Source organism: Eleutherodactylus coqui, chromosome 3 (genome assembly GCF_035609145.1).
Source record: "Eleutherodactylus coqui strain aEleCoq1 chromosome 3, aEleCoq1.hap1, whole genome shotgun sequence".
NCBI lineage: Eukaryota > Metazoa > Chordata > Amphibia > Anura > Eleutherodactylidae > Eleutherodactylus > Eleutherodactylus coqui.
In genome coordinates this window covers 179,112,176-179,184,264 of record NC_089839.1, presented here as the reverse complement: position 1 = coordinate 179,184,264, position 72,089 = coordinate 179,112,176, and the positions used below count along the sequence as shown (strand labels likewise).

General features: G+C 45.6%; 1 long non-coding RNA gene across 1 annotated transcript; it reads right to left on the bottom strand.

The window, feature by feature from the left end:
• Positions 1–21,928: 21,928 nt before the first annotated feature.
• Positions 21,929–58,816, bottom strand: LOC136619881 (uncharacterized). Its single transcript, XR_010791076.1, has 3 exons — positions 58,744–58,816; positions 57,189–57,260; positions 21,929–22,763 (listed from the first exon to the last, which is right to left on the bottom strand). It is a non-coding gene; the product is annotated as an uncharacterized lncRNA (long non-coding RNA).
• Between the last annotated feature and the right edge of the window lie 13,273 nt (positions 58,817–72,089).

Sequence of the window (72,089 nt, the reverse complement as noted above, 5' to 3'; positions counted from 1 at the left end):
ACCAAAAGGCAGCACTGCGTATATTCAATGAACATGAGAAGTTTAATAACTGTGCTGTGTCCCTGCTTATGTGTCACAGAACGTGAGGGTAGCAGAGTTATTATAACTCTTGGAGAGCAGGTATTTTTTTCCCAATTAAGGAAAGCAAATGGCGAAGCCAGCAGTAAAGCGTAGCTGGGTGCGTCTGATTTAGCAATGTTGTTCACGCAGCTCACACGTGTCCACAGCCCTTAGGACGGACAGAGGCTGGACAAATAGATTTGTTTTCAGTTTTTTGGCACCAAAAGGCAGCACTGCGTATATTCAATGAATAACAACTGTGTTGTCGCCCTGCCTATACAATTCTTTCCCTGCAGTATCAATGGAGGGTGCAATGGTCTGCAGAGGCGATTTTGAGAAGCAAAAAAAAATGCAGCACAGCTAACAGCAGCCTGGACAGTACTGCACACGGATAAATATGGCCCTAGAAAGGACCGTTGAGGTTCTTGAAGGCTACACTCACTCCTAACACTCTCCCTGCCTATGCAGCACTTCTGTCCCTAATGCCAGGTGCAACGCTCTGCAGAGGCGATTTTGAGAAAAAAAAAATTGCCACTGCTAACAGCAGCCAACACACAGCTATCAGTGGCCCTAATAAGGACCTTTGGGGGGTCTTGAAGCCTACACTAACTACCAATTCTTTCCCTACAGCAGCTCCGGTACAAACAGCACTGTCCCTCATCTAACTCACACCGCATCTGAGGCGAACCGCGGGAGGGGCCGACTTTTATGTTCGGGTGACACCTGATCTTCCCAGCCACTCACAGCAGGGGGGTGGTATAGGGCTTGAACGTCACAGGGGGAAGTTGTAATGCCTTCCCTGTCTTTCAATTGGCCAGAAAAGCGCGCTAACGTCTCAGGGAAGGAAGTGAAAATAACCAGAACACCGCATGGTGTTCGTTACGAATAACGAACATCCCGAACACCCTAATATTCGCACGAATATCAAGCTCGGAAGAACACGTTCGCTCATCTCTAGTAGTCACCCTAAGGTTGCAGATTTTAAATTTTGGCCCAACTAGTCTAGCACCAATGACCAGGCTTTACTGGAAGTTGGTCAGATCGCTGGATTTTCCCATCTAATATGGATTCACCATGAAACTGCTCCATAGTTCACATGATGTTATGCTGCACTCCAGGGGTCACAGAGATGATTTACATACACTGAAGCTCGTGAAAGGGCCGGGGTCTCTAATAATGTGGCCATCCGCATTAGTTTAATATGAAGATTGCCTCCTACGTTTGCGGTACAATTATTTTGTGGCTGTGAAATCTCATATTCTCTTTTGCAGGCGTAATTTAATTTAATTACTGGAATGATGATGAAGGATGAATAGATAACAGAATTACGTTACTTCGCGAATGAATAGTGTAAAAGCCGATTAGATTATGAAGACAATAATCATGTCCATAAACTTGGAAGACTCCTTCAGCCTTACAGAAGAGCTGCAGCTCTGCAAACAGAAGACATAATGACATTTGTACCGACAGACAGGATGCTTGCCGGGCGTCTTTCCTTTTGCGGTCTTGGATAATAGATGAGGCACACGTTGCGGTATAGAAATGACAATCCTTAGATCGGCTTCACACGGGCAAATTCCAATTGCGGAATCTGTGATCGGAATCCATATGGAGGATCAGCAATAAAACACGGGCATTGCAAAATGTTAAATCATTTTTTTGCTCACATTCGCGGATACGAATTGCGTATTCCGCAAGCAGAGGAAAAATCACAGCATGCTCTACTTTGTCGCGGATTCCACGAGGATGGAATTGCGCATTTGCGTGCATATTGAGTGCATATTTGCGCATCTCCAATAGACTTCTATGTAGCCCTTGATGCGAAAATACTCTGGAACATAGGTGTACCGCTAGGGGTCACAACTACAACCTGGCCATTGTGCTGAGGGGGCCCAGATGTTGGATGTTGGAAGAGGGGAGACTGACACAGTGCACACAGTGGAGCCGGATGATGATGTCATCATCCTGCTGTTCCTGAAGACCAAGTGCACAGCATCTACGTGCCGTGCTCTATGAACGCTGCGGCTGGGCACTAGTAAACAGCTATCATCCAGAGTAGTACAGACCAGCGGTCCAGTTCCGGGGTCATGACTCCCATTTCAGATGCGGTGGTGACATGACTGTGTTCTCCATCATGTCCTAGTCTGACAGCCTTGACTTTGTACATTGTGGGGGAAAAAAATCACCCCAGGCTAATATTCACAGGTGCAGAGGTTATACCTTTGTCTAATTACTACAGGTTACCTGATCAGTGGAGGTCTCACACCACAGAGAGACCCCTGCTGATCTTTCTATGGTCTATTCACACAAACGTATTTGCGCAGCATATTGCTAATGCAAAATTTGCGCACGCTGTATGCAGTGATGTGTTCATTTACATGTGTGTATTTTACGTACACATTTAGTTTGCGCAAAAAAATGTGCAGCATGTTCTAGTTCCCTAGTTCCCATATTTAACTATTTAAAATATGGTGCCTAGTGGCAAATAAGTGTCTGACTGAATGCATCGAGCGCTGGCTCTGATTGGCTGAGCCAGCGCTCAAAAACCAATCAGAGCAATCTCTTGCTGGAGGCTGGGTTTTCAATCCCAGTTACCAGCAAGAGATATTCTGTTGGTGATGACAACTGCACGGAAGCCTGCAGAAACGCAGCGGGAGGAACCCAGACGATGCCTGCTAGGTGAGTATTGCCTTTTTTTTCTTCAACCTTCTTGGCTGCATTTTCTGCTGTGCTAAAAGCGCAGCCAAAACGCTGCCAAACGCATGCCAGCGCTGCTGAAACTGCAGTACACGCAGCGTTTTTGCAAACACCTGTGAGAGGGGGCCTTGGGATGCTTTCACATCTGTGCTGGACCCTGGACTTGCAATAAGAAACCATTCTAACTGACTTTGTTCACTCTGATTTATGGTGCTATGGACTGACCTAATCTGAGCTGCACAATGATTGGCTGAAGGACTAGGCATTAAAGAGAGGTCCTGTTCCTGGGCTCTGGGGTAACTCAGCGGTTCTAGGGAGTGCAGAAAAGAGACTCAGTAACTGAGAGGTGACCCGTTGCTGAGTCCTGAGAGGGAGAGCCTTGGGTGGTTCACACTGCAGATGCTGACTGAGCAAGAGGAACTGGTGCTGGTATGAGCTGGCAGCACAGGTTACGGTATCGCTGTGTATGAACACAAGCTCATTCTGCAGTCAAAGAATACGTCGAGAGAGACCTCGAGAGTGGATTCCTGCACTAAATCTCATGTAAAGACCGAAGTGACTAACTGTAGGAACATCTGGATACCTAGTTTTGGTGGCGTCTGCTAGTGAGTAAAGTTGTTCTGCAATACCCCAACCACTTACATGGTGAATGACCCCTAATGGTCAGTGTTCAGCCTCAGGTATTGTACCTACATGTTGTTGTGTGGATGAGGACTATCCCTAAGGAAACTGCATATACCTGCTGAGAGATAGAAATTACTGCTTAAACTGTCACCAGAGACTACAGAATATACCAAAAGCAATATTAAAGGAGCTACCCTTTAGTACAAGTTTGGATTCAGTGTGTGTTATTAACCCCGGCCAGGGTAGACTTTATATGGTCGGTTATGACTCGAGATGAGCGAGCACCAAAATGCTCGGGTGCTCGTTGCTCGAGTCGAACTTTCCGCGATGCTCGAGGGTTCGTTTCGAGTAACGAACCCCATTGAAGTCAATGGGTGACTCGAGCATTTTTGTATATCGCCGATGCTCGCTAAGGTTTTCATTTGTGAAAATCTGGGAAATTCAAGAAAGTGATGGGAACGACACAGAAACGGATAGGGCAGGCGAGGGGCTACATGTTGGGCTGCATCTCAAGTTCCCAGGTCCCACTATTAAGCCACAATAGTGGCAAGAGTGGCCCCACCCCCCCAACAATTTTTACTTCTGAAAAACCCTCATTAGCAAGGCATACCTTAGCTAAGCACCACACTACCTCCAACAAAGCACAATCACTGCCTGCATGACACTCCGCTGCCACTTCTCCTGGGTAACATGCTGCCCCCCCCCCCCCGCACGACCCAGTGTCCACAGCGCACACCCAAGTGTTCCTGCGCAGCCATCAGCTTCCCTCATGCCACACGCTGGCCTCATAGCCACACCACCCTCATGTCTATTTATAAGTCCGTCTGCCATGAGGAGGAACCGCAGGCACACACTGCAGAGGGTTGGCACGGCCAGGCAGCGACCCTCTTTAAAAGGGGCGGGGCGATAGCCCACAATGCTGTACAGAAGCAATGAGAACTCCAATCCTGTGCCACCTCCGTCAGGAGCTGCAAACGTGGGCATAGCAATGGGGAATCCATGTGCCACACAGTATTCATTCTGTCAAGCTGTCGCATAGCTCAATCCACACTGCAAGGGGAAAGCCGTCAGCGCTCTGCCCTCTACCCAAGTCAGTCAGTGTCTTTGTGCCAGACAGGTCAAACACCGCGATGGGAACTAAGTTTGCACCAACAGCATAGGTGGGTCCTAGGAAGCCCAAGACATGAACCAAAAATTGATCTGAGCGGCCAAACATGGCAGACTTGCACTGTGCCCACGACATAGGCCTCAGCCCACAGCTTCAGCAATCCTAGGCAGGAAGCGGACTTTCACTGCACCCAGGACATAGGCCTCTGCACAAACCCTCAGCAATCGCGTGCCTACAGCGGACTCCAATGCTAGCGTAGCTGTGCATGTCTCATTAGCGCTGTATTGCTCCTGTAGTTTGTCCCAATGCAGTGCCCCGGATAGTAGAGCTAACGTCAGATTAAATACAGGTGGGCTTTGGCCCACACTGCATGCCCCAGTCAGACTGGGGTTCTTTATAAGTAGACACGGGCAGGTACAACTCCGTGTGGACCCACAGCATGGGTGGGTCCCAGGAAGCCACAGGCGTTACCTAAATAATCCCATTGCACTGCCCAGCACAGCTGAGGTAACGTCAGATTAAATGCAGGTGGGCTTTGGCCCACACTGCATGCCCCAGTCTGACCGGGGTTTTTAATACATAGACACAGGCAGGTACGAATCCCTAATGTGAAGTCCGTGTGGACCCAAAGCATGGGTGGCTCCCTGGAACCCACCGGCAGTACATAAACAAATCCCATTGCAGTGCCTTGGACAGCAGAGCTAACGTCAGATTAAATGCAGGTGGGCTTCGGACCACACTGCATGCCCCAGTCAGACTGGGGTTCCTTATAAGTAGACACAGGCAGGTACAACTCCGTGTGGACCGACAGCATGGGTGGGTTCCAGGAAGCCACCGGCGTTACCTAAATAAATCCCATTGCATTGCCCAGCACAGCTGAGGTAACGTCAGATTAAATGCAGGTGGGCTTCGGCCCACACTGCATGCCCCAGTCTGACCGGGGTTTTTAATACATAGACACTGGCAGGTACAAATCCCTAATGTGAAGTCCCTGTGGACCCACAGCATGGGTGGCTCCCTGGAACCCACCGGCGGTACATAAATGTATCCCATTGCAGTGCCCTGCTCAGCAGAGCTAACGTCAGAGACAATACAGGTGGGCTTCGGCCCACAGTGCATGGCCCAGTCAGACTGGTAATATGTACCTTAACAGTAACCGCGTTGGTGGGAATGTGGTGGCGACTGCGGACCTAGTAGCGAGGTTTTATTTAGTTGGTTTTCGGAATGTGGCCAGGATTAAGTGGGCCGTGGCGGAGGGATGGTGGGGGGGCTCTCTTGTTGTATCGCTAAAGGTGAAATTCTTGGACTGCCACCAGATGGACCGATGCAAAGGTATTTGCCAAGAATGGTTTTTTTTATTGTTGGAGGAGGAGGGGGATGTTTTTGAGGCACTACGTGTCCTCTCCACGTGTCCATGGTTATATGCACCTTAACAGTAACCGTGTTGGTGGGAAATGGCCTCGCAGCCATCATGTCTTTGGGAAGCCTCCGTTTCCACACCCCAGTGACATAGCATTAGCAGCGGTATAGGCAGAGCCCAGAATTAGTAACATTTCAGCGGTAGCATTAGGGATAGGCCCCAGTAACAATTCCGAAGCAGCAGTATAGGGGGAGCACAGTCTTAGTTTCATTTCAGTAGTAGTAGCAGTCAAGACAGGCCACAGTAACATTCCCGTTGCAGCAGTTTAGGGAGATAACAGTCTCTTTCACATTTCAGTAGTTGCAGTATAGACAAGGCCCCAGTTATATTTATGTAGCAAAAGTGTAGGCCAAGCCCCCACACCTTGCTGTACCATGAGTGCAGGCGAAGCCCTTAAAAAATACTAAGATTACACTGTAGGCGAGGGCCCAAAAAAATTGGTGTACCAACAGTACTAATGTACCTCAGAAAAATTGCCCATGTCCAACCAAGAGGGCTGGTGAAACCTATTAATCGCTTTGGTTACTGTGGCTTAATTTGTAACTAGGCCTGGAGGCAGCCCAGTTAAAATAAAAATTGGTTCAGGTGCAAGTTTCAACGCTTTAATGAGAATTGAAATGTATAAACATTGTTTACAAAAGTAATATGACTGAGCCTTGTGGGCCTAAGAAAAATTGCCCGTTCGGCGTGATTATGTGAGGTTTCAGGAGGAGGAGCAGGAGGAGGAGGATGAATATAATACACAGATTGATGAAGCTAAAAGGTCCCCATTTTTTAGGGTGATAGAGCACGATGCTTCCATCCGCGGGTGCAGCCTACGTATTGTTTAGGTACCGCTGCTGTCCGCTGGTGGAGAAGAGAAGTCTGGGGAAATCCAGGCTTTGTTCATCTTTATGAGTGTAAGCCTGTCGGCACTGTCAGTTGACAGGCGGCTACGCTTATCTGTGATGATTCCCCCAGCCGCACTAAACACCCTCTCTGACAAGACGCTAGCCGCAGGACAAGCAAGCACCTCCAGGGCATACAGCGCGAGTTCAGGCCCCGTGTCCAGCTTCGACACCCAGTAGTTGTAGGGAGCAGAGGCGTCACGGAGGACGGTCGTGCGATCGGCTACGTACTCCCTCACCATCCTTTTACAGTGCTCCCGCCAACTCAGCCTTGACTGGGGAGCGGTGACACAGTCTTGCTGGGGAGCCATAAAGCTGGCAAAGGCCTTGGAGAGTGTTCCCCTGCCTGCGCTGTACATGCTGCCTGATATCCGCGCCTCCCCTGCTACTTGGGCCTCGGAACTGCGCCTTCTGCCACTAGCGCTGTCGGATGGGAATTTTACCATCCGTTTGTCCGCCAGGGTCCTGTGGTATAGCATCACTCTCGAACCCCTTTCCTCTTCGGGTATGAGAGTGGAAAGGTTCTCCTTATACCGTGGGTCGAGCAGTGTGTACACCCAGTAATCCGTAGTGGCCAGAATGCGTGTAACGCGAGGGTCACGAGAAAGGCATCCTAACATGAAGTCAGCCATGTGTGCCAGGGTACCTGTACGCAACACATGGCTGTCCTCACTAGGTAGATCACTTTCAGGATCCTCCTCCTCCTCCTCAGGCCATACACGCTGAAAGGATGACAGGCAAGCAGCATGGGTACCCTCAGCAGTGGGCAAAGCTGTCTCTTCCCCCTCCTCCTCATGCTCTTCCCCCTCCTCCTCCTCCTCTAAAATGTGCTGAGATATAGACATGAGGGTGCTCTGACTATCCAGAGACATACTGTCTTCCCCTCGGCCCCATTGCTGGATGGGGCCGAGGACAGCGGAGATGAGCGTGTGGGTGCAGGCCGGGAGACGGTCGTGCCTGTGTCCTGAGAGGCGGGTTGGATCTCAGTGGCAGGTTGGGGCACAGGGGGAGAGGCAGTGGTGCAAACCGGAGGCGGTGAACGGCCTTCGTCCCACCTTGTGGGGTGCTTGGCCATCATATGCCTGCGCATGCTGGTGGTGGTGAGGCTGGTGGTGGTGGCTCCCCGGCTGATCTTGGTGCGACAAACCTTGCACACCACAGTTCATCTGTCGTCTGCACTCTCAGTGAAAAACTGTCACACCTTTGAGCACCTCGGCCTCTGCAGGGTGGCATGGCACGAGGGCCACTTTGGGAAACAGTTGGTGGATTATTCGGTCTGGCCCTGCCTCTACCCCTGGCCACCGCACTGCTTCTTCCAACCTGCCCTGCTACTGCACTTGCCTCCCCCTCTGAAGACCTGTCCTCAGTAGGCTTAGCAAACCAGGTGGGGTCAGTCACCTCATTGTCCAGCTGCTCTTCCTCCGAATCCTCTGTGCGCTCCTCCCTCGGACTTACTGCCCTTACTACTACCTCACTGATAGACAACTGTGTCTCATCGTCATCGTCCTCCTCACCCACTGAAAGCTCTTGATACAGTTGCCGGAAGTCCCCAGCCTCATCCCCCGGACCCCGGCAACTTTCCAAAGGTTGGGCATCGGTCACGACAAACTCCTCCGGTGGGACAGGAACCATTGCTGCCCAATCTGGGCAGGGGCCCGAGAACAGTTCCTGGGAGTCTGCTTGCTCCTCAGAATGTGTCATTTTCATGGAGTGAGATGGCTTGGAGGAAGGAGGAGCAGCAGCCAGAGGATTCAGAGTTGCAGCTGTGGATGGCGTAGAAGACTGGGTGGTCGATAGATTGCTGAATGCACTTTCTGCCATCCACAACAGGACCTGCTCACACTGCTCAGTTTCTAATAAAGGTCTACCGTGTGGACCCATTAATTGTGAGATGCATCTGGGGACCCCAGAAACTTGCCTATCTCCTAATCCCGCAGCAGTCGGCTGCGATACACCTGGACCAGGAGCTCGGCCTGTGCCCACACCCTGACTTGGGCCTCCGCGTCCTCGCCCGCGTCCACGTCCTCTAGGCCTACCCCTACCCCTCAGCATGGTGTATTACGAGTAGAGCAGAAACAGAACGCTGTAATTAAATGTGCCGCTTATTGGCCTGTGGTTGGAGGCTGACTTTGCTTACGGAACGCACAGCAGAGCCAGGAAACAATAATGCGCAAGCCTGTAGTGAAACCTAGGTGCGTATCACTGAGCACAGGGCAGAACCAGTCAAGTGGCCAAAGGCCAGTGGTAGGCCTTAAAGGGGTTGTCCTGCGCCGAAACGGGTTTGTTTTTTTTCAATAGCCCCCCCCCCCCCCGTTCGGCGCGAGACAAACCCGATGCAGGGACTTAAAAAAAAACGGACAGTGCTTACCTGAATCCCCGCGCTCCGGTGACTTCTTACTTACCTGGTGAAGATGGCCGCCGGGATCTTCACCCTCGGTGGACCGCAGGGCTTCTGTGAGGTCCATTGCCGATTCCAGCCTCCTGATTGGCTGGAATCGGCACGTGACGAGGCGGAGCTACGAGGAGCCGCTCTCAGGCACGAGCGGCCCCATTCAGAAAAGAAGAAGACCGGACTGCGCAAGCGCGTCTAATCGGGCGATTAGACGCTGAAAATTAGACGGCACCATGGAGACGAGGACGCTAGCAACGGAACAGGTAAGTGAATAACTTCTGATAACTTCTGTATGGCTCATAATTAATGCACAATGTACATTACAAAGTGCATTAATATGGCCATACAGAAGTGTATAACCCCACTTGCTTTCGCGGGACAACCCCTTTAAGTATTTTGCTTCTATTTTTTTAAATGGTGAGGTGAAAAACCAGACAGACACTGTATGCAGCGTATATTATGTATACTGTTTCCCTCTGGCGGGATGACGGTGGTCATGTAACGGGCACAGCAGAGCCAGGAAACAATTATGCGCAAGCCTATAGTGAGACCTAGGTGCGTATGACTGAGCTACTGGAATTCACAGCGCGGAACCAGTCAAGTGGCCAAAGGCCAGTGGTAGGCCTTAAGTATTTTGCTTCTATTTTTTTAAATGATGAGGTGAAAAACCAGACAGACACTGTATGCAGTGTATATAGGTATAGTGTTTCCCTCTGGCGGGATGATGGCGGTCATGTAACGGGCACAGCAGAGCCAGGAAACAATTATGCGCAAGCCTGCTGTAACGCTTAGCTGGATATTAATTAGCGACTACTACCCCCAGAAGACACTCAGTACACTGAAGACGGTCACAGGCAGCCCAAATATAGTATTTTTCAACAATTTTTTTGAAAAAGCCCACTGCCTATATAGCCAGTATACCTCTTTCCCTGTACCACTGTCCCCGCCTCACCAGTACTGCCCCTATACTCTATAAAATGACTGCAGACTGAGAACGCTATGGTCTGCACGCCCGATATACAAAAAAAAAAAAATTGTGCAACACTGCTAAAAGCAGCCTCAACAGTACTGCACACGGTCAGATGTGGCCCTAAGAAGGACCGTTGGGGTTCTTGAAGACGAATATAACACCTAACACTCTCCCTATAGCAGCTACAGCAAGACAGCACTTTCCCTGATCTCTGTCAGCATGCATGTGTGGTGAGCCGCAATCGGGGCAGATTTAAATACTCAGGTGTCATCTGATCTCCCCAGCCACTCACTGCAGGGGGGTGGGATAGGGCTGGAATGTCACAGGAGGAAGTTGTAATGCCTTCCCTGTGCTTCTATTGGCCAGAAAAGCACGCACATTTCTCAGGGAAAGAAATGTAATGGAGTCGAGCACCGCGTGGTGCTCGTCTCGGGTAACGAGCATCTCGAACACCCTAATACTCGAACGAGCATCAAGCTCGGACGAGTACGCTCGCTCATCTCTAGTTATGACTTAAAGGTTTGCACCTATTATTGCAGGCCCCTGTTCATAAAGGGATTGTTCTTAAAAGGACTGTTTGATATACTGTATTATTATACAGTACATAGTTATTTCAGCTATAGAAAAATGTTCGCATTGTTTGTAATTGTGAGTAAATGAGTTATTCTTGACTACGGCTTCGTTTGGAGCTAGCTCTGATCACAGACAATAATTATTTGGATACAGCAGTCAAAGCTGATTACGGTGTCTAAACAATGAACCAAAGGGGGTCCCTTCTACTACCCCATCGCCTTCCACATTGCATGTTCACAGGATTTCAATGCGTTGGTATAGCAGCCTCGGGCCTAATGTAGTCTCCCAGGTCTCAAATGTATGGATGTATAATAAGCCCTGCCTATGTTAGGGTAACAAAAAGCAACATTGAAAAGTAATATATATATATATATATTGGTAGCACTGTGTTTGTAAAAGTCCAAAATTTGCAGTTCTTGTATCTACCAAATAAAATTGGCAAAAAGTAATCCACAAAATGATTGTGCCCCAAAATGTCAATAATAAAAACTACAGCTCACCCCACAAAATAACAAGCTTCCTCACAGCACAATCAGTAGAAAAATAAAAACTTTATGGGGCTTGGAATATGGTGACGGAAATTAATTTTTTAAAATTGTTTTTTGAATTATTTTTTTTTAGCAGCCAAGCATAAAAAAAATACAAATTTGGTATCACCATAATCATTCTGACCCACAAAATAAAGTACACGTGACATTTTTACTGCACCGTAAGCCTGTTAAAACAAACCCCACCAAAAATTGCGCAAATGCATTTTTTTTAAATTTAGGCCAAACTTTCTTTAGTACGTTATATGCATTAAATACACATTAAACAGCTAAAATAACAAAAATGAAAAATCTCAGGTCTTAAAAGGGTATTCCGATTGTAGATATTTATGTTATGTGAGTTCCACCTCTCTTATGCTTGGTTGGTTGTTTTTGGAACTCTCATAGAAGTGAATCTCGAGAGACGCACATAATCAGCCATCTCTCGTCTCAAAACATCAGTGTCACCAGACGAGATGGAGTTATATCTGATCAGGGGTAAAAGTTGTCCAAAATGACGGAAATACATGATTTTTTTTTCTAGCAACATCGCATGAGTAAAAACATTGCAAATATAAAAGAAACCATTGAAAATCATTGGTTTCATAATTCTGCATTTACACTTACTCTTGCATCGCTCAAAAAACGTGCAAATGTGAAGGTACCCTTAGCATTAGGCTGGCTGCACACAAATGTAAGGACATTGCGTACTTGCCGCGGTCTACCGACTGCCATGCACTATTGTGGCGTGTATGCATGCGTAATAAGCACCAAGATAGAGCATGCTGTGATCTTTACTGTGAGTACATTTTGTGCAATATGTGTGATCAGCATGCGAGCCTATGGTAGATTGGTACAGCGTATTCCGCGCGCGTAACAATACGGTCGTGTGAAGGAACCCTTAAGTGATTAGTTCGAGAGGTTGTCTATGCTGGAGCCTGATGGCACCCTTATGTATTATGCTACAGTATTCGCTTCCAGCAGTCATTTTATGCCGTCAGTAAGAGCGTTTCATGGAATGTTATAATAGAGCTTTATTAATAGATAAGTGTCTTGTACCTCAAATAAAAGATCAGTCTTGCAGATAAAGTATAATTTAGTGTCCTGCTGGCAGCAGTCTCTGGGATCATATGACTCACCTGCATCTTGAATAAATCCGTAGAGCTGATTCAGAGCCCTGTGTACTTTGCTTCCGCTAATAGCTGACTTATTGATTTACTGATTCGGCCACCTTCCAAAATGTTCTCAGTAAATGGTCTGTCACAGACACTTTCTAAAGTACTTTACTGTCCCACTTTCCCTTCACTACAGATTTAACTTGTGTAATATCAAAATGACTTATAATCTTTGCATGGCGGGAGCATTATTTCAGCTCTTTACTGCGGGCTTGTGGGATCACAAAATATCACCAGGATTAAACAGAAATTCAATTCAAGTCTAGACAGGTGGAAGGATTCAATGATTATATTGAACCATTTCACCCCTTAAAGAGGTTGTCCACGGTTCGAAAAAGATGGCTGCTTTCTTCCAAAAACAGCACCATACCTGTCTGCAGGTTGTGTGTGGTATTATAGATCATCCCAATTTACTTAAATTTACACTATGCCCCTAATGTACTAGTTGAACCATAGTTCCATCGCCCTAGGTGCCACTATATATCTTTGACTGCATTATAACACATAGTATTAGAAGGAAGTATGGATAAATGTGAAGTCTGCAACAACCTTAATGAGTATTCAAGAGCATTTACAGAATTGGAAGTAAATAAGATGTACCTATATGTGGTTTGGGATTGGCAAAGATGTCCGACAGGGCTGCATCCTCTCATCCTTTTTGTTTAACCTATATGCGGAAGTGATCATGCGTAAAATGGACCTAGACGAATTGGAAATCAGGGTGAAAATAGGTGGAAGAAACATTAACAATCTCCGTTATGTGGATTACACAACTCTGCTTGCAGAAACAGAGGCAGGTGTGAAGCAGCTGATATGTAAGATTAAAGCTGAAAGTGAAAAAATGGGCCTCTACTAGAGATGAGCGAACGTACTCGTCCGAGCTTGATATTCGTGCGAATATTAGGGTGTTCGGGATGCTCGTTACTCGTAACGAGTACCACACGGTGTTCCGGTTACTTTCAGTTTCCTCTCTGAGACGTTAGCGCGCTTTTCTGGCCAATTGAAAGACAGGGAAGGCATTACAACTTCCCCCTGTGACGTTCAAGCCCTATACCACCCCCCTGCTGTGAGTGGCTGGGGCGATCAGATGTCACCCGAGTATAAAAGTCGGCCCCTCCCGCGGCTCGCCACACATGCCTTGTGAGTTAGCTGAGGGAAAGTCCAGTTCTATTGGAGATGCTGTAGGGAGAGTATTTGTAGTGAGTGTAGGCTTCAAGAACCCCAACGGTCCTTCTTAGGGCCACATCTACGTGTGTGCAGGCTGCTGTTAGCAGTGGAAAAAAATTTTTTTCTCTCAAAATCGGCAGTGCAGAGCATTGCACCCGGTATTAGGGACAGAAGTGGTGCTTAGGCAGGGAGAGAGTTAGGAGTGAGTGTAGCCTTCAAGAACCTCAACGGTCCTTTCTAGGGCCACATTTAACTGTGTGGAGTACTGTGCAGGCTGCTGTTAGCTGTGTTGCTTTTTTTTTTTTTTCTCAAAATCGGCGGTGCAGAGCATTGCACCCTGCATTGATACTACAGGCACAGAATTGTGTAGGCAGGGCCACAACACAGTTATTAGTCATTGAATAGACCCAGTGGGCCTTTTCTTTTTTAACAAAAGGGAAAAAAGTATATTTGCCCTGCCTCTGTCAGTCCTAAGGGCTCTGGGTACGTGTGTGCTGCGTGGAGAACGTAAAAAAATCAGACGCAACCAGCTACGGATGAGTGCAGCCTTGCGCCAATTTCTTTCCTGCCTGGGAAATACCTGCTCTGCCACAGTTAATAACTCTGCAACAGTAAAGTTCTGTGACACTTTTGCAGGGCCGCAACACAGTTATATTAGTCATTGAATAGATGCAGTGGGCCTTTTCTTTTTTAACAAAAGGGAAAAAAGTATATTTGCCCTGCCTCTGTCAGTCCTAAGGGCTCTGGGTACGTGTGTGCTGCGTGGAGAACGTAAAAAAATCAGACGCAACCAGCTACGGTTGAGTGCAGCCTTGCGCCAATTTCTTTCCTGCCTGGGAAATCAAATCACTGGTAATACAGCATGCTGAGGGGTAGGGGTAGGCCTAGAGGATGTGGACGCGGCCGAGGACGCGGAGGGCCAAGTGAGGGTGTGGGCACAGGCCGAGCCAGTGCGGTGGCCAGGGGTAGAGGCAGGGCCAGACCGAATAATCCACCAACTGTTTCCCAAAGCGCCCCCTCGCGCCATGCCACCCTGCACAGGTCAAGGTGCTCTACGGTGTGGCAGTTTTTCACAGAGACGCCTGACGACCGACGAACAGTGGTGTGCAACCTTTGTCGCGCCAAGATCAGCTGGGGAGGCACCACCAACAGCATGCGCAGGCATATGATGGCCAAGCACCCCACAAGGTGGGACGATGCCCGTTCACCGCCTCCGGTTTGCACCACTGCCTCTCCCCCTGTGCCCCAACCTGCCACTGAGATCCAACCCCCCTCTGAGGACACAGGCACTACCGTCTCCTGGCCTGCACCCACACCCTCACCTCCGCTGTCCTCGACCCCATCCAGCAATGTCTCTCAGCACAGCGTCCAGACATCGCTAGTACCACAGTTTGAGCGCAAGCGCAAGTACGATGCCACGCACCCGCACGCTCAAGCGTTAAACGTGCACATTGCAAAATTGATCAGCCTAGAGATGCTGCCGTATAGGCTTGTGGAAACGGAGGCTTTCAAAAGCATGATGGCGGCGGCTGCCCCGCGCTACTCGGTTCCCAGTCGCCACTACTTTTCCCGATGTGCCGTCCCAGCCCTGCACGACCACGTCTCCCGCAACATTGTACGCGCCCTCACCAACGCGGTTACTGCCAAGGTCCACTTAACAACGGACACGTGGACAAGCACAGGCGGGCAGGGCCACTATATCTCCCTGACGGCACATTGGGTGAATTTAGTGGAGGCTGGGACAGAGTCGGAGCCTGGGACCGCTCACGTCCTACCCACCCCCAGAATTGCGGGCCACAGCTCGGTGGTGGTATCTGCGGCGGTGTATGCTTCCTCCACTAAAGCACCTTCCTCCTCCTCCTCCAACGCAACCTCTGTCTCGCAATCAAGATGTGTCAGCAGCACGTCGCCAGCAGTCGGTGTCACGCGGCGTGGCAGCACAGCGGTGGGCAAGCGTCAGCAGGCCGTGCTGAAACTACTCAGCTTAGGAGAGAAGAGGCACACGGCCCACGAACTGCTGCAGGGTCTGACAGAGCAGACCGACCACTGGCTTGCGCCGCTGAGCCTCCAACCGGGCATGGTCGTGTGTGACAACGGCCGTAAGCTGGTGGCGGCTCTGCAGCTCGGCAGCCTCACGCACGTGCCATGCCTGGCCCATGTCTTTAATTTGGTGGTTCAGCGCTTTCTGAAAAGCTACCCCCACTTGTCATACCTGCTCGGAAAGGTGCGCCAGCTCTGCGCACATTTCCGCAAATCCCACACGCACGCTGCCACCCTGCGGACACTGCAACATAGGTTTAATCTGCCAGTGCACCGACTGCTGTGCGACGTGCCCACACAGTGGAACTCTACGCTCCACATGTTGGCCAGACTCTATGAGCAGCGTAGAGCTATAGTGGAATACCAACTCCAACTTGCGCGGCGCAGTGGGAGTCAGCCTCCTCAATTATTTACAGAAGAGTGGCCCTGGTTGGCAGCCATCTGCCAGGTCCTTGGAAAATTTGAGGAGTCTACCCAGGTGGTAAGCGGCGATGCTGCAATCATTAGCGTCACCATTCCTCTGCTATGCATCTTGAGAAGTTCCCTGCAAAGCATAAAGGCAGACGCTTTGCGCTCGGAAACAGAGCCGGGGGAAGACAGTATGTCGCTGGATAGTCAGAGCACCCTCCTGTCTATATCTCAGCGCGTTGAGGAGGAGGAGGAGGAGCATGAGGAGGATGAGGAGGAGGGGGAAGAGACAGCTTGGCCCACTGCTGACGGTACCCATGCTGCTTGCCTGTCATCCTTTCAGCGTGTATGGCCTGAGGAGGAGGAAGAGGAGGAGGAGGAGGAGGAGGATCCTGAAAGTGATCTTCCTAGTGAAGACAGCCATGTGTTGCGTACAGGTACCCTGGCACACATGGCTGACTTCATGTTAGGATGCCTTTCTCGTGACCCTCGCGTTACACGCATTCTGGCCACTACGGATTACTGGGTGTACACACTGCTCAATCCACGGTATAAGGAGAGCCTTTGCACTCTCATTCCTGAAGAGGAAAGGGGTTCGAGAATGATGCTATACCACAGGGCGCTGGTGGACAAACTGATGGTAAACTTCCCATCCGACAGCGCTAGTGGCAGAAGGCGCAGTTCCGAGGGCCAGGTAGCAGGGGAGGCGCAGAGATCAGGCAGCATGTACAGCGCAGGCAGGGGAACATTCTCCTAGGTCTTTGCCAGCTTTATGGCTCCCCAGCAAGACTGTGTCACCGCTCCCCAGTCAAGGCTGAGTCGGCGGGAGCACTGTAAAAGGATGGTGAGGGAGTACGTAGCCGATCGCACGACCGTCCTCCGTGACGCCTCTGCCCCCTACAACTACTGGGTGTTGAAGCTGGACACGTGGCCTGAACTCGCGCTGTATGCCCTGGAGGTGCTTGCTTGTCCTGCGGCTAGCGTCTTGTCAGAGAGTGTGTTTAGTGTGGCTGGGGGAATCATCACGGATAAGCGTACCCACCTGTCAACCGACAGTGCCGACAGGCTTACACTCATCAAGATGAACAAAGCCTGGATTTCCCCAGACTTCTCTTCTCCACCAGCGGACAGCAGCGATACGTAAGCAATACGTAGGCTGCACCCGCGGATGGAAGCTACGTTCTCTCTCACCATCCAAAACGGGGACATTTCTGCTTCATCAATCTGTGTCTAATATTCCTCCTCCTCCTCCTGCTCCTCCTCCTGAAACCTCACGTAATCACGCTGAACGGGCAATTTTTCTTAGGGCCACAAGGCTCACTCATATAATTTTTGTAAACAATTTTTATATGTTTCAATGCTCTTAAAAGCGTTGAAACTTTAACTTGAACCAATTTTTCGTTAAACTGGGCTGCCTCCAGGCCTAGTTACCACTTAAGCCACATTAACCAAAGCGATTAATGGGTTTCACCTGCCCTCTTGGTTGGCCATGGCCAATTTTTTGGATGTACATTAGTACTGTTGATACAGCAATTTTTGTGGGCCCTCGCCTACAGTGTAATCAAATGAATTTTTAGCCCACCTGCATTACAGCTGACGTTACATCCGCTGTGTTGGGCAATGCAATGGGATATTTTTGTGTATCGCCGGTGGGTTCCAGGGAGCCACCCATGCTGTAGGTGCACACGGAGTTTAACCTACATGTGTCCACTTGTAAAGAACCCCAGTCTGACTGGGGCATGCAGTGTGGACCGAAGCCCACCTGCATTAAGCACGACATTACTACCTCAGCTGTGTTGGGCAATGCAATGGGATATTTCTATGTACCGCCGGTGGCTTCCTGGCACCCACCCATGCTGTGGGTCCACAGGGAATTATAAATGCATCTGTTTCCACTTGTAAAGAACCCCAGTCAGACTGGGGCATGCAGTGTGGGCCGAAGCCCACCTGCATTAAGCACGACATTACTACCTCAGCTGTGTTGGGCAATGCAATGGGATATTTTTATGTACCGCCGGTGGGTTCCAGGGAGCCACCCATGCTGTAGGTGCACACAGAGTTTAACCTACATCTGTCCACTTGTAAAGAACCCCAGTCTGACTGGGGCATGCAGTGTGGGCCGAAGCCCACCTGTATTAAGCACAACATTACTACCTCAGCTGTGTTGGGCAATGCAATGGGATATTTTTATGTACCGCCGGTGGCTTCCTGGCACCCACCCATGCTGTGGGTCCACAGGGAATTATAAATGCATCTGTTTCCACTTCTAAAGAACCCCAGTCTGACTGGGGCATGCAGTGTGGGCCGAAGCCCACCTGCATTAAAGGGGTTGTCCCGCGGCAGCAAGTGGGTCTATACACTTCTGTATGGCCATAATAATGCACTTTGTAATGTACATTGTGCATTAATTATGAGCCATACAGAAGTTATAAAAAGTTTTATACTTACCTGCTCCGTTGCTGGCGTCCTCGTCTCCATGGTGCCGACTAATTTTCGCCCTCCGATGGCCAAATTAGCCGCGCTTGCGCAGTCCTGGTCTTCTGCTCTCTTCAATGGAGCCGCTCGTGCAGAATGCAGGCTCCGTGTAGCTCCGCCCCGTCACGTGCCGATTCCAGCCAATCAGGAGGCTGGAATCGGCAATGGACCGCACAGAAGAGCTGCGGTCCACGGAGGAAGAGGATTCCGGCGGCCATCTTCACAGGTAAGTATAGAAGTCACCGGAGCGCGGGGATTAAGGTAAGCGCTCCGGTAAGCTTTCTGTACGTCCCTGCATCGGGGTTGTCTCGCGCCGAACGGGGGGGTTGAAAAAAAAAAAAAACCGTTTCGGCGCGGGACAACCCCTTTAAACATGACATTACTACCTCAGCTGTGATGGGCACTGCAATGGGATATTTTTATGCACCACCGGTGGGTTCCAGGGAGCCACCCATGCTGTCGGTCCACAGGGACTTCACAATAGGGAGTTGTACCTGCCTGTGTCTATGAATTAAAAAGCCCGGTCTGACTGGGGCATGCAGACACCTTGACAGAATGAATAGTGTGTGGCACATAGGTTCCCCATTGCTATGCCCACGTGTGCAGCTCCTGATGGCGGTGGCACAGGATTATATTTCTCATTGCTTCTGTACAGCATTGTGGGCTATCGCCCCGCCCCTTTTAAAGAGGGTCGCTGCCTAGCCGTGCCAACCCTCTGCAGTGTGTGCCTGCGGTTCCTCCTCATGGCAGACGCACTTATAAATAGACATGAGTGTGGCGTGGCATGAGGGCAGCTGAAGGCTGCGCAGGGACAATTTGGTGTGCGCTGTGGACACTGGGTCGTGCGGGGGGGTTGGGCAGCATGTAACCCAGGAGAAGTGGCAGCGGAGTGTCATGCAGGCAGTGATTGTGCTTTGTTGGAGGTAGTGTGGTGCTTAGCTAAGGTATGCATTGCTAATGAGGGCTTTTCAGAAGTAAAAGTTGTTGGGAGGGGGGGGGGGCACTCTTGCCGGTATTGTGGCTTAATAGTGGGACCTGTGAACTTGAGATGCAGCCCAACATGTAGCCCCTCGCCTGCCCTATCCGTTGCTGTGTCGTTCCCATCACTTTCTTGAATTGCCCAGATTTTCACACATGAAAACCTTAGCGAGCATCGGCGAAATACAAAAATGCTCGGGTCGCCCATTGACTTCAATGGGGTTCGTTACTCGAAACGAACCCTCGAGCATCGCGATAATTTCGTCCCGAGTAACGAGCACCCGAGCATTTTGGTGCTCGCTCATCTCTAGCCTCTACCTGAATTTAAAGAATATTAAAATTATGAAAACTGCAAAAAATGGCCAAATTCAAATCAAAATTGACAAGGAGGTCATAGAATGCGTGTGAGACTTCATCTTCCTGGGCTCAAAAATTGACCAGGCTGGAGAATCTATGCCAGAGATAAAACATAGGATAGCACTGGGGCAAAGCGCAATAGTAAACATGGACAAAATCTGGAAAAGTAGGGATATCGGCATAGCAACTAAATGCAGGATAGTGCAAACCACCGTGTTCCCCTGATAGGAGGATTGATGCATTTGAGCTGTGGTGCTGGCGAAAGCTGCTGCATATGCCCTGGATGGCGAGAGTAACAAACAGAGAAGTTCTGAATCATATAAGACCCATTATATCACTGGAGGGCAAGATGACCAGACTCAGACTCACGGATTTCGGCCAGGTAATGCGAGCAGAGTTGCTAGAAATATCTATAATACTTGGACAGATCAGTGACAAAAGAAGACCCGGCCGCCAAAGGACACAATGGCTGATACTGTCAAAGCTGATACTGGCATGGATATCACACAACTGAAAGAAGCAGTGCAAAACCGAAAAACATGGAGGGAGTTCGTCTTTAGGGTTCCCGAGGGTCGTGTATGACTAAACAGCTAACAATAATAATAATAACCCTTATGTGGTGTAATAATGATGAATTATTGTCAGGGTAGGTCATCAATATTTGATTGGTGGAATGCGCCACTTGGGATCCCTACTGATCCGCTGATCCTTTAAGTCCTGTAAGTGCAGTGGTGCCTGACATTCACAATGGTGCTCAGCGCCAGAAGTGTAATAGAAGGTTTCACTTCTATCAAAATCATTGGGAGCAATACCTTCTGTTACAACTTCTGGGTGTGACCACAATGAGCCAGAAGTGTAATAGAAGGCATCATTTCCATTGATCTTAATCAGACGACCAGCCCCATGGCACTGACAGCGGGTCAGAGGCTCAGCTGATCAGCTGATCAGTGGGGATCCCAAGCGGTGGACCCCTCCAATCAATTACTAATGTCCTTTTAGATGTATGCGTTTTAATCAATAAAATTATTCTTTTTAATGGTTGAAGCCTTCCTCCATATCTACAGTTCCTGTCCTGAGGATAGATCATCAATAGTAAACGCCCAGAATAGCTCTTTAACCAAACATTTTTAAATTGTGTTTTTGCCATGCAGAGCTGGATCCATCCTGGGTCTCATCATCCATGCAAAAAACTGTAGGGTGATGGAACTCAGGACTGTGCCTAAATGGCATCATAGGAGTGAATATGTGAGACAGAGTATTCTTATATAGCTTCTGTCCCTGTCACTATTTTACACTGGACAGAAAAGCGCAAAGCTCGGCACTTTTTCCAATATATGAAATTGATAGGGACAAAAACTATATTGGACAGAGACCAAAGAGGTCTCCACCTCACATATTCAGTCCTATGGTGCTGTCCACGTTCTTTCCTGGGTTCCATCACCATGCAGTTTACTGCATGGAGGACAGAAGGATAAAACAAACCAGTGCTGGAAAGCATAAACACAATGTGAAACAAAAAAAAATTCCTATATTAAAACATTAATTTTATTTACTGCTAATTAAAAATACCCCAAACATATACATGACACACAAAAATGGCCGATAATTAGGCCCAATACTAAAGTGCATCAAATAAAACTTCACAGTTTGCAGAGTGAGATAAACAACCAGTGGATCCACAAAACGCAAGAGTAAATCATTGTTATCAATAGTAACTCAATTAGTAGAATAAACACCCACAGATATTTAAAAAAAACAATCCTTCCAGTAATCCTAAAAGCAAAAGAGCAGGAGATCAAGGAAAGAAAGATTGTATTGGTCAACTATCCCTGGTAATCCCTTCACTTTCACCTGCATACCTGCTGGATCACCACCCTGAGAAGGACAACCCCACTGCACTGTCCACTATTATGCACTTTAATATTGAGACTAATTAATGGCCATTTTTTGCGTGCTATGTATTTATTTGGCATGTTTTTAATGAGAAAATAAAATTAATGTTTAATATAGGGATTGTTTGCAGTGATACACTTTGTATTAAGCTCTGTAATTGATCTTATTGGTGCAGTACTACATTAGCAATGTGAAACTAGCCTACAATGACAAATTAAAAGCAGAAAAAATTAAAAAATATGCTTACCATAAAAACTTGATTTATACAATAGATGATTTTTTGATTGCTCATTCTTCTTAAGTACCCAACTAGACCACTTTGTAAAAGTTGTTGTCCGAGATAACAGTTTTCTCTAAAGCATAACAAAAAGCTGATACTCACCTCTTCCAGCTCACAGCTAGTCCCCCACCAGCAGCTCCGGGTGACGCATTGTTTACAGTCTGCAGTCAGCCCATGACATCCCGTAAACCCACTGCTGTAATTTTTTGGCCACGGGGGAGCCCTTTTCAGAGAAAACTTTTATCTTGGACAACCCTTTTAGGGGTTAAATTACGTTAAAGTACCCGTAGGCCTTAATTTTAGAAAAACTAACTGAAGTACTCACTGATGACGTCACCAATTCAAATGTTTCAAATATTTGTTTAGCATGTGAATTAGACTGGAAACTAAGTATAATGTTTATGACCCGGTCAGATTAGTTACTTTGGTAGTATTGTAAGCCTTGAGAAAACTCCCACATATGAAGGAAATCTTTCTGAGCAGCCAATGAGATCGCCCTAGCCTTTCACTAGAAATAATAGCCCTCTGTCCGCATTCAACACTGCGCTCTTGTTCCTTCTTATTTTTTTCTTTTTTTATGCACCAGATGAAAAGCAATGCGTTTCCTCGATTCTGATCAATTCTAAAGGTCTTTAATTTCCACTTTCTTCTTTTTTCCATTTTTGAAAACATATTTCTTCGGCGATGCTTGGATACGTCTGGGTTTACGGCTGAACGGGCTGGCAGATTGCTCTGTTCAGAGAGATAAGTGAATCAGTCATGTGAGAATTTACTAAGGAAATTAAAATGTTCTTACGGGTAACTGATACAAAAGTCATTTTGTAATCCTAAGATTTTAGAAGATTTGATATCGTAGCTCTCCTGCGGCACAGGGGTTAATCTCTCTAGAGGTCTCCTAATATCCTTCCCTGAAGATCTGGGATGAGTTAGATATTAACCCATTGGCATCACAGTTATTTTTCATTTTTCTTGTGTTTGTTTTTTCATGCCAAGATAATAGTGCTATATACTTCCCGCATAATACAGCTGTAGAGTGCCATGTAATACTCCTATATACAGCCTACGTAATACAGATATATAGCCAAGTTAATACTGCTATATACTCCCCACAGGCTACCATAATATGCTTATATAGTGCCAACATAATACTATCATATACAGTCACATATGATATGCTATTCAAATAATACATAAGGAGCCCACATAAAAGCGCGATATAGTGCTCATATAATACTACAGTTTCCAAATAATACCAACACTAAGTAATACTGAGTACTTTTAGCTTGTTCCTGGAATTCCTAATCTCAAGAGCTTCCTAATAAAGGGGAGCACCTGGCTTATGATCCTCTAAAACTGCCCCTCCCCTACTATAAATTAATCCATTGGCACCACAGTAATGTTTCTTTTTTTATTTTGTTTTTCATCCTCACCTCCTAAAAGACGTAACTCTTTAAATATTCTGTTGATATAGCTGTCTGCCACAGCCTCTTTACTGCATTATCATACATTATGAAGCAGTTATGCCTGGTATAGTAGCTCAGTCCCATTCACTTGAACAGGTCCAAAGCTGCTGAAAGATGACATGATGAATGAACGTGACGTCGCTTTAACTGTCTTCCACAACCTCACCTTTGTAGCAGTGTTTGGCTGTTCCTCACCTCCTTTGAAGCCTCCTACACAGCGGTTTTTGTTTCAGTTAATGACTGTATTCCAACATACACTCAGTACCTGTTTGGTATACTTGATTAATCATACACCTGATTATAATTCTACAAATTCCCTGACTTTGTGAAAATGTACTTAGAAGAACTGATGCAGTTTTGAAGACAAAGTGTGGTCACACCAAATATTGATTAGATTTAAATTTCTCTTTATATTCCATTAACTTTGCATTTTGTCAGTTGACAAAAATAAACTATTAACCCTTCTAGGTTTGAAAGTATCCTTACTTGCAGCACTTTTTTCACACCTGCCTAAAACTTTTGCACAGTATTGTATACCTACATATGTGCAAGAGAACAGAGAGATTGTCTTAATCACACTCAGTTCTGTTGTCTATATCTGTGTTTCCTCAGTTAGGATTTTACTATCTGACTGAAGCCTGATGAAGAGGCCTTACGTAGCCCTGAATATATAATTGTTCTGGTTTGCCAGTAAAGGCATCACCTCCATAATACTTTTGTCATTTTATACGAGAGTATTTTTTAACGTTACATCAAAATATCAAAATGCTGTTGGGGAAAAGTTTCTGTGTGATTGCTATGAATAGTGTAACCATAAAAGTTGAACCCAGGTGAAGCACTGCACATGTCTACTTTACGTACAGGTAGGCAAGAGGTAATCAACCATGTCTGGTGATGAGTGTAAGACTGGCGACCACTTAAAAACAAGCTGCTTTGAGCGTAATCTTAATCTCTTGGACCGTCTGTTAATGCTAGGACAAAACCACTAAATCCACAACTTCCCTTACATAATGGCATTTACTTCATTGTATTTCCGAAAATAATTCACCGGTGAGAGTACTCAAATTTTACATAAAAATCTACTTCTATTTTCTCTAAAAGCCATGACTAATACCGTTTTGAGAAAGGTAGTTTCTCTAAAGACCTAACAGTTAACCCTTTCTCTTTTACCAAGGCTATGTCTTCTAGCATGAAATCTCAGATGAAAGAGTGGAACATGCGGCACTATTTTGTCCAATAAAATGTATGGTGACAAGCCAGAAGCTGGACAAATGCCATCATAGTGAATAAGGTCCATCTGGCACTGTTTGGGGCAAGCATATGCAAAATGCGACGCTTCTGGTCTTTCCCTTTGTTTGGGTCACACAGTGGGGTAGAAGAATAGAACTCCATAGCGCTAGTGTGAACTTAGCCTCACATTGTAGTGTCTTTAAAGATGGGGAGTCAAGTGAGGGTTGGCAAATTTGTGAGAAACCCCAACAAAAAGGGTGGATAGTGACTACATAAAGCACAGTCTTTTCCATGGGACCCTTAGTAGTTGTAGGTGCTGCTTCCATTGGATGTGTGCCATTATAAAAGGGTCGTTTAGTTAGAGGTGTGCAGAGGGGGATTTTTATATTTCTTTTCATATTTTGAATTTTTTTATAAAGACACTTGATACTCTGAAGTTTGGTAATGGATGTGGAAGGCAGGTATATAGGCAATATGAAGGTACATACATACTTCAACTTTCATTATTACATAGGATAATTAAGGTGAATTTGTTAAATCAGAAAATCAGCTATCATTTAAATAAGGTTTTTATGTTGAAACTTTTTTTTTTTTAAATTTAAAAAGTTATTTTTTTTTCTACATTGCTTTTATATATTTAAAAAAATCCTAATATCTTGCAGTTTTCACTCTGGCTACTAAGTCTAATAATAGTTCCTATTCTGTACAGTAGCCACATGGATAACAAAAACAATAGACTGGAGGTGGAGGTGACTCATTGACATCTATGGGAAAGTGTTATGGGAATGCTCTTTGATCTGTGCAGCTAGGTCATTGTGCAGGGAGGAGAGGACTTAAGGTCCTTTTACACACAGCGATTATTGCTCAAAATTTGCTCAAAAGCTATCTTTTGAGCGTTAATCGTTGCGTGTAAATGTGTGCCCATTGTGCACTCACCGTACACTTTTCATCCATCACTGATTACAGGTCAGCTTAAAATCCATTGGGACTGATAAGACGGACCGCACACTGAGTTCTCCAAGGGCACCGCTGATACAATTCTTTCAGCAGGTCTCCTATTGGAGAACAATATTGATGTATTTAGAGAACAGACAAGTCCGCTGTTCTCTAAATACATGCCCATTAGTAGCTAATGCAAAATGATCGCTCAAAACTGTCAGTTTCTGACGAATTTTGAGAGATCATTTGTGTGTGTAAATGTACCTTAAAGCTGTGAGTGACATGTATTTTGAATAGTCTGATTCAGTGTTACTATATATAGGTGTTCCCTTTTATTGTAATCCTGCCTGTGCTGATAGTGAGGCAACTGCTGAGATATGATGTCTACAGAACAAAAAGTCTCAGTCTACTATGAGACTTAGTGCTCAGTGTGAAAACTTCAAGATTTTAGAGTTTTTTTTAATATAGATAGTGATATGCAAAATTAAAAACACCAAAAATGAAAAAAATATATATGTTTAATCTAAAAACTTGATTGAAATAATAGGTCATTTTCTGATGACACATTCCCTTTAAATGGAAAATATGTATGCATGGAACTTTTATATGCATATATTCAAGTGGCAGGTTTAAAAGTATGGTCTATAGATTCAGAATGAATGCTAATGGTAGGACTGAAGGGCTAGAACTGAATGCCTTACGATGGCACGCTCAATGTGTCATATTCTGCTCCATTTCTATACCCCTGAGGTCATGCATTGATGAAGTGAGCAGCACACAGTTATGTTTAGCATGGGGTATTCTCACTCAATTCTATAAATTGCATTTAGAGATATCCTTTATCAGCTCTATGTTCACATACAAACACAAGTATTGTAAATTTTAACTTAAGCCTAGTAAATCCCGGGCTGTGTTCTCACTCCTTGTCGGAAGCGTCTGCAATCTGTTTGTGACTTAATGCGCAGCGAGTCTCTGGTTTCTCTTGAGCTGAGCCAACATTGCTCCAAAGTGGCTTTGTTACTTTAAATCAATTAGGTTTGTGTTTCCAGCCATGAAACATAGACTCTGCCAGCTTGTTTTTCCATCTTTCCGGTCACTGTCCTGGTAATGAAATCACAATAGTATCAAATGTTCCTCTTTGGGTCCAGTGCCATTCTTGCCATCAAACTCCTGCAGAGATGCTGAGAGGCTTTCTTGAGACTGAGAGGGCTGTAGAGTGTCTCTAAGACAATGCTCTGGTGACTTATTCAATACTTTGTGAATATTATGAATACATGTGCTAGTGCAGATGTCATATATATCATATAACAAAGTATAATATGTATTATTTGTTTTATAAAGTATATATGTAATTTAATAATTACCTATATATGTGGAATATGGAACAGAGAGAAGCTGTACGGTCAGACTCTAAATCCACTAAACTGCCAACAAATAAATTGACAAAGAAAACACCCGATCAGGGAAGTATGCATTAACATTTAAGGCTGCGCGATAAATAACTTCGCCATCTACCAGGGAAGAAAAGGCAACAAAACAACAAATAAAATAAAAAGGTGGGGGAGTAGTGGGGTGCAAGAGCGGCAGAGCATGATGAAGGCAGTTAAAGCCTGTTGGGTGAGGGAGAGACAAGAGAAAGTATCAAGGTTGAAGAATTTGCCACTGTGACAAGGAGGCAGGGTCTACAATTTTTAACAGCTTACAAGAGGATATCCAAGCTCTCCCCTTAAGGAAATTAATGGCACAGTATCTATGATTAGTAAACTACTGTCAAAAGGTTCCTCCTTCTAAACTAGGTGGAAAAGCAGGGTTTCTTAAAAAAGGGAAAAGCTGGGATGGGGAAGGAGAAATGCCAGGTCTGGAAAACACCCATGAGATGACTTGCAAGGTTGGTTCAATAGTGCAATGGGAACGAGCTTCAAGCCAGGAGCCAGGGCAATACAGTTAAGGGTATGGGAAGCAACATTAGTTCCAAGGAGACCTACTGTGTAATTCCTTCATGCCTCTGCCAGTCGACAACCTGCACCAGATGGGCAGCTGGATGATAAACTATAAACCCAGGAAGGCCAAGACTACCCGCTAATTTAGGATTGAGTAATGTCAAGTGCACGATACAAGTAGCTCTGCCCAAATGAATATAGTTAAAAGTGAAAGCAAGATCTTGAAAAACGGGCAAAGAATATATATAGGCAGGGCTTGCAGAAAGTAAAGGATCAAGGGCACAATATTCATTTTAAATATAGAACATCTACCAAACCAGGATTTCAACCTCACCCAGGTGTCCAGATCATTTCTGAAACTATGTAGGAAAGTTGGGTACCTGGCAGCATAGAGACCTGAGATGTTAATAGTGAGATGAATACCCAGGTATTTTAAGTACTCCCTGGACCACCAAAACGAGGAGCCCATGAGTTCTGTTACAAGAGACTGGGGTAGGAAAATGTACAACACCTCTGATTTCTGATAATTTGTCTTAAAATTGGATATTTGAGCCAAAAGAAAAAATAATAAATTGCCTGCATAGGCCGCAACTTTATGCATTGTTCTGCGAACTAGGACCCTCATAATGTCCAGTTGGAGTAAACAGTACTAAGAAAAGTTTCCAAGCACAAGATAAAGATAAGGGGTGAGAGAGGGCACCCTTGCTGTGTACCATTCAAATTGGTAAATTGGAGGCGTGGCTAACAACCTAGAAGATCACACGTGTGGAGAAGAAACTCTCTTTCCACCACCATAAAACATCAGTTCCCTGCTAAGGATCAGGGCACTCTTCACCCCAACACCCATGACCACCTTCCCTGGTGGTAATACTGAGGTGGAAGCAGTGTTTAGCGCTGTTTGCCCCAAAGCCCACTCACCAGCTGTAGACACAGCTTTTCCTGGGGACCTGGTCTGGTGTGGCATCTGCCTGCACCCCACGTGGGCACGGCTCTTCTCAGAAAATCTTCGGTATCAGCGGGCAACTGGAGGAGACCTCCTGATTTCTGCACGGGCCAGTATCGGATGGAAGGTTGGTGGCACCCCAAGGAAAAGTTTCTCTCAGCGTGGCCACCTTTTTGATTTTCTACCATTAATCTCAGGTACTGTAGTATGGCAGCCTGTATCTTCTTCGCTCGTTAAATCTTCCTGGCCTGGATAATCCTGAACCTTTTACGATTTCCAGGGGCTCTGATTTAACTTAGTCGATCTGCAGCTCGAAGGTCCACTTCTACTCTGCTTAACCCCGTGAGTGGCGGGTTTCTTACCACCCTGTAAGACCTACCAAGGCAGGTTTTTTAAATGTGCCAATCATTTAATTTCAACTAATTTTCCAGTCGGGTTCCAAGAGCCACAACTTTTTCATTTTTCCATTGATACGGCCATATGAGGGCTTGTTTTTTGTGGGACAAGTTTTTTTTTTGATGGCATCATTTTTGGGTATATATAATGTATTGCATTACTTTTGTAAAAAAAATTGTAGGGAGATTGGGGAAAAAAAGAAATTCTGCCATTTGTTTTTTGGATTTCATTTGTAGGCGTTCAGCGTGCAGAATAAATACTGTGATAACATTATTCTCTGAGTCGCACAATTCTGGCGATACCAAGTTTATACAGTTTTTTTATGTTTTGCTGTTTTTGTACATTTAAAACATTTTTTTTTCTTGAAGGTTTGCTTTTGTGTCGTCACATTCCAAGAGCCGTAATAAGTTTATTTTCCCATTGCCAGAGCTCTAGAAGGCCTTGTTGTTTGTAGGATGTACTCTAGTCTTCATTTATCTAATTTTTGGGAACATGTAAAATTTTGATCGCTTTTTATTTTATTCTTTCTAGGGGCAAGATTAACACAATCTGTAATTCTGGCTTTTTTTAATTTTTTTTTTTCACTGAATTCTCTAAGCAGTATAAATAATATATTAAAGTAATTCTACAGGCCTGTACGGTTATGCCAATACTAAATTGTAATAGCTTTTTACTTTTTTGCTACATTTTACACTTTAAAAAAAAAAAGATTTTTTTAATTTTCGCTGCATTCAATTTTTTTTTATCAACAGAGCCGTGTAAGGGTTTTTATTTTATGGGATGAGTTGTACTTTTTATTAGCACCATTTGTTGATCCGTGCAGCATTTTGATCACTTTCTATTCTACTTTTTGTATGGTGAGATAAATTAGCTATTTTTACCACGTTTTTATTTTTTTACCAGTGCACCCTGCAGAATAGATAATTTATTAACTTCCTTCTCTGGGTCATTAAGAACGCAGGGATACCACATGTGTAATTTTGTTTTTAACTTTTAATAAAGTAATGGGAGAAAGGTGGGGTTTTGGTGTTTTTATTTTTATTTTTTTATTATTTTTTTATTTTTTTTAACTTTTTTAACTTTTTCTACTTTTATTGTCCCTTTAGGAGACTTGCAGAATACTTTTCTTTTATTCTTCTAATACTCTGTTATGCTATGGCATAGCAGGGTGTTAGACAGACTATGACGCTTAGACAGAGTCTGCGTGTCATAGCCTAATTTAGCAGGCAGACCTGGAGGCTATATTCAAGCTATATCACATTGAGGGGGGTGCGATGGTGAGAGAGGGAGCCCCCTCCCTCTGTCAGCCTTTTACATGCTGTAGTCGCACAAACCACGGCATGTAAAGGGTTAAACAGCAGGAGATCGCTTGCAGATCCACAGGCTATATTCAAGCCTCCGGGTTAAACAGAGACCCATCAGGAGCCCCTGATCACATTGCGGGGGGGGTCCAATGGTGATAGCCCTTTACATGCACCAGTTGCACAGACCGCGGCATGTAAAGGGTTAAACAGCGGAGATTGGAGGTTTTCTCCATTCTCCGCTGTAAAAGCTGGTGCCCGGTTGTCATCTGACAGCCGATCACCAGCTCTCCCTGCCACAGAAACCATCGGCCAGCCTCTGACAAGCGGATGATCTCCGTGGCAACGTGTAAACAGTGCAGGAGTTCAAAAAAAGGAGCAGGAAGTTGCTGGCAGATCGTCCTGCTTTTTTTTTTTTTAAAGTTCCGCACTGGTTCTCTGTAGGACTGTGCAGGCAGTGTGTGTGCAGAACACATTGCCACAGCCTATGGCATTGTGTTCTGCACGGTCCCATAGTGAAACATATCCCGGAAATCTTCTGGGCTATAGCACTATGGGCAGTGAAGCTAGTCCTGGAAAACTTCCGTGCGTGCCACTGAAGGGGTTAACAGTGTCCTACAACCTGTTGGATTATAATATCTACTACCTAGAGATGAGCGAGCACCAAAATACTCGGGTGCTCGTTACTCGGGACGAAATTATCGCAATGCTCGAGGGTTCGTTTCGAGTAACGAACCCCATTGAAGTCAATGGGCGACCCGAGCATTTTTGTATATCGCCGATGCTCGCTAAGGTTTTCATTTGTGAAAATCGGGGCAATTCAAGAAAGTGATGGGAACGACACAGCAACAGATAGGGCAGGCGAGGGGCTACATGTTGGGCTGCATCTAAAGTTCCCAGGTCCCACTATTAAGCCACAATAGCGGCAAGAGTGCCCCCCCCTCCCATCAATTTTTACTTCTGAAAAACCTTCATTAGCAATGCATACCTTAGCTAAGCACCACACTACCTCCAACAAAGCACAATCACTGCCTGCATGACACTCCGCTGCCACTTCTCCTGGGTTACATGCTTATAGCCGGTTCCACTGAAAGCAATGGGCTGCCGGCGTGCGCGGGATGAATTGTCGGGAAGGGCTTAAATATAGAAGAAAATAAAATAAAAAAAATATATATACTTACCTTGTCCGGGCAGACGGAGTTCAGCGCGGCCTACAGTGGGTGTGAAAGGGGTGTGAGTCAGACCTGCCCCCTGATTGGCTCAGCCATTGCTTTCAGTGGAACCTGCTGTATTGCCGGTTCCATTGAATTCAATGGGCAGACATCGTTCTTCTCTGCCACAGCCGTTACAGCTGTGGCAGAGAAGAATGATTTGTCTTCTATATGTTCTCAATGGGGTCGGCGCTGCTGCCGCAGGCCCCATTGAGCGCATATAGGGAAGAGAACAGGAATCGCAGATCGCAGATAGGTGCGATCTGCGATTTCTGACTATGGCCTAAGAAGGACCGTTGGGGTTCTTGAAGCCTAAAATAACTCCTAACGCTCTCCCTATAGCAGCTCCGGCATCAGCAGCACTGTCCCTGATCTCTGTCAGAATGCATCTGTGGCGAGCCGCGGGCGGGCAGATTTTAATACTCGGGTGACACCTGATCTCGCCAGCCACTCACTGCAGGGGGGTGGTATAGGGCTTGAACGTCGCAGGGGGAAGTTGTAATGCCTTCCCTGTCTTTCAATTGGCAGAAAAGCGCGCAAATTTCTCAGGGAAGAAAATGAAAGTGACTCGAACACCGCGTGGTACTCGTCTCGAGTAACGAGCATCTCGAACACCCTAATACTCGAACAAGTATCAAGCTCGGACGAGTACGCTCGCTCATCTCTATTAGCGATCTACCTTTGGCCGGTCTCACATGATCGGATAGGAATTATGGATTCGGCATGCATCTGATCCGCGGTATTACGCAGATCAATCGCATTGGATTACACAATTCCGCTCACATTAGTGGGTCGAAATTGCGTAATCCACTCGCAGAAAAGAGAACGCAGCAGGTTCTATTTTACCGCGGATATCGGCAACATAGAGCCAATTGTGCTCCATGGTCGCGGATATACCCGCAGCCCATACGCATCTACGTTGTATACGGGCTGGGGGTACCTGCGTCATCGGTAGGCGACGGTGCGGGAAATACAAACAACACAACAAAAAAAAAACAGTGTACTGCGAATGACCGCCTGTGTGAGTAGGCAGCTATGGCAGTGCATTACGCGGCCGTACGCAGGGTCACAGCCGGGCTCACAGCTGGGATCCGCTGCGGGACTCCGCAAGCGGATTCCACCTACGGCTGCATGAGCCCGGCGTTATTCAGACCGCTACCTGTAATACGTATTTTACAAGAAGCCCCGGGAACGCTCGCCTTCCTGCAGTTCCAGGAGCAGCTTGTTGAACGTCTTCTGTGTGAGACCGCCGCACCTCATCAAGCTTACGGAGACTCACAGAGCGCCACTTTTTACACCCCATACCCGCTACTGAGGTCACGAAATACCCCCCAAAAAGCATGAGAGGAGGGGGGATACACGGTTTTATTGCCCCATGTACCCATCCCAGCCAGCCTCTGTAATTACCCCTGTCTTCGGAAATACCACACAGTTCACATTATTGCTTTTATCTAAGATTTGGGGAATGTGCGGAGGGGGGTGATATTTTTAGGGAGTCAATTTTTATTCCGTACAAATGAGCCTGGAATTTATTCAGTTGTGCCCTGCAATCCAATGGGTGTTCCCTCCATTACAGGCCTTGCCATGTTTCCTGTACGTAGATTAGGGCCACAATGGGTATGTTTTTGAACACGGGATAAACAGGGGTATGCATTTTGGAGTGAACATCTTCATTCCTATGTACACTGTATAAAAAAAAAAAACAGTTTTTAAATTGACAAAATTGCCAAAAAAATGAAAATCGTAATTTTTTCCTTCTGCTTTGCTTAAATTTATTCAAATACTGTGGGGTCAAAATACGCAATACACCCCTAGATGAATTCTTTAAGGGGTCTAGTTTTTAAAATGGGGTCATTTGTGGGGGTTCTTTATAGTTTTGGACGCTCAATGGCTCTATAAGTGGGCAATGGGGCCTGGAATTTATTTCGTTGTACCCTAAAATCCAACGGGTGCTCCTTCCATTATAGGCCTAGCCATGTGTCCTTTAAGTAGATTAGGGCCACAAGGGGTATGGTTCTGAACACGGGACAAACAGGGGTATCAATTTAGGGGTGAAAGTCTTCATTCCTATGTGTGCTGTACAAAAAAAACTGTTTTTAAATTGATACAACTGCCAAAAAAATGAAAATTGTAATTTTTTTCCTACTGCTTTGCTTAGATTTATTCAAAAATTGTAGTGTAAAAATACACAGTACACCCCTAGATAAATTCGTTAGGGGGTCTAGTTTTCAAAATGGGATCATTTGTGGGGGTTCTCTGTCATTTTGGCCGCTCAAGGGCTCTACAAGTGGGCAATGGGGCCTAAATCACCTTCATGCTAAATTTCTGTTCTGAAAGCCACCGACTACTCCTTTCATTTTGGGCCCCGTTGTGCATCCAGACAAAAGATTAGGGCCACAATGGGTATGTCTCTGAACACGGGACAAACAGGGGTATCCATTTTAGGGTGCAAGTCTTCATTCATGTGTGTGCTGTACCAAAAAAACAGTTTTTAAAATGACAGAATTGCCAAAAAAACGAAAATCACAATTTTTTTCCTTTTGCTTTGCTTCAATTCATTCAAAAACTGTGGGGTCAAAATGGGCAGTACACCCCTAGATAAATTCGTTAAGGGGTCTAGTTTTCAAAATGGGGTCACTTGTGGGGGTTCTCTTTGACTTTGGCCGCTCAAGAGCTCTACAAATGTGCTATGGGGCCTAAAACGCCTTCAAGGAAAATCTATGTTCTGAAAGCCACCGACTACACCTTTCGTTTTGGGCCCCGTTGTGCATCCAGACATAAGATTAGGGCCACAATGGGTATGTCTCTGAACACGGGAGAAACAGGGGTATCCATTTTGGGGTGAAAGGCTTCATTCATGTGTGTGCTGTACAAAAAAGCTGTTTTTCAAATGATAGAATTGACAAAAAAACGAAAATCACAATTTTTTCCTTTTGCTTGGCTTGAATTCAAAAACTGTGGGGTCAAAATGGGCAGCACACCCCTAGATAAATTCGTTAAGGGGTCTAGTTTTCAAAATGGGGTCACTTGTGGGGGTTCTCTTTGGTTTTGGCCACTCAAGAGCTCTACAAATGTGCTATGGGGCCTAAAACGCCTTCAAGCAAAATTTATGTTCTGAAAGACACCGACAGCTCCTTTCATTTTGGGTCCCGTTGTGCATCCAGACATAAGATTAGGGCCACAATGGGTATGATTCAGAACACGGGAGAAACAGGGGTATCCATTTTGGGGTGTAAATCCTCATTTTCATGGGTTCTATAGGAAAAAAATATGTCTTTAAAATAACATATTTGCAAAAATATGAAATTTTATTTTTTCTTCCCTAAATTGAACTAATTCCTGAAAAAAAACTGGTGGGGTCAAAATACTCATGACACCCCTCAGTGAATACATTTAGGGGTGTAGTTTTTAAAATGGGGTCATTTGTGGGGGTATCTATTATTCTGACACTTATGAGCCTTTGCAAACTTGGCTTGGTGCAGGAAAACAAAGTGCTCCTCAAGTAATGTTAAATTTGTACATCCTCTAAATGGTTAAAAAAAACACAAAAGTTTTTCAAGTGTGCATTCAGAATAAAGTAAACAGATGGAAATACATATCTTATCAAAAATCTGTACAGTATGTTTGGACATATTTCAGATATTACGGTTGAAAATGTGAAAAAATGACAATTTTTTCAAAATTTTTCCAATATTGGTACTTTTAATAAATGTACACAAATGATATCGGTCTCTTTTTACAACCTAAATGAAGTACAACATGTGGCGAAAAAACAGTGTCAGAATCACTTGGATATGTAAAGCCTTTACGGAGTTATGCTACGTTGAACGACGCATGTCAGATTTCCAAAATTTGGCTCCGTCACTAAGGCGCAAACAGGCTTCCTCACTAAGGGGTTAAGCCACTATCCAAGCTAGAAGAAATTATGTCTCCATAACATCAATCCTGCAATACAATAAAGTCATCTACAAATGGGGTTTCCCTACAAAATAAAAAAAAACGGGATCAACTACCTGATCAACAAAGTTGAAGATGACCACGCTCTTCTTGCAAAAGTGGGGACTTTTATATCCCCATAGTTCTTTATAGTCATCAAAATATCCAACAGATGGCAATCTTCTTGAAAAGTCTATAAAGGTTGTAGTTCTAATTGATGTTTCTCTCCTTTTAGGATCCACTATACAATGCCAAAATATCCTTTTTGGCAAACTTAATCCCCCCAAGTTTGCACAGTACTAGTTACTGCATCATTATATGTGAATTTGAAACGTTCTGGTTGATCTCTTACTTCCCTTCCCCTACTCCTCTGCTTTTTTTCCTTAAAGGTTATCCTTATAAAATATCTCAAAACGATACAGTGCCTTTAAAAGGCTTAATTTCCTTTTTATCCATGAAAATGGCTATTTATATTGTATTCTTACATGTAAAAGGCTTAAACTCTTCTTTTAAAAGAGATCTTTGCTCTGGAAGGAACCCAAAATGCATCTTCTGAAGTCTTATGTATTCAAGAGACTCATCTCAAAAAGTGATACCTTATTCATCTGTATAGTAAAAACTATCCTTATATTTTCTGTTTTAACATGAATAGGAAGAAGGTGGGCATGTTGATATAAATTAATAAGACTACCATGTTTAATCTAATGCATGAGCTAATTGACCCTGGGGGTAGGTTTGTTGCCCTGGTGTGCACTCTTAACAACACTTTGTACACTACTTGTAATTATTAGGAACTTATAGTACCAGTGTTCCTGGTGGCGCAATGCGCAACACAACTGTGCTACATGGTACATGCATTATGATCCCCACACATCACACACAGCTGTACTACATCCATTTTGACTCCCACACATTACACACACAACATATTACACACACAGCTCTCCTACATGGTATATCCATTATAATCCCCACACATCACACACACAGCTCTACTACATCCATTTTGACTCCCACACATTACGCACACAACACATTACACACACAAACAGCTCTTCTACATTGTACATCCATTATGATCCCCACATATCCCACACACAGCTCTACTAAATGCATCTTGATTCCCACACAAGACAAACACAGCTTTGCTCCTCCCACAGCAGTGACTTCACCGCAGGTCCTTGAGCTCACCGGATCTCTATAGTGATGGTAGGTCGGTGTCTTCTGTCAGGACTGCTGAGTTGTGTCTGAGATAATAATGGCTTAGTTGTATTCTCCTTTTGTTATTTTTGTCCTACCCTTCCAAGTGCCCTAACTATGTTGTTCTTCTGTCGGTCAGGCTCTGTGTTTTATATATACTGTGGGACCTGTGATGATGTCACCATGGGCGGGGTGATGACCACCAGGGACGGAGCATAAGAGGAACCCACATACAGTACTTTCTACCAAACTGAAGAATGGCTCCTCCCACAGCAGTGACATCACCACAGGTCCTTCCGCTCACCGGATCTCTGTTATGGGGTTAGGTCAGTGTCTTCTATCAGGACTGCTAAGATGTGTCTGAGATAGTAATGGCTTAGTTGAATTCTCATTTTGTTATTTTTGTCCTCCCTTTTTCAAGAGCCCTAACTTTGTTGTTCTTCTGTTGGTCAGGCTCTGTGTTTTATATATGTTGTAGGACCTTTGATGACATCACCAGGGGGGCAGAGCGATGATGTCACCAGGGGCAGAGCATGAGAAGCACTAACATACATACTCACTGACAAGTGGTTGTTAGTAGTTTGATAGTGAATTTATATGCACCGAACACATGGCAAATATTTTTTCTCAAGAAATTAATTTTAGCAATCTCTAAAATAATTCAAGGGAGATTGATTCTTTGCAGATATTTTAATATAATCCCAGATAGTAAAATTTCCACCACTTCCAGGAACACCAAAGCACCCCGCAACAATCTAATTGGCTTTATCAGGTTGAATTATTTGATGTTTTGAGATGTCTACATGATTCTGAAAAAGATTACACATTTTACTCTAACCCGCATCAAACCTGATCTCGTATTGACCTTTTTCTAATGAATAAATGGCTACTAGAACAGATCTCTTCATGCTTAATTGGCCCTATGACTTGGTCGGATCATGCACCTATTACTCTGACAATACACCCTCCTTACTGCTAACCTCCTCCATTTATCTGGAAGAACAATACATTTATAATCACAGATCCTTCACACTAGGCATATATTGATTCATCTTAGGGAATACTTTTCCATCAATTCCTCTTCAGTAACTGATGAATCTAGTCTTTGGAATATCCATAAGGCATTTATTTGAGGGATTCTTATTAGAGATGAGCGAACACCAAAATGTTCGGGTGTTCGTTATTCGAAACGAACTTCCCGCGATGTTCGAGGGTTCGTTTCGAATAACAAACCCCATTGAAGTCAATGGGCGACCAGAACATTTTTGTATTTCGCCGATGCTCGCTAAGGTTTTCATTTGTGAAAATCTGGGCAATTCAACAAAGTGATGGGAACGACACAGCAACGGATAGGGCAGGCGAGGGGCTACATGTTGGGCTGCATCTCAAGTTCACAGGTCCCACTATTAAGCCAGAATACCGGCAAGAGTGCCCCCCCCCCTCCCAACAACTTTTACTTCTGAAAAGCCATCATTAGCATGGCATACCTTTGCTAAGCACCACACTACCTCCAACAAAGCACAATCACCGCCTGCATGACACTCCACTGCCACTTCTACTGGGTTACATGCTGCCCAACCGCCCGCCCTCCCCCCACAGCGCACACCAACGTGTCCCTGCGCAGCCTTCAGCTGCCCTCATGCCACACCACCCTCATGTCTATTTAGAAGTGCGTCTGCCATGACGAGGGACCACAGGCACACACTGCACAGGGTTGGCACGGCTAGGCAGCGACCCTCTTTAAAAGGGGCGGGGCGATAGCCCACAATGCTGTACAGAAGCAATGAGAAATAGAATCCTGTGCCACCGCCATCAGGAGCTGCACACGTGGGCATAGCAATGGGGAACCTATGTGCCACACACTATTCATTCTGTCAAGGTGTCTCTGCATGCCCCAGTCAGACCGGGCTTTTTAATTCATAGACACAGGCAGGTACAACTCCCTATTGTGAAGTCCCTGTCGACCGACAGCATGGGTGGCTCCCTGGAACCCACCGGCGGTACACAAAAATATCCCATTGCATTGCCCAACACAGCTGAGGTAGTAATGTCGTGCGTAATACAGGTGGGCTTCGGCCCACACTGCATGCCCCAGTCAGACTGGGGTTCTTTAGAAGTGGACACATGTAGGTTACACTCCGTGTGCACCTACAGCATGGGTGGCTCCCTGGAACCCACCGGCGGTACACAAAAATATCCCATTGCATTGCCCAACACAGCTGAGGTAGTAATGTCGTGCGTAATACAGGTGGGCTTTGGCCCACACTGCATGCCCCAGTCTGACTGGGGTTCTTTAGAAGTGGACACAGATGCATTTACAACTCCCTGTGGACCGACAGCATGGGTGGGTGCCAGGAAGCCACCGGCGGTACATAGAAATATCCCATTGCATTGCCCAACACAGCTGAGGTAGTAATGTCGTGCTTAATGCAGGTGGGCTAAAAATTAATTTGATTACACTGTAGGCAAGGGCCCACAAAAATTGCTGTATCAACAGTACTAATGTACATCCCAAAAATTGGCCATGGCCAGCCAAGAGGGCAGGTGAAACCCATTAATCGCTTTGGTTAATGTGGCTTAAGTGGTAACTAGGCCTGGAGGCAGCCCAGTGTAACGAAAAATTGGTTCAAGTTACAGTTCCAACGCTTTTAAGCGCATTGAAACTTTTAAAAATTGTTTAGAAAAATTATTTGAGTGAGCCTTGTGGCCCTAAGAAAAATTGCCCGTTCAGCGTGATTACGTGAGGTTTCAGGAGGAGTAGCAGGAGGAGGAGGAGGAGGAATATTAGACACAGATTGATGAAGCAGAAATGTCCCCGTTTTGGATGGTGAGAGAGAACGTAGCTTCCATCCGCGGGTGCAGCCTACGTATTGCTTACGTATCGCTGCTGTCCGCTGGTGGAGAAGAGAAGTCTGGCGAAATCCAGCCTTTGTTCATCTTGATGAGTGTTAGCCTGTCGGCACTGTCGGTTGACAGGCAGGTACGCTTATCTGTGATGATTCCCCCAGCCGCACTAAACACCCTCTCCGACAAGACGCTAGCCGCAGGACAAGCAAGCACCTCCAGGGCATACAGCGCTAGTTCAGGCCATGTGTCCAGCTTCGACACCCAGTAGTTGTAGGTGGCAGAGGCGTCACGGAGGACGGTCGTGCGATCGGCTACGTACTCCCTCACCATCCTTTTACAGTGCTCCCGCCGACTCAGCCTTGACTGGGGAGCGGTGACACAGTCTTGGTGGGGAGCCATAAAGCTGTCCAGGCCCTTAAAGACTGTTGCACTGCCTGGGATGTACATGCTGCTCGATCTCCGCACCTCCCCTGCTACCTTGCCCTCGGTACTGCGCCTTCTGCCACTAGCGCTGTCGGCTGGGAATTTTACCATCAGCTTGTCCGCCAGGGTCCTGTGGTATAGCAACACTCTCGAACCCCTTTCCTCTTCGGGAATGAGAGTGGGCAGGTTCTCCTTATACCGTGGATCGAGCAGTGTGTACACCCAGTATTCCGTTGTGGCCAGAATGCGTGCAACGCGAGGGTCACGAGAAAGGCATCCTAACATGAAGTCAGCCATGTGTGCCAGGGTACCAGTACGCAACACATGGCTGTCTTCACTAGGAAGATCACTTTCAGGATCCTCCTCCTCCTCCTCCTCAGGCCATACACACTGAAAGGATGACAGGCAATCAGCCGGTGTACCGTCAGCAGCGGGCCAAGCTGTCTCTTCCCCCTCCTCCTCCTCCTCCTCATGCTCCTCCTCCTCCTCCTGTACGCGCTGAGAAATAGACAGGAGGGTGCCCTGACTATCCAGCGGCATACTGTCTTCCCCCGCCCCCGTTTCCGAGCGCAAAGCAGCTGCCTTTATGCTTTGCAGGGAATTTCTCAAGATGCATAGCAGAGGAATGGTGATGCTAATGATTGTAGCATCGCCGCTCACCACCTGGGTAGACTGCTCAAAATTACCAAGTACCTGGCAGATGTCTGCAAACCAGGCCCACTCTTCTGAAAGGAATTGAGGAGGCTGACTCCCACTGCGCCGCCCATGTTGGAGTTGGTATTCGACTATAGCTCTACGCTGTTCATAGAGCCTGGCCAACATGTGGAGCGTAGAGTTCCACCGTGTGGGCACGTCGCACAGCAGTCGGTGCACTGGCAGCTTAAAGTGATGTTGCAGGGTGCGCAGGGTGGCAGCGTCCGTGTGGGACTTGCGGAAATGTGCGCAGAGCCGGCGCGCCTTTACGAGCAGGTCTGACAAGCGTGGGTAGCTTTTCAGAAAGCGCTGAACCACCAAATTAAAGACATGGGCCAGGCATGGCACGTGCGTGAGGCTGCCGAGCTGCAGAGCCGCCACCAGGTTACGGCCGTTGTCACACACGACCATGCCCGGTTGGAGGCTCAGCGGTGCAAGCCAGCGGTCGGTCTGCTGCGTCAGACCCTGCAGCAGTTCGTGGGCCGTGTGCCTCTTATCGCCTAAGCTGAGTAGTTTCAGCACGGCCTGCTGACGCTTGCCCACCGCTGTGCTGCCACACCGCGCGACACCGACTGCTGGTGACATGCTGCTGCTAACACATCTTGATTGCGAGACAGAGGAGGAGGAGGAGGAGGAGGGTGCTTTAGTGGAGGAAGCATACACCTCCGCAGATACAACCACCGAGCTGGTGCCCGCAATTCTGGGGGTGGGTAGGACGTGAGCGGTCCCAGGCTCTGACTCTGTCCCAGCCTCCACTAAATTCACCCAATGTGCCGTCAGGGAGATGTAGTGGCCCTGCCCGCCTGTGCTTGTCCACGTGTCCGTTGTTAAGTGGACTGTGGCAGTAACCGCGTTGGTGAGGGCGCGTACAATGTTGCGGGAGATGTGGTCGTGCAGGGCTGGGACGGCACATCGGGAAAAGTAGTGGCGACTGGGAACTGAGTAGCGCGGGGCCGCCGCCTCCATGATACTTTTGAAGGACTCCGTTTCCACAACCCTATACGGCAGCATCTCAAGGCTGATGAATTTTGCTATGCGGACGGTTAACGCTTGAGCGTGCGGGTGCGTGGCGGCGTACTTGCACTTGCGCTCAAACACTTGCGCAAGCGACGGCTGGACGGTGCGCTGAACTACACTGGTGGATGGGGCCGAGGACAGCGGAGGTGAGGGTGTGGGTGCAGACCATGAGGCGGTAGTGCCTGTGTCCTGAGAGGGGGGTTGGATAGCAGTGTCAGGTTGGGGCACAGGGTGAGAGGCAGCGGTGCAAACCGGAGGTGGTGAACGGCCTTCGTCCCACCTTGTGGGGTGCTTGGCCATCATATGTCTGCGCATGCTGGTGGTGCTGAGGCTGTTGGTGTTGGCTCCCCGGCTGATCTTGGCGCGACAAAGGTTGCACACCACTGCTCGTCGGTCGTCAGGCGTCTCTGTGAAAAACTCCCAGACCTTAGAGCACCTCGGCCTCTGCAGGGTGGCATGGCGTGAGGGTGCGCTTTGGGAAACAGTTGGTGGATTATTCGGTCTGGCCCTGCCTCTACCCCTGGACACCGCACTGCCTCTTGCAACCTGCCCTGCTGCTGCCCCTGCCTCCCCCTCTGAAGACCTGTCCTGAGTAGGCGTTGCAAACCAGGTGGGGTCAGTCACCTCATCGTCCTGCTGCTCTTCCTCAGAATCCTCTGTGCGCTCCTCCCTCGCACTTACTGCCCTCACTACTACCTGACTGCAAGACAACTGTGTCTCATCGTCATCGTCCTGCTCACCCACAGAAAGTTCTTGAGACAGTTTGCGGAAGTCCCCAGCCTCATCCCCCGGACCCCGGGAACTTTGCAATGGTTGGGCATCAGTGACGATAAACTCCTCTGGTGGGAGAGGAACCACTGCTGCCCAATCTGAGCAGGGGCCAGAGAACAGTTCCTGGGAGTCTTCACGCAGCTGAGCAGGTGTCATTGTAGTGGAGTGAGGAGGCTGGGAGGAAGGAGGAGCAGCAGACAGAGGATTCTGATTTGCAGCACTGGACGGCGCAGAACTGCGGTTGGACGATAGGTTGCTCAAAGCACTTTCTGCCATCCAGGACAGGACCTGCTCACACTGCTCATTTTCTAATAACCGTCTCCCGCGTGGACCCATGAATTGTGCGATGACTGTCGGGACGCCAGAAACGTGCCTCTCTACTAATCGCGCCGCAGTCGGCTGCGATACACCTGGATCAGGAGTTTGGCCTGTGCCCACACCCTGACTTGGCCCTCCGCGTCCTTGGCCGCGTCCACGTCCTCTAGGCCTACCCCTACCCCTCAGCATGCTGTATTACCAGTGATTTGATTTCACAGGCAGGAAATAAATTGGCGCAAGACTGCAGGCCAAATATAATTTTTTCCCTTTTTTGAAAACGAAAGGCCCCACTGCCTCTAGTGAATGAATAATCTAAGTTTAATAACTGTGCTGTGGCCCTGCTAATGTGTCACAGAACTTGAGGGTAGCAGAGTTATTATAACTCTGGCAGAGCAGGTATTTTTTTCCCAATTAAAGGGGTTGTCCCGAGGCAGCAAGTGGGTCTATACACTTCTGTATGGCCATAATAATGCACTTTGTAATGTACATTGTGCATTAATTATGAGCCATACAGAAGTTATAAAAAGTTTTATACTTACCTGCTCCGTTGCTGGCGTCCTCGTCTCCATGGTGCCGACTAATTTTCGCCCTCCGATGGCCAAATTAGCCGCGCTTGCGCAGTCCGGGTCTTCTCCTCTTCTCTATGGGGCTCCGTGTAGCTCCGCCCCGTCACGTGCCGATTCCAGCCAATCAGGAGGCTGGAATCGGCAATGGACCGCACAGAAGCCCTGCGGTCCATGAAGACAGAGGATCCCGGCGGCCATCTTCAGCAGGTGAGTATGAAGACGCCGGACCGCCGGGATTCAGGTAAGCGCTGTGCGGGTGGTTTTTTTAACCCCTGCATCGGGGTTGTCTCGCGCCGAACGGGGGGGGGGTTTAAAAAAAAAAAAAACCCGTTTCGGCGCGGGACATCTCCTTTAAGGAAAGCAAATGGCGAAGCCAGGAGTAAAACGTAGCTGGGTGCGTCTGATTTTTAAACGTTGCACACGCAGCCGACACGTGTCCACCGCCCTTAGGACGGACAGAGGCAGGACAAATAGAATTTTTTTCAGTTTTTTTCCACCAAAAGGCAGCACTGCGTATATTCAATGAACATGAGAAGTTTAATAACTGTGCTGTGGCCCTGCTAATGTGGCACAGAACTTGAGGGTAGCAGAGTTATTATAACTCTGGCAGAGCAGGTATTTTTTTCCCAATTAAGGAAAGCAAATGGCGAAGCCAGGAGTAAAACGTAGCTGGGTGCGTCTGATTTTTAAACGTTGCACACGCAGCCGACACGTGTCCACCGCCCTTAGGACGGACAGAGGCAGGACAAATAGAATTTTTTTCAGTTTTTTTCCACCAAAAGGCAGCACTGCGTATATTCAATGAACATGAGAAGTTTAATAACTGTGCTGTGGCCCTGCTAATGTGGCACAGAACTTGAGGGTAGCAGAGTTATTATAACTCTGGCAGAGCAGGTTTTTTTTTTCAAATTAAGGAAAGCAAATGGCGAAGCCAGCAGTAAAACGTAGCTGGGTGCGTCTGATTTTTAAACGTTGCACACGCAGCCGACACGTGTCCACAGCCCTTAGGACGGACAGAGGCAGGACAAATAGAATTTTTTTCACTTGTTTTACAAGCAAAAGGCCGCACTGCGTATATTCAATGAATAATAACTGTGTTGTGGCCCTGCCTACACAATTCTTTCCCTGCAGTATCAATGGAGGGTGCAATGCTCTGCAGAGGCGATTTTGAGAAGAAAAAAAATATGCAGCACAGCTAACAGCAGCCAGCACAGTACTGCACACGGTTAAATATGGCCCTAGAAAGGACCGTTGAGGTTCTTGAAGGCTACACTCACTCCTAACACTCTCCCTGCCTATGCAACACTTCTGTCCCTAATGCCGGGTGCAACGCTCTGCAGAGGCGATTTTGAGAAAAAAAAAATTGCCACTGCTAACAGCAGCCAACACACAGCTATCAGTGGCCCTAATAAGGACCTTTGGGGGTCTTGAAGCCTACACTAACTACCAATTCTTTCCCTACAGCAGCTCCGGTACAAACAGCACTGTCCCTCATCTAACTCACAAGGCATCTGAGGCGAGCCGCGGGAGGGGCCGACTTTTATATTAGGCGGACACCTGATCTCGCCAGCCACTCACAGCAGGGGGGTGGTATAGGGCTGGAACAACACAGGAGGAAGTTGTAATGCCTTCCCTATCTTTCAATTGGCCAGAAAAGCGCGCTAACGTCTCAGGGAAGGAAGTGAAAGTAACCCGAACACCGCATGGTGTTCGTTACGAATAACGAACATCCCGAACACCCTAATATCCGCACGGATATCAAGTTCGGACGAACACGTTTGCTCATCTCTAATTCTTATCAAACTCTCTTCTAATTTGAAAAAGCAAAGACACAGCAAATTTAATTTCCCTACTCCTTTAGCGACACATAAAGCACGACAAGACATGCTTTACCTAAACACCTACTTATCAACTATGAAAACAAAAGCAAAAAAATCTACCTCTTACTATATATTTGTAAATAAATCTTCCAAATTAATGGCAAAAAAAGTTGTACAACCCAAATCTAAAACTAAAATTCCATATTTCTTTAAACAATCTAAAAACACTGAAATGCTACATCCACAGGAAAAAGTTAAAGAAGTCAAAGAGTTCTACCATAAATTGTACAATTTAAATGATTTCCTTCATATACAAGATCCTTCTCGAGAGCTTATTACGAATTTTCTTCATTCCCTTAATCTCCCTACCCTTTCTGAACACTATCGCGACAATTTTAAATAAACCCATCAAACGAATTACTAAAGCAATCTCCTCACTCAAAATGGGCCCTGATGGTTTTTCTAATGAATGCTCTAAAACTTTCTGCCCAACACTTTGCCATCATCCTTCTGAAATTTACGACTAGATATGAGCGAGCATACTCGTTAAGGACAAATACTTTTTGAGTACCAGCCCACTTGTGAGAAAAGATTCGGGTGCCAGTGGGGGGCGGCAAGGGAGAGCGGGGAGGAACGGGGGGAGATCTCTCTCTCTCTTCCCCCGCTCCCTCCTGCTCACTCCCGCAACACAGCGCTCACCCCCACCAGCACCCGAATCTTTTCTCACGAGCAGGCAGGTACTCGAAAAGGACAATACTCGCTAAAGTATTTGTCCTTAACGAGTATGGTCGCTCATCTCTATTTACGACCCTTTCACAGTTTAGACAAATCTAAAATGATAATTCTTTATTAATTATATTTAAAAATTACTTAAACGAACACGGGGCACAACACAGAAGCCACTGGGTTGATGGAGATATGAGAGTCTATTCAAGGACCTAGGTGCCACATCCTAATACTGCTTCCCTCTGTATACAATCATAGCAGAGAGGAAGAGCATGTTATAGGAAGTTGGCAACGTACAGTGGCTTTAATCAACGAACAATTAAAAAGAACTCGGACCAAATTCTATACTAGTGTCCCTCTCTTATGCTCTTAGTTCACTATCAAAGTAACAAACAACTCAGCTACCATCACTAGATAGACTCAGCAATGAAGCTTAAATAGATGAGCATAGTATAGTTTTAAACAGAGGGAAAATAAGTTTCTAGAGAGCTGTGTTGTAATAAAGGTTGATTGAAATGTATCATGCAGTAGTGCGGGTCTTCATATCATTATTCAGAAACCTATATGCCTCTCTAGAAACCCTCTTATGCTTGAATTCATGCGAGCAAAAGAGAAAGGATATAAGGACAAGTTGTGGGCCCAGTATAAATGTCAGTGAGCACACTTCTTCTCCTTCCAGGGCCTGTTTAGTAGTCCTGGATTCTTAATTCATTCAGATTACTAATATCGGCATTGATGCACTCATAGTTAGCTCTCTCAGTACTGTATAATCTCTTTCCATTTATTCTCAACGCGTTTCTCCGCTAATAATGGCGGGTCATCAGGAGATCAATGAGTTTAGTACTAAAGGATCAATTTTATATGTTTATTAGTACAAAAAGCACGAATCATTGGTGCTTGTTCATAATGTATTTCCGAGTTTACTCCGAACCAATATCAAGCATATACTGCCAAGTAACGGTAATATCTCGTGTTTATATAGAGGGAGACTCTTTGAGGTATTAGAATAAAAGTGGCATTAGAGATGTGGGCTAATAGTGGGTCTTGAAGGACCTTTTTGCCAAAGGATGCCCCCTGACCAGACCGAGACTGTTGTCCAAGATAGTCTATATAACAGCTAAGTCTGATTCAGTATCTCAGCATGCACAGTAACAACTCTTTGACTGTGCCTGAGAACGGGCAATATGAAGCAGATAATGTCTGTAGCGGCAGTTGTATTAGAGGAGACCTCTTTAGAGAATAAGCCCTCTTTAGAGAATAAGCCCTCTTATGCCAACATGGATAAAGCGTGCACAGTAGCAATTCTTTAGCTGTGCCTGTGATCGGGCAAAATAGAGCAAGTACTGCCTATAGCGGCAGTTATATTAGAGGAAGCCTCTTTTTTAAAAATTAGAGAATAAGCCCTCTTATGCCAACAAATAAATAAAAGTGACCCCTGCCAAGTAGTGCAAGGCTCAGGTTTTCCAATAAAGATGGTATAGGCAAAACCTGAGTCTGATCTAGTAGCTAGATATATGCACAGTGGGGTCACTGTAGCAGAGTCTCCATGTCCCTAAATAGGTCTCTATCTGAGATATAGTGGTATAGAGTATAGCATGAATAGAGCAGCGCCTCTGGCCTTGGTGGTAGGTCAGGGACATCTCTATTTACGACCTATCAATGACCAAAGGTACACTATCTTAAGAGATGCTTCAAGAGACAGTCATAACATTACGCAAACCAGGGAAACTAGCTGATTCTCCTGCAAATGTCAGTCCTATATCCTTACTTGTTACAGATACCAAGATATAAACCAAGTTTAACGTGCAAAGACTCCTCCTAATCCTATCTACATTAATCAATCCTGATCACGTGGGATTCATGAAGGGTAGACAGGCCCCAGATGGTATAAAACAAATTTTACATCTTATTTTGATGATGGAGACCTCTCGGACACCTTCTCTGGTACTTTCTCTTGATGCGGAGTAGGTGTTTGACAGGATACATTGGGGCTTTGCTTTTAACCCCTTAACGACCAGCCCATAGTGTTTTTACGTCCTCCCGAAGTGGGCTCTATTCTCTGAGGACGTAAAAACATGCTTCCTGCAGAGAATAGTGCTCCTCGGGCTGTGGACGTGACAGCTCCGTGCTGTCGGTGTCCGCAGGTAGCTGACAGCATGGAGCTGTCATCCCGGGCTGTTCGGAGCCCCCCCCGGCATTGCGATCGGCGCTATGCAATGTATAGCGCCGATCGCAAAAAAGTAAACAAAACTGCAAAAAAAGTGACATATTCAGCTGTTCTGATGGATCGGATCCATCGGAGCAGCTGAAACTACTTACCGAGGTCCACCGCATGGCTCCCCGCTGTCCCGATGCTCCGGGCCCCGCAGCCGTCCTTCTGCGCATGCGCGCCAGGCGGCATTACGTCAGCCGCATGCGCAGAAGGCCCGGCGGCGCGGGAAATTTAAAATCTCCTGGCTCCCGGCTCCTGTAGGTAGCCGGGAGGCAGGAGATGTCAGCGGGGACTGCGGTGAGCGGTCCCCGGTACCGCGATCGCCATTATCCAATGGATAATAGCGATCGCGAAAAAGTGAAAAAAAGTTAAAAAAAAGTAAATGTTTCAGCTGCCATCATGGATCGGATCCATGAGGGCAGCTGAAAATACTCACCTCCATCCTCCACGATGTCTCCGGTGATCTGGAGCCGCCACGGGCTTCTGCGCATGCGCGCCGAGGGGGGAAATGGTGGCGCATGCGCAGAAGCGCCGAAGCGGCGCGAAATTTTAAAATCCCCTGTCTCCCGGCTACCTTCAGTAGCCGGGAGACAGGAGATGTCACCGGGGACCGCGGAGTGCGGTTCCCGAGCACGCGATCGCCGGTATCCAACGGATACCGGCGATCAAAAAAAAGTGGAAAAAAGTTGTAGTTTCATCTCCCCTCATGGATCCGATCCATGGGGGGAGATGAAAATGCTCCCCCAAGGTCCCCAAAAGCCCCCCCAAAGCACAGGGCATTACCCTCTACTGCGCATGCGCAGTAGAGCCTAAGGCAAAAGTTGCCTTAGGCATAGTTACTTGCAGGGACCAAAGTAATTGGTCCCTGCTGACATGGGTGGCTGTGATAAACCTATCACAGCCACCCATGTCTTTTGTTTAATAAATATGGCACACAGTTAGTCCTGGTATCTCTCCCCTGTCACTGAGAGTGATTTGTGACAGGAGAGAGATAGCTGAGAAAAATCGTGTGCCATATAGAGAGTTAAAAAAAGAAAAAAACAACCCGTTATTACCCGCCTTCACCTTCCCTTATACCCCAATTACCCTATTTTATCCCTGTCCACTTTTTTGGGGGCTATTTTTTTTTTTTTTACCCCCATTAAATTTTTTTTTAATAAAATGGAGCGTAGGCGCTACACCACCGAGCAAGCGTACGCGCTGCTCATCGCTTCAAGCTCCGGTAGCGATGCTACCAGCGAGTCGGAGGAGGAGGAGGTTTTTTTTGAGAGTGACAACTCTGCCTCCAGCGCTATGGAGGTAGAGGAAGTCGTTGGGGCAGCGGGGCCAAGTTATGCGGCGCCCACCACTGTGTGGAGTGCCGCAAGTTTGTTTGCGCCCCGCATCCCAGAATTTTTAGCGGCTCCAGGCGTTAATCTGGACGTCGCAAATTTCACCCCGTATCATTTTTTTAATTTATTCATTACTGACGATGTGCTGCAGTTAATTGTCCAGCAGACAAATATATACGCTGGACAATACATGACCGCGCACCCCACGTCGGTTTATTCCGTGATGTGGACCGCCGTAGATGTCCCTGAGCTAAAAAAATTTTTGGGACTTATTTTACTAATGGGACTCGTAAAAAAGTCATCAATACGGTCCTATTGGTCCACGAGCGCCATTCACGCGACGCCCGTATTTGCGTCGATAATGCCCCGACGCAGATACGAAAACATTCTGCGTTTTCTTCATTTTGCGAATAATACGCAAATCCCCCCAAGAAGTGACCCAGCATACGATAGACTGGGCAAATTAAGGCCCCTTATATCGCTATTAAGGGACGCCTTTAAAAACATTTATACCCCCCAAAAAAATCTGGCGGTGGATGAATCTCTGATGAGTTTCAAAGGGCGTTTATCTTTCCGCCAGTTTATTCCCTCAAAGCGCGCAAGATACGGCGTCAAGCTGTACAAAATCTGTGAGAGCGCCACAGGTTATACTTGCGACTTTTTTATTTACGAGGGCAGGGATCGCCAATTAAACCCCCCCAACTGCCCTGAAGACATTGGCATCAACGGGAAAATTGTGTGGGAGCTCGTGGGCCCTTTTTTAAATAAGGGGTACCACGTATATACTGACAACTATTATACGAGCGTCCCCCTTTTTAAAGCGTTACACGCCGCAGGTACAGGGGCCTGCGGAACTATCCGTAAAAATAGGGTAGGATTCCCACAGCCCCTTGTTTCCAGGCGTGTCGACAAAGGCGCGTCTTACGCACTGGCCTATGACCCCTTGCTGGCAGTTAAATGGCGTGACAGAAAGGACGTCTTTATGCTGTCCACTGTGCACGCAGACACCTCCGTTACAGTTAGGGAGAGGGGGGCTGCAGCGGAGAAAATTAAACCGGTCTGCGTCACAGATTATAATAAATTCATGGGGGGCGTCGATCTGTCAGACCAGGCGCTACAGCCCTACCTTGTAAAACGTAAAACGCGAGCGTGGTACAAGAAGGTAGCCATCTACCTTATACAGATGGCTACATATAACGCTCACGTGATTTATAAATCGTCTGGGGGCACGCTGAGCTTCCTCCAATTTCAGGAGGAGCTCGTAGAAAATCTTTTATTTGGGACCACCGCACCACAAGACGCATTGCAATCGGAGGAGGTGCGGAGGCTAACGGAGCGTCATTTTATGAATCCCATCCCCGAGACTGCGAGCAAAAAATACCCCCAAAAAAAGTGTCGCGTCTGCACTAAGCAAGGGAGGAGGAGAGATACGCGTTTTTATTGTCCCACGTGCCCATCCCACCCTGGCCTTTGTAATTACCCCTGCTTTGAAATTTACCATACAGTTTTACATTATTAATTTTATTTCACATATAAAAAACGCCAAAAGGGTGTGTGGGTGGGGTGGGGGTCTTTTTAGGGAATCACTTTTACTTTTATTATTAGTCCGTCTCCCCAGTTTTTCCTGCTTGAAACAAAAAAAACGGTCCTAAAAGTGTCAAATTTGGTGAAAAAAATGAAATCACATTTATATTTCACTCACATTATAATTATTTAAAAAAATAAAAATGTAGCGTCAGAATGCCCAGTACACCCCTAGATAAATTAACTAAGGGGTCTTGATGTCAAAATTGGGTCACTAGTGAGGGGCATTTTATTATTTTGGCAGTTTACTATCTCTACTAGTGTGCAATGGGCCCTGTAAATTATTCAGTTGCGCCCTAAAATCAAACGGGTGCTCCATACACTATAGGCCTAGCCATGCGCCCTCTAAGAAAATTGGGGCTACAATGGGTATGTTTCTGAGCAAAGGACAAACAGGGGTACCCATTTTGGGGTGCAGGTCTTTATTCATATATGTGCTGTACAAAAAAAAAATCGCTTTTAAAATGACAGAATTACCAAAAAAATGAAAATCGTAATTTTTTTCTTCTGCTTGGCTTAGATTTATTCAAAAACCGTGAAGTCAAGAAAGACATCGTACCCCTAGATAAATTCGTTAAGGGGTCTAGTTTTCAAAATGGGGTCACTTGTGGGGGTTTTCCATCGTTTTGGTCACTCAATGGCTCTACAAGCATACAATAGGGCCTAAATCTCCTCCAAGCAAAATTTCTGTTCCAAAAGTCACCGGTTGCTCTTTTCATTTTGGGCCCCATTGTGCATACAGACGTAAGATTAGGGCCACAATGGGTATATTTCTGAAAACAGGACAAACAGGGGTATCCATTTTGGGGTGCAAGTCTTCATTCATATATGTGCTGTACAAAAAAAAACTGCTTTTAAAATGACAAAGTTACCAAAAAAATGAAAATCGGAATTTTTTCCTTCTGCTTGGCTTAGATTCATTCAAAAACCGTAAAGTCAAAAAAGACATTGTACCCCTAGATAAATTCTTTAAGGGGTCTACTTTTCAAAATGGGGTCACTTGTGGGGGTTCTCTATCGGTTTGGTCACTCAAGGGCTCTACAAGTGTACAATAGGGCCTAAGTCTCCTTCAAGCAAAATTTCTGTTCCAAAAGTCACCGATTGCTCTTTTCATTTTTGGCCCCATTGTGCATTCAGACATAAGATCAGGGCCACAATGGGTATATTTCTGAAAACAGGACAAACAGGGGTATCCATTTTGGGGTGCAAGTCTTTATTCATATATGTGCTGTACAAAAAAAAAATCGCTTTTAAAATGACAGAATTACCAAAAAAATGAAAATCGAAATTTTTTCCTTCTGCTTGGCTTAAATTTATTCAAAAACCGTGAAGTCAAGAAAGACATCGTACCCCTAGATAAATTCGTTAAGGGGTCTAGTTTTCAAAATGGGGTCACTTGTGGGGGTTTTCCATCGTTTTGGTCACTCAATGGCTCTACAAGCATACAATAGGGCCTAAATCTCCTCCAAGCAAAATTTCTGTTCCAAAAGTCACCGGTTGCTCTTTTCATTTTGGGCCCCATTGTGCATACAGACGTAAGATTAGGGCCATAATGGGTATATTTCTGAAAACAGGACAAACAGGGGTATCCATTTTGGGGTGCAAGTCTTCATTCATATATGTGCTGTACAAAAAAAAACTGCTTTTAAAATGACAAAATTACCAAAAAAATGAAAATCGGAATTTTTTCCTTCTGCTTGGCTTAGATTCATTCAAAAACCGTGAAGTCAAAAAAGACATTGTACCCCTAGATAAATTCGTTAAGGGGTCTAGTTTTCAAAATGGGGTCACTTGTGGGGGTTCTCCATCGTTTTGGTCACTCAAATGCTCTACGAGTGGGCAATGGGGACTAAATCTACTTCAAGCAAAATTTCTTTTCGAAAAGTCACCAATTGCTCCTTTCATTTTGGGCCCCATTGTGCATACAGACGTAATACTAGGGCCACAATGGGTATGTTTCTGAGCACGGGACAAACAGGGGTATCCATTCTGGGGTGCAAATCCTAATTTTCATGTGTACTATAGAAAAAAGTCCTGTCTTTAAAATGACATATTTGCAAAAATATGAAATTTTAGTTTTTCTCTTCTAAATTGCATTGACTCCTGAAAAAAAACTGTGGGGTTAAAATACTCTAGGCACCCCTCAGTGAATACGTTAAGGGGTGTAGTTTTTAAAATGGGGTCACTTGTGGGGGTATCTATCATTTTGACTCCTATGAGCCTTTCCAATCTTGGCTTGGTGTAGGAAAACAAAGTGTTCCTCAAAATGCTGAAAAGTAATGTTAAATTTGTACGTCTCCTAAATGGTTAAAAAAAAACAAAAGTTTTTCCAATGTGCACCCAAAATAAAGTAAACTGATGGAAATATATATCTTAGCAAAAATTTCTATATTATGTTTGCACATTTTTGAGATATTGCAGTTGGAAATGTGAAAAAATGACGATTTTTTCAAAATTTTCCCTATTTTGGCGCTTTTAATAAATAAACACAAATTCTATTGGTCAATTTTTTCCGCCTAAATGAAGTACAACATGTGGCGAAAAAACAATGTCAGAATCGCTTGGCTATGCAAAACCTTTCTGGTGTTTTTCCATGTTAAAGTGACACATGTCAGATTTGCAAAATTTGGCCTGGTCATTAAGGCGCAAACAGGCTTGGTCACTAAGGGGTTAAGGTCCTATCAGTGTTTGGCTTCAAAGGCCCTATTCTACCAGCATTTAAGTCTTCCCACTTGTCTCCTTCCACCAGAGTGACGATTAATGATATTTACTCCCCACCTTTTCACATCACAAATGCTACTCATCAGGGCTGTCCTATTTCCCCTTTAATTTTTTCATTGATAATGGAACCAATTGCAGAGGCTATCAGATTAAATCCTAATATAAAAGGTATTTAGCTAGCCAGTGTGAACCATAAAATTAATCTATTTGCAGATGATATTATCATATCTATGTCTAATGCTGAATCCTCTTTACCTGAGGTGGTTAGATTACTAGAACTGTTTGGTTCTCTGCCATACTATAAAGTGAATGATACAAAATCCTTGATTTTAGATTTCCATATCTCGACTTCTGAAAAAGGAAAATTACAGAAACTGTTTCCTTTTAAATGGTGTGATGAATGAAAAGTGCAAAAGTATTGGCACCCCTATGTAATATAACTTCTAGGTGTCGTATGAACATGACATTTGACACAACCTTTCTTTAGGTCCTAAATAGAAAAAGTAAAGGGGTCACAACTTGATTATGCAATGCTAAGTGCAGAAGTATTGGCACCCCTATATAATGTACCTAATCTAATTCTCTAACTTCCCGGTGTCGTACAAATATGGAATTTGGCACAACCGTTCTTTAGGTCCTAAATAGGAAAAGTAAAGGGGTCACAACTCGATTATTGAATGCTAATTGCAAAAGTAAAAGCACCCCTATGTAATGTAACTTCTCGCTGTCGTACAAGCGGGAAATTTGGAGCAAGCATTCTTTTGGTCCTAAATGAGGAGAATGGGAGGGGTGGCACATTCTGCAGAGGGACATCGGTACATGCAGCCTGAGGAGAATCTAGCGCTTCTCTATGTGTATACATATTTTATTCCTCAGTTCCTATAATGTAACCTTGACTTCATAAAATTTTCTGTGCGAACAACATGTAAACATCTGTATCAAATTAACTCGGCTTCAGCCGGATATATCAGCTAGTTATAGTATATGGGGCTGTGGGCAACAAGCAAAGAAGGGCGACTCACTTGCAATTTTTAAACCCTTTTTTTTGTAATCTCAGCCTACATAACACTGTAAAATGGCTATAGAGTGCCAAATAATACTATTATATATACATCCCACGTAATACTGTAATACGACTATAGAGTGTCAAGATAATACTACTATATATATCTCTACTGCTATATACAGTACTGTGCAAACATTTTAGCAGGTGTGGAAAAATTGGTGCAAAGTAAGTAAAAAAAACATAAGTGTTGAAGAGGTTGTCTAAGTTAAGGAAACCCCTGTCAATAGGTCCTTCATACATTAAAATAAAAAAAATCAGCACTTGGTTGATTCCCTCAACCTCCCTGTTTGCCGCCCACCACAGGTCCTGGTCTTCGCTGTCGGTTTACAAGCAGCTGTGACGTCCTGTAAACCTGCCGATCACTGTCATTGGCTGCTGTAGCTCGTTTGTAGAGGGGCTTTGCGCACCAAAGTTAGGAGTCAACAGGGGGTGCGCAAAAGTGCACACAATACTCAAGGAGATGTGTGAAATACTGCATAACTGCGCAGGAAAAATAACACATCTGGAACTCATTAAACTAACTGGCCATTGTGTTTTTTCGCACACAAAATTGCGCACGACCTACATGCACAAAAAGTACAGTAAAGAACGCTGTTGTGCGTGCAATTAAGCAACAGCTGATGCACAAAAACGTAGCACTTTCAGAAAAAAAGTTCAGCAGCTCCCGAGGTGTGCAATACTTTTTTTTTAGGAGAAATGGCTACATGTAACGCTAGGTTATTCATGAAAAAACGGACATTTTTCCATCTGCCTGCAGTTCCGTATGCGGTCCGTGTATCTGATTTTGCTTCAGTATGTGGTTTATTTTTCACTTCTGGGGGGAAAAAAAAACTGAAAAAGCCTCCCATTTTTCAGCATCTCTTAAAAAAATAGGACGGCAAACAGACAGACAGCCCACGGACAGACAACACATGGATAGCATTGGAGTGCTGTTCGTTTTTTCTTTATCCCCATAGAGTTGATTGATCCAGTCTTATCCATAAATCGGATCAAAATAATGCATGCCGTTAGTTTTCTCAAACAGTCCGTGTGGGCAGGAAAAAAGACTGCGCTAAATAATATGGGTCTATATGCTGTCAATGTGGAGACTGTTTTATAATCAGACTCCACGTGAACAAAACAACGCTAGTGCTCTAGAGGCCTAAGGCCTCATATCCACGGGCAAATTAAGAATTAAAATCCGGAGCGTTTTTCCCGCATGCGGATCCGTGCCCCATAGGGATGCATTGGACACCCGCAGGTAGTTAAAGGGGTTGTCCCATGCCGAAACGGGTTTTTTTTTTTTCAATAGCCCCCCCGTTCGGCGCGAGACAAACCCGATGCAGGGGTTAAAAAAGAAAACCGGATAGTGCTTACCTGAATCCCCGCGCTCCGATGACTTCTTACTTACCTGGTGAAGATGGCCGCCGGGATCTTCACCCTCGGTGGACCGCAGGTCTTCTGTGCGGTCCATTGCCGATTCCAGCCTCCTGATTGGCTGGAATCGGCACGTGACGGGGCGGAGCTACGAGGAGCCGCTCTCCGGCACGAGCGGCCCCATTCAGAAAAGAAGAAGACCGGACTGCGCAAGCGCGTCTAATCCGGCGATTAGACGCTGAAAATTAGACGGCACCATGGAGACGAGGACGCTAGCAACGGAACAGGTAAGTGAATAACTTCTGTATGGCTCATAATTAATGCACGATGTACATTACAAAGTGCATTAATATGGCCATACAGAAGTGTATACCCCCACTTGCTTTCGCGGGACAACCCCTTAAATACCCGCAGATGTAATTTTTTCCTGCAGGTGCGGGTCCCGTGTGCAGGAAAAAATCCGGACATGCTCCATTTTCGTGCGGGTCTCCCGCGGGGACGGCTCCCGCAGGCTTCTATTGAAGCCTATGGTAGCCATCCGGATCCACGGGAGACCCGCGCCTGAATTAAACTCACCTGCTCCGGACGGTGCGGTTCTTCCCTTCTTCGCGGCCAGATCTTCTTTCTTCGGCCCGGCGGATGTGGCCGGCGCATGCGCGCGGCACGCAGCCGGCGTGCCGAGCACATCCTCCGGGCCGAAGAAAGAAGATCCGCGGCGAAGAAGGGAAGATCCGCATCGTCCGGAGCAGGTGAGTTTATTCTTATTTTTTAGCCTCATGTCTGCGGGGCAGGAGGGACCCGCTATGGATTCTCCATGGAGAATACCTAGCGGGTCTGATTTTCCCCGTGGACATGAGGCCTAAGTCTTCTTTCCCACAGGGAGCTACACGCAAAAAAATTACGCGGCTATTAGAACCAATGATTTCCTATAGGAACCTTTAGATGAAGGAATCTGAACGTTCCAATAGGAAACCAATAGCGGCGTGTTTTTTACATTCATAGCTCCCTGTGTGAATGAGCCCTTAGGCTGCATTCACTTCTGCATCGCAGGTTCTGTTCGGAGCCTCCAGTGCAGATTTCAGTTAGTATTCTGGATGAACTAGCCCAGCATGCTGGACTACTTTGTCAGGAGGGAAGCTGGACATACCGCATTACAGAAAATTGGATCCATCTGGTGTCGTTCGCTTTCATTACTGGACGGGTCCGGCATTCTGTTCTCCTGAAAGATGGTGCAAGAAAATGGAATGCTGGTGTGAACGCAGCCTCAGTGGTTGGCAGAAATATACAAAAGTGGTCTGACACAGACCTCACCTGCACAAAAAGGTATATAGTGCCCATGTAACGCTGCTCACAATCAGGTCCTGATGTCAGAAAGTGACTAGAGATGAGCGAACGTACTCGTAATGAGTACTTACGCACCCGAGTACCGCCATTTTCGAGTACTTCAGTACTCGGGCGTAAAGATTCGGGGGGCACCGGGGGGCGGGGAGAGGCGCAGCGGTGTGGGGGGGAGCAGCGGGGAACAGGGGGGAGCCCTCTCTCTCTCCCTCTCCCCCCCACTCCCCACTGCTACCCCCCGTGCCGCCACGGCGCCCCCCGAATCTTTACGCGCGAGTACCGCTGTACTCGAAAATGGCGGTGCTCGGGTGCGTAGGTACTCGTAACGAGTACGTTCGCTCATCTCTAAAAGTGACATTTACATAAATGTTATTACAGAAGTGATGATTGAAAATTTCCATTGATGGGAATTATATTGTTTCCAACTTTCTAAACACCAGGAATGAGGATTTTGTGACGTAATACATGAGAAGGAGCAAGTGCTTATACCAGGAATGTCAAACTCATTGTCACCGAGGGCCACATCAGCCTTACTGTTACTTTCAAAGGGCCAGTTGTAATTGTAAGACTATATAGTAAGGGCTTGTTCACGCGGGCGTAGTTGCAACATATTACATGTGTAACACACAGTGAATAAAACCCATTGATTTCAATGGCTTCATTCACATAAGCTTATTCTTTTAACACAATATTCAATTGCATCAAGAAATACGCAGCATGACCTATTTTGGTGCATATTAAGCATCATCGTAGTAAGCCATTGAAGTGAATGGGCCGTCACAAATATGCAGTGAATACACAGTAAACCCGTGTATTTGTGCACTATTTATATGGACCCTTCTGTGTTCTTTTTTGTGTGTACAGATACGCAGTGTATTTGCACACACAAAAACACACCAAAGTGGTTGCAAACGCTGGCGTAAGGGATTTTCGGTTGTGCAAATATGCGGTGTATTAGCGCAACTGAAATGTGCTTATACCCCTGTGAACGAGCCTTAATAGTGACACCCATAGTGGCCCCAGTAGTAATAGTGACCCAAGTAATAATAGTGGCCCCCTCAGTGACCCCAGTAGTAATAGTGCCCTCCATAGTGGCCCCAGTAGTATTAGTGACCCCCAGAGTGGCTCCTCGAGTAATAGTGACCCAAGTAATAATAGTGGCCCTCACAGTGACCTCAGTAGTAATAGTGCCCCCCGTATTGGTTCCAGTAGTAATAGTGCCCCGCATAGTGACTCCAGTAGTAATAGTCTCCCCCATATTGGCCCCAAATAGTAATTAGTGACCCCCATAGTATTCCTAATAGTAATAGCAACCTCCCCATTTGCCTCTGGCCGGGTTGCATCCCTACAGGCATTCCACTTACCCAGGCTGCAGGTCCAGTGGCGGCAGTGCAGTCTGTGACTGCTGGCCTCTTCCTTTGGCATCTGCGCTGCATACAGGATGGCACACACAGACGCAAAGAGGTCAGCGATCAGACTGCACTGCCATTGCCGTCGGACCGGATCTTCAGGCTGGGTAAGTGGACTGCTGCACGTGTCACCTGCAACACCATCAGATGTTTTTTGCTTGGTGTCTAAATGACTTTTTACTACTTTTCAGTAGGAGATATCAAGTTTATTTTAGACTACAGGTTCCTGCAAAAATAAACGAACCAAGCGCTCCAGGAATTGGGATATACTTGTCATGTGATTTACCGCAAGAAGCTTCAACATAAATGCAGTACAGAATAATTCTCCTAAGTTCCACTAGAGGGCAGCATGTTACTAATTTAACATCTGCTGCTACTTGAGACCTTGTATGTGAATTTCCAGTGTATTTAACGCCTCTATATTCATTTTGTACATTGCTTGATATATTTAGCAACTTGCCTAGCAACCTGGCATCACGCATGTTATTTCCTCGACTTCTGAACAGGAACCAATCTCAGCCCTGAATTATCACAATTGCTTACGTAGCTGCATGCTTTTCTCTCTGTTCAGATGAGTATATATAAGGGAGCACAAATACTTCACTGGTTTGTGGATTTCGATTTCTTACGATCCCGTAGGAATACAGTAGCCCCTATACTGCCCTCTGATCTCATGAGCAATAGATGCCCCCGGTATTCAGCAGGTGACTGTATGGAGTCGTGTTAAAATATTTGATTTCCCCCTATGTATTATGTTTTGCGTAAAGAAAAGAAAACTTTTTCCTGCTTTAGTGACTTTACTCGTCTACAGAACTTTTACATTAAAAATAATACGGACACGGTTCTTGCGCATTTCTATGATTCAACCAGAATTACTTTTGGTTGTCATTTTTTTTAATTAATTCAGATTACTTGCAGAACAAAAAAATGTACTTAAAAAAAAAGTAGAAGTGCTCCTTTTTCACACAGGCGTAATTGTATGCGTAAAATGTACACACGCAATGCATATAGAATAGAACCCATTCAATTCAATGGGTTCGTTCACATTTCCGTATTTTCCACACTCATTTTGATTGCGCAAAAATAATAGAACATGCTTTATTTTTCTGCGAATTTCTGCGCCAAAGGTCCCCATAGCAGTCAATAGAGATGTTCACGCAAAGTGATGCGTGCTACAATGCGTAATTCCACTGGAAAAAGAACACATCTGGAACTCATTAGACTAATTAGACATTTCTAGCGTAGTGTTTTTGTTCGCTGCGCGCAAATGAGTATACTCTGCGGGCAGAAAAAGTACAGTTAAATACGCCGATACGTGCATAAAGGTTCAGTGCGCAAAAAAGTTGTGTTGAGGTACGCACAAATGTGCATACGTTCACGTGAAGGAGCTCTAAGCCTGCGAGAACCAAGCGATGCATTTAAGATCCCATTAAAATCAATGGGCGATGCGTTCCGAGCAATGTGCTAATATAGTGCACAGAGCTACAGTGTGTGAGTTCGAACAAAACAGCAAGGAGATAAGTGTTACTTAATTGTTAGATAGAGTTGAAGAATTGCACCTGTATGAACAAACTCCATGGATATAAAAACTGATTGCAGATGACTCCTTCCACTGTTTGCTGTATTGAGGGGCTGAAAAGTTTGGCACAGACTCCATTGTATCAGCATCAAGAAGGAAAGAAACATAATTCATCTGTGTCAAACTATTTTATTTATGAATGATATAATAAAGGAGCTATTTCAAGCGACGCTAATTTTCCAGTTGAATAGCTTGAGTGTACAAGTGGCTTCCATGCTTGGAAGAATGGCAGAGAAGTAACAAGAACCCTTTGTTGTAATGAGATCCTGAGACCACAATCCCCATCAGGCGGGAGGTGGACTAATATGTGGATGTGAGAAATATCTGCAGCATATTCACATTATTTGCTGATGTAGTAGAGAGGACTTGATATATTTCCTTGGTGCGCTGTGGAAACTCTTTTAGGCCGCATGCATACGGCAGAGCTGGATTCCACAGGCGGAATCCCACAGCGGAATCTGACCCTGGCAGCAGCGGTGCCCGCCTGCTTTTGCTTTCTTCAATCTGTACTGTGGATGGTCCACATGGCTCGCCGTCAGACATGCGCAGTGCAGATTTTTTTCTTTTAAACTCCTGCTAGGCAATGACGTGGAAGCCGTCCGCGCAAAAATGGAGCATGCTGTGATTTTTCATCCGCAAGTGGAAACCGAATAGGTTTTCGCTCGTGTGAATGAAGAATCACTTTTCCATTGTATGCTATAGGCGGAATTCCTCACTGCAACAATGTCAGGGTTCACCCACAGGAGAGAATAAGGAAATCCCCAGCAGCATTGTTCTCCCATAGCAAGAAGAGGGCAGGGCGGGGCTACAGAGATGGCAGGGGTAGAGAAAGGGCAGGGTTTCCCCCATAGCAAGGATAGAGAAACCCTCTAGCCCCTCCCCCCTCTCTCTACCTGCTACAAGGATTTCCTTATTCTCCCCTGCAGGGGAACCCCAGCTGAGATGAATCGAAGCCCTGCAGAAAAGGAGGTTCCCCTGGGGCTTTTCTTCACCTCTATTTCTCCCCACTGCAGGAAGAGAGAGGTTCCCGTGCAGAGGAATTTCTTCTCGCCCTGCTGTGGGGAATTTCTCGTTCGGGGCTAGCTGAGCATCACATTTTAAATGTCTCGCTGTAAACTCCTGTTAGTCCCCTCAACCCTAAACTAAACAATTGGAAGGATTACCTAATCAACCTCCCCCTTGTTATCCAGTTACTGCTATGGAAACTCCTGCACCAAAGATAGATCAGGTCCTATCTTTTCACGCAGCAGGGCATTTCAGTCACACCTGTCCCATTAATTTAAGTGTGATTTCTTTACGTGCTTAAAATTCTCCCATCTGAACATTTTCATGGGTATCCATTCGTTCTATTTTGTGCGGGTAATAGGGTGAGCGTTTCACGCTCTTTTGAATGAGGCCTTAGTTCCTATGGGAAATTGCAGATAACAAATCCACAGTACAGTTTTACAATCAGGTGTTGTAATGGCCCTAAAACTGTGGTGTGAATGCATGTGCATGACTGTTGTGAATGAGTCTTGTGTGTGCGTCCCTTTAACTGCGTAAGCGCATGGTTGGAAGACTCGGCTAGTTGAGGAGCAGAGTTTAGAGAGAGCGAGTTTACATATAAGCTCTAAAAATCATCCCTGTTTGTGTTAAAAAAAAAAAAAAAAAGATATATATATATATATATACTCACCTCTTCACTGCTGCCGTGTAAATATTCCCCACAGGGAGGCCCCTTGTCACTGAACATTGTGACAGCACTGTCACAGTGTTCAGTAACAAGGGGACTCCCCGCTGGGGGTAAAGAATCCCCTGCCACAGCTGTCACATTCATTGAATGACAACTGAGTACTGCCTGTGATTGGTCACAGTACTCAGCCAATCACAGGCAGTAATTGGCCATTTATTGAATTCACAGCTGTGGGAGGGGATTCTTTACTCCCCGCGGAGATGAAGAAATTCTCTTTTCCCCCCACAGGGAGTCCCCTTATCACTGAGCACTGTGACAGTACTGTCACAGTGTCCAGTGACAAGGGGACTACCCACTGGGGAATATTGACACGCCCCTCGGACCTATGGTGCACGCATGTCCTATGTTTTGGAGGTATGTGCGTTTGAACACCTGTAAATCACGGACATGTGAACACACCATAGGGGACCAATGGTTGTAATAGGCGCGTGTTTTTGTGCGCACAATTGTACACACATAAACACGCTCATGTGAATCCATCCTAACACTTCCGTCATATGGATTTGTATTAAGAACGCTTTTGTAATGCAACCATTTGTTATCAGTATTTGATCTGTTTATATGATCTGTATATTTTGACCCCTCAGGCTTCTTTCCCACAATTCCAATGCATCAGATCACATGGCCGTATTCCTGAGACATAAAAGCGCCCAGCCAGGCCAATATAGCGCCGGGCATTTTTATGTCAGGCCCAAAACATAGTCCTGGAACTATCTTTTGGGCCGGAATACATCGGACAGTTGAGCCTGCAATGAGGAGGGAGGGAAAAGGGGCGACGGCATGGTAGTCCCGGCGCATATGCGCCTAGACCCATGCCGTCTGGACCCGTTCACCAGTTTTAGCTCTCCCAACGTAGCGTATATTGCCTGGCCGTGAAAAGAGCTGCCGATATATGCTCGTGGTAAAGAAGCCTCAGTGACAGGCCTATTTTGTGCATCAAGAATCAAGCAATTTTCAACATCACCATAACTCGTTGACATAGCCGGGGGCTTTCTTTGTGGGGGACGGGGAGGGTGGGAGGAAGTTGCATATTTAAATGGCACCACTCTGGGATACATATAATGTGTTATAGAACTTTTATTACATGGGGGGGGGGGGAGATAGAAAAAATGTCTAGAAATTCCACCATTGTTTTTACATTGTTCACCATTCTATAATATTAACATGATAACTTTCTTATCTGCATCAGCATGATTACTGCGATAGCAAGTTAATATAGATTTTTTTACTACTTTTGCACAGTAATCTGTATCGCTGCATTCTATGGCCTCATTCACACGACCATATGCATTTCCCAGCGTTGGAAGCAACTAAACAATCTCCGCCTCCCTTTCTTTTTAGCTTCCATAGAAGCCTATGGGAGCTTCCTGCATATCTTGTCAAAAGATAGGGCAAGACCTATCTTTTGACGTAGCATACAAGATCAGCGTGGAAAATCCGTATGCTGTTTTCCCATGTGCCCAAAAATCGCTCATCTGAATGAATACTTTGGAATCCAATGCTTCAGGGGATCGCAGTTTTTGTCTGATTTTTTGATGCCACTAAATAGCTGTGTAAATTATGGCCGTGTGAAGCCGGCCTAAGACCCACAACATTATTATTTTTCCAGCAACAGAGCTCTGTGAGAGCTTGCGTTTTTGTATCCTTTCAAGGTACGTGTGACTTTTGGATTGCTTTTTATTATGTTTTTTGTGAGACAAACATTTTTACAGCGTTCGCCTTATGAGATAAATAAAATATTTGCAATGTTTGGGTCGTTATGAACATGACAATACCTATTACATGTTGCTTTTAAAAAATTTTTTAGTGCTTTATCCATTTTAAATGGGTTTTTTTTGGGGGGGGGGGGGGAATGCGTATCTTTTAAACTGGATTTTTTTTCTTCTTTCAATTATACTTTATTGAACTTTTTTAACAGTATTTTTTTAGACTCTGAAGAAGACTTGATTGTTCAATCACTTGGATAGTACACTGCATTACTTATGTAGCACATTCTACTAACTCTGTGACAGCAGCCTATTAGACTCTGCAGGAGGTAGGATCTAATAGGCTATGTTACATGGTAGACATGGAGGTCTTTGTCAGGCTTCCAGTTGCTATGGGAGAGGAGGGAGGTCCGTTAAAAGGCATATTGTGGTCATGAAGCGTTTCATTTCTACTGTGCAAATATTGATTCATATTGGCCCAAAAGAAGAAATGGCAGTATGGAGGCAGAATCAGAAAAATAGGTGAAGCTGCTTTTTCTAAAAATGATGTAAAGATACTGTTATGTGAATTGATATACAGATTTACATTATCCCCGTATTACGGTCTGCAAAACACAAACCAAATGCGGAGCTAAAATACACTTTTCTGAAAGCGGCTTTGGGCTATGTTAGCATGCATTGCTTTCTCCATGATTTTGATCAATAGTTAATTAAAGGAATTTTGTCATCAAGTTCATACAAAAGTAGGGAGAGAGAGCTGTCAGTCTGCATGCTGTTGGCAGGTAGAGGTTGGGGTGGCCCACGTCTGTGACTTGGAGCTCCAAGTCAAACTTCTAAGTGTATTTATTCTGAAACCCTGCAGAATAAAACATTAGCAACCGGCAGGAGTTGTTGGGAGTAGCTTGAATGGGTACCTTACTCAGGGTTGGTCATGGTGGTGGCTACTCTGCGTAGAATGGTGGCTCGCGCAGCAGACGGATTACACAAGGGTTGCTAGCTGAAGGGACGGTGTACAGTCAGTGTGATGCCAGTGCCTCTGAAGGTGATGTGGTGATGAAATAAAGAGACCAGTCCACATAGGTGGCAGTAAAACTGGAGGCACACATTTTACTGAGCATCACAGATTCTGTATAAAGTTTGATTAAGCAGGAAACATCTCCAACTTCTTCTCAGACATATCCAACAACATGAATTGATCCCTTAAACCTTTCTAGGGATGAGTCTGTCTGCCAATGTTAAAGGGTTGCTGCTCTGGGAAGTTATTGGGTGAGGAATGGAAGGAATAGTAGAATAGACTCTCCCGAGGCTCACTGACTACTAATTGTGGAGGGACGAGTTTAACTCATGGTTGCCCCGACTACTCTCTGCCCAGCTTCTGTGGGGTCCGACCTGGCTCAGGCTTCTTCTGGCAGGTAAGAAAGATACTCAGTTCCCGCTCCGGACACTACAGGATCCAGACGCTACGCTCTAGCACTCTCTAGCAGTCCTCCTGCTTCCTCTTGCTTCCCACGCTCTCCACCGACTCCTCACTTCCTCTCCCCTCTACTGACTCACTGACTCTTTTTCCTTGGCTTCTTTTGATTCCTCCCTATTTGGTCACCAGGCCAGTTCTCTGCAATCCCCTGAGATCTGCCCTGAGGAGCGGTGGACCAATCAGATTATTGGCTGACCACAACCAATCAATGGGCACCCTGTTGCCTGGAGGTGTGTTTCCTATATCCCCATAGCAAGATCCCTGGGACCTACTAACACTCTGTCTACCCTGTAGGACCCTCTGGGTCACTACACATCCATTGGGGCAATGGAGATAGCTGTCCCAGGTTCAAGCTGCCAGTGGTTTAGGCAGCATGAACCTGAAGACAGAATCCATTTAGTGGTATTTTTAAATTAATAAGCCCAATTGAGGGTAAAGACACATGCATTGACTGCTGTTTGATTGAGATGTGGTGTGCTAAAGACGCATGAACAATACTGTACCAGTCATTTGAAAAGCACACCAGTTGATTGTAAGACCATGTCATCAAATACACACGTACTGTAAGTAAGCACATATACAAAGTCATGAGAGAGACAGATCAAAGAAGGAAACACTACAAATATGGCCATGTAGCAAACTTTCTATATAGTTATTCCTGGTAGAAAATATATAGTGGCATCCATAATGCCCCAATAATGGTGACATCCCCAATAGCTCCCTCTTGTGGTAACTGCAGGGTACAGTCTTAAGCCTCCCTCATATATAGACGCTGCAAAGCACTGTGATTTCAATGGTGGCGTTTGGCCGCGATTTCACTTTCGTTTTCGGCCACAGCACCTGGTGGCCAACAGCGTGCTTTGGCACACCCCATCACTGTGATGGGTGATGAGGTGCGCTAATTGGCCAAAAACAGAGCAGACAGCGCTCAAAAATCACTTGAGCGAGTGTCTGCAAGGCCACATTGATTTCAATGGGAGCGTTATACCGCAATTACATCGGCGTTCAAAACTCTGCGTTAATCACAGTAAAAAATGCCTGCGTGAGGGACGCCTTACTGCTCTTACAGTTATAAGATACAGAGGATGTCCCCCTGTCATGGTAACAACTACAGATATAAAAAGCTCATTCGAAAGACCTCTGTACTGTCCAGTCATATACTTGTAAATAGTAATAAGATCGACCCTCGGGGCCTGCTCACACTGGCACTTTTATGTACATTTCAGGTATGCAAGAAACGTACCTGAAAAAAACTGTATAGAAACGCATGTATTTCAAACACACCTTTAAATTTTTAAAATCATATACGTTTTGATCCGCTTATTATATAAAAAAAATGCCTACATTTTTGGGCTGTAAATAGAGATGAGCAAACACGTTCGGCTCCGCCCCTTTTTCGCCCGAACACCGAACTTTGCGAACACTTCAGTGTTCGGGCGAAAAAGTTCGGGGGCCGCCGTGGCAGCGCGGGGGGGGTGCGGCGGGGAGTGGGGGGGAGAGGGAGAGAGAGAGGGCTCCCCCCTGTTCCCCGCTACTGCCGCCCGCGCCGCCGCGCATCTCCCCGCCCCCCGGCGGCACCCGGACACTTACGCGCGAACACTGCAGTGTTCGGCAAAGCCGGTGTCCGGGTGCGGATGTGTCCGTAACGGACACGTTCGCTCATCCCTAGCTGTAAACTCTTTTTTTTCTAGTAAAGTTTTGAAGTTTAACACTTTTTTTCCTTGATCACAAAAAAACGTCTATGTTAAGCATATAGAAATGAACTATACATTGCCATATATTTTCCATACTTTTTTTTTGACAGATGGAAAAACGTAGCAGGCTATCTTCTCAATCCCCCCGAAAACCTCATTAAAGATATGTCAGGCTAAACGTAGTCAAAAATAAGTATAGTTTGACTACATCTAACCCATTATAATGAAACGCTACGTTTTTATCCATATTTTGGAAAAAAACTGCGTTTCATGGATAGTGTAGACAGCACCAAAGTCATCTCTTTTCCAAAGTGAATAACCCCAAGTTTGATAACGCAAACTACCTATTCCCACAATTACATTGGCCACCCTCCCCTGCACCCACTCTAGTTCAACGGTTTCTGACTTAGGCTAAATTCATACGAGATGCACAAAACCTGCAAGAATATGAACTCCTTTTTTTTTTATTTGACTTATTCACGTGAACGAAAATAATCCCAGCATGTTCTACGTTTTGGCGTTTCCTCAGAATGCCTCGCCCATTGTTTTCAATGGGACCTTTAATGACATTACATGGCACTCGCATGCTGTATGATTTGCAGGCGAGTGCGGTGTGATGTTTCCCATTGAAATCAATGGGAAGCTCATGTGATCCTCTGACGCACGTGAAACACATGCCTGAGGATCACAATTTCACAGAAACAATGTGAGACGTTTTGAATGTACAACTCTTCGCATCTGCATGAAAAACACACATTGGCAAGCGCAATATCGGGCCAAGTTTCTCAGCCTGATATCGCGTGTGCCCTTGTGAATCCGGCCTTATTCACAGGTGGCCATACAACCGCATGCACTGGCAATTTACATTATTGCAGATACATCGTAACCACAATACATTGAGAACTTGTGCACATACTAGGCTCCCTCCCGGAGCCTCGGCCAAAGCAGCGCTGGGCCTCTTCCGGAAACCCCTATGAGAGGAATGGCCAATAAACACGGAAACAGGATATAAGTGTTACAGTACTAGTAGTGTGCATAGGTACGCACGGCATGGGACTCCCTGACCCTCACCCATAACAATGTCCCTTCCTGGTGGTAGCCCCAAAGGTGGACAGGTCCAGGCCGCCAACACTGACCCTACGCTGCCTAGTGGCAGGACAGGAAGGAACCACCGTACCTATGAGGATGACAACTTACTAGTAGCAACAGTAAGGTTGGGACATCAAAAACCTATATATCGATATATCGCTAATGCTTTGGCGATATTTTTTTAATTGATATTGTTATGTCCAATATATCGGTAACATCGATAGTTTAAGGCGATACAATATAGATTTTTGTAAAGAAGAAACGTGTCTTTCGGTCTAGTGACCAGATTTCCTTTGTGTTGTACAGGATGTAGTTTTGCTCGAGGCACTAATGAACTTATAAACAAGTTCTAGAAACTTTTGGAAAGTGTGAGGTGATTCTTTGTCACCAATAAGGTTTGCTCCAGGCAAAACGACTCTCAGAAAAAGTGGGGTCTTAGGCCCCTTTTCCACATACGTTTGTTCATCGTGTTAGACAGAGGCTCTGAACGCTTGCGTCTAACGCGATGGCTGTGGCCAATGCTTTCTAAATGAAAGCATTTCCACATGCAGATGGACAGCTGCGCTGAACGCACGAAGGTCACGTCCAGAAAAGGAGACGCGAAATAACGTGCGTTCATAGAAAAGATATTAGACCCATCTAACGCAATTACAATTGCGTTCGGGGCACTGCGTTGGCATTACCAGGCCCCCGATTTATTAATAATACTCTCTTTCTGTAGTTGCTACTTCGGTTCCTGCAGAACGAATGTTTTCAAAAGCTGGTGAAATTATGTCTGCTCGAAGGAGCATTTTTAAGGGAGAGCATAATATTTATTGGCTCATTAGATAACGATTATTGGAGCCAATGATAAAAAACTTATTTTCATATACCTAATTTTAATTACCGTATATACTCGAGTATTAGCCGACCCGAGTATAAGCCGAGTCAATAAGTTTTACCACAAAAAATTGGTAAAACTTATTGACTCGAGTATAAGCCTAGCTATACTCGAATATATAGTAAGTAAAACTATACTCACCTATCAGCCGGCGTCTGTGTCCCTGGCGCAATGCTGTTATCGGCGGTGCGGCCAGCTGCTGCAGTCTTCTCCATGGCTTGCTTTTGAAATCCACGCTATCAGCGCTAAGATTTGCCAGCACTTGAACCAATCACAGCGCTGACGGCGGGGATTTCAAAAGCAAGCTAGGGAGAAGACAGCGGGGAGAAGACTGCAGCAGGTAGCCGCTCCACCGATGACAGCATTGCAGCGTGGACACAGACGCCGGCTGATAGGTGAGTATTGAATTTCTTTTGGTTTTTTTTACCTTACTCGAGTACATTATTTTTTGTGCTTAAAAATTTGGCTTATACTCGAGTATATACAGTATATGTTTCATCTGTCATTTTTTATTTTCATTTGTAACTTTAATATATTTTCATGATGTTATTAATAGTTAAAAGTTAATAATAAATTCAACAGTTTAAAGGTTTAAAAGAAAACTATAATTTTTTGTTGATTGTTGCTTTATTAACCCTAGACCTGTTTTATTTTTATACAGCATTTTAAAAAGTTGATATATCGAAATAGCGATAGTTTTCCACCGATATTTTACAATAATCGATAGTTTGTTCAGCGATACTATCGACATTTTTGTGCCGATGTCCCAACCCTAACCGACAGGCTAGGCCAATAAAATAAACCAACACGAAAGGAGAACCACAGAACACAAGGAGAGCTAGATCAAGACAAGGTAACTTCACTGGAGCAGGACCGAAGTCAGACACACAGAGAACAGAACCAATAATTGGCAACTGCTATCAGCAGCTGCCAGACTATATTCAGGAGTCTCCACCCCTTGGAGCTCCCAGGCAGCCACTATAACTCACAGAGGTAGAGCGTGCACACACCCTACAGCAGGCACGCCAGCGCATGGCCGCGCGTGACACATGCCCCGCCCACACACTGGAGTACACCACCGCCGCTCGCCGATCCGAACGTGGGCGCAACACCATCCCAGAACTCTGCGGTAAACTGCAGCACTGCCACCCGTGGTACCTGACCGGCTTCATGGTAACAATAAGGTTATCGCGGGTGATGCCACCATTCTGTTACACACCGGAATGACCCTCGGCAGTAAATAAATAATGGAGCCACAGACAGTATTAAATTACCTTAGGTTCCTGGGAACGGTCAGGGCCTGGCAAAACTTTACTTGTAGAAAACTTGGTACAAGGCACAAATTGCAAAAGACGTGCACGCAAAACAGCAGATTTGAGGTCAGGGAGGAAACACAGGATGACACCGATCCTGCAGTCTCATTTATCTGACAGGAACCGCTTCTGGCAGGGGAACTCTCCAGAGGAGGATAGGGGTAGGGTCACTCCACAGACAGACACTCATGTAAGTCAGTACCTCTGCATGGTGATCTCGGCCTTTTCTGGACACACTCACACTCAAACTTTCTCTCTCTCTCTCTTACTTTTCTTGCTCTCTCTCCTCCATGGTTCCTGGTATGTGGACCTTCAGGAACCGCTCCTCCTCTTTCATCACTTCACCACATGAGGCACTCCATTCCACTGTCAACCGTAGAAGATGACAGAACTCTATGATGGACTCTCTACCACATCCAAAACACTCATACTTATAGACAACAGATCACGTGACTAGACATAGATTGATACATTTGCAGGCATCTCCCAATCCTATGCAAACATTAACCTCTCATTTGCTGCAGCTGTGCAATACACATAACAAGATGACTAGACAACTTTTCACAGCGCATCTACAAAAGACATGACATATATGACATTTATGGAGGGGTCAGCAACATAGACTTCTAGCCATTACACTTGGATAGTGTAATAATGGTGTCAAATGTAATCAATAAATGTTTGCAAATTCATGACTTCTTTTTTCTCCACATTTCATACGTCTTTCCTCTTTTGTGGCTCCTGACATCACTAAAACTTTAATATGACTTATATGAGGTTGGGGACCTCTGCTGAGGGCAAAAACACACGGGTTTATGCGCAACTATGCTTGCCGCAGCAGAGTGTAGTTGCGGATAAATTAGTTTATATTTTCCCTTGTCGGGCCATTCAAATTCCGGGTCATAGCGCAGGAGTTTGAAAAAGTAGCGGGAAGATAGGTCAAGTCCCAAGAAAAGAGCAAATGGAAACTAAACCACTGAAATCAATTATCTCGTTTTGTCCTGTTAAGCGGAGTATATGTTTTTATGCGCTGGACACAAACACACATCGATTGAAATGGGTCATTCGTCTAATAAGGTCCAGATGTGTTCTTTTTCCTGTGGAATTCCGCAGTGTTTCTCACATCTTCTTGTGTATTATGTGCGCCCCCTATTGTAGTCTATGGGGACCTTTGGAGTGCAAATACGCAGAAAAATAGAACATGTTCTATTGGTTGTTGCGCTACCAAAATGCACTAGCAAAGTATGGAAATGTGAATGAACCCATTGAAATCAATGGGTTCTATTCTCTGTGTATTGTGTGCACAAATACACCCATGTGCAGCCTGTCTTACAGGAAGAACCCTACTGTTGATCTACCGTATTATCTTCTTATTATATTGTTTGAGGTCCCTCTCTTTGTAGGGTAGATTATTATTCGTCAACTACTTAGAAGCCTGGATATAACAACTGTGATGAAATGTAGACATATGGGGTATATACTAGTGTATAGTACTGCCAGTAAGGTTACAAATCCAATCCAGTATATAGGGAGCAAGACAAAGTGTAAAATCCATACTCTTCCTGTAGCAGTACATCTGTGAATTCATGCTGAAAGCGCATTAACATAAATTAGTGGAGATAATTACATGTCAGCTAATCTGTAAGTGGTGGCAATGCATCAGATGAATAAAGGTTAGCAGTGACTGCCGGTAATTACAGCTCCCTCTCACTTGCACACCTTTACAAAATGTCTAATAAAGATTCTGCTCAGTTCCTCAAGATCTGCTTGTTCTGTGCATTACTTATGTCAATGGAGCCTTGCTACCACATTTTTCACTATTCTCCTCTAGCAG